Source organism: Adiantum capillus-veneris, chromosome 23 (assembly GCF_014529385.1).
Source record: "Adiantum capillus-veneris isolate H3 chromosome 23, ASM1452938v2, whole genome shotgun sequence".
NCBI classification, from domain to species: Eukaryota; Viridiplantae; Streptophyta; class Polypodiopsida; order Polypodiales; family Pteridaceae; genus Adiantum; species Adiantum capillus-veneris.
In genome coordinates, this window is record NC_140953.1 from 83,453,281 (window position 1) to 83,525,369 (window position 72,089).

A 72,089-nucleotide genomic window follows, 5' to 3' on the forward strand; every position below is an offset into this window, starting at 1 on the left:
TAATGCCATTGAGCATTGATTTTATTGGGAGTGAGTTGAGTAATGTTGACAGAGTGGAGAACTCTCAACTTGTTAGGTTTCCAAGCACTAGATCAATGTCGAACCCGTGGGCACTGTCCCCTATAGCATGCAAGTTAGCTTCAATTAGAGTTTGAGTCTGCATGACAAATTTTGCTTTATATATATGTTGTAACATTTACAAAATAATACACACAATAAAAGAATAGCGTGCAATTTCTCTTTCTCTCATTTTGCTACGTCGAAGCTCTCTCTCTCTCTCTCTCTCTCTCTCTCTCTCTCTCTCTCTCTCTCTCTCTCTCTCTCTCTAGCACGCCTGCACCTTGTCATGGATTGCCTCAACAGGCGGCATCCCCCATAGCCCATCATCTGGTATCAGAGCTTGGTAGGCACTGCAGGCAAGGAGCTTCAGGCACTTAGGCAGCGAACTACAGGCGGATTTTCCCAGGCAAACAAGGGTGGCCTCGCATCTTAAGATGTTTCATTCCTAGGTGCTCCAAGCAGGCAATTTGGCGAGCATATCAAAAGGCACGTACAGTTGCAATAAGCACTAGGTGGCCATTTACCCTGCATACACGGCATCCCAAAAACACAGTTGACAGCTACAAAGGCATCTCCAAAATCCCGTAGTAAGGCTCGATGCTGCATGCAAACAACCAAGAGCTTCTAATCCGCCCGCTACAGCTCATTGCTGTTTTTTTTCCTGTGTCGTCTCTCCTACAACATATCATGCCCTCTGTAGGAAGCAAATTGGCATTTTTGCAAGATTGTCAAACCTACAAAGAATATTGATGCTGAATTTGATCAACTTGTCAACAATTTGACCTTCAATAGTGATGCCAAAGAAGAGCAAAAGGATGAGGCAAACCAATGTTTTCATACGCAGCTTTCACTAAGATCAAGGAAGTTTTCTGGAGATTTAGAAAGCTCAAGATATCTTTCTAAAGATGATATTCTTGATTCAATGATACATGTTGCTTTGGAAAATGTCGTCCTCATCAATGAAGGATACCCAAATCAAAATTTGCTACGACAACCTACTATATCAACACAAACCTCAAAACCTACTTTTTACATGTTCAGTATCATAGATTTGTTTTATTTGTCTATTGTCAAAATAATCATACACTTTTTAGTCAAAGCCTCTTTTACTTTATCTGCTGTCAGTCTTGCCATGATAAAACTTTGTACGGGTTATAGACACTGCCACCACATATGAGTGGTAAGACCTCCCAAATTATTAGTTTTTTTGTTCTCAAGTCCCATTTTTTGTCCCACCTTTCATGAGGTTACTGTGTACACCTTAAACCCAAGGTTTGGCAGTGAATCAAAAACTCCATTTTTGGTAGCTAACTTTTTTGACCTTCACCCTATCTGTTCAAGGGGGGGCTCTACTATCATAGCACCAGGTTATGGATACACCAGAAATCCTTGGTTGTGAGAGAACCTAAAACTCACGGTTGACGAGTACACCAAAAACTCGAGGTATCATGAGTTGCTTGTCCAGTTCGGGCTTGAGGGGGGGATTGTTAGGTTTCCAAGCCCTAGATCAGTGTCAAACCCGTGGGCATTGTCCCCTATAGCATGCAAGTTAGCTTCAATTAGAGTTTGAGTCTGCATGACAAATTTTTCTTTATATATATGTTGTAAGGTTTACAAAATAATACACACAAGAAAAGAATAGTATGAAATTTCTCTTTCTCTTGTTCTGCTGTGTCAAATATCTCTCTCTCTCTCTCTACAGCACGCCTGCACCTTGTCATGGATTGCCTCAGGTGGCATCCCCCACAGCCCATCACAACTCCCAATCCATTATTGCCTTTCACTGCTCATCTACCTCTTGTGTAATCTTTTCTTTTAGTGCATCTTCCTCATCTTTTGATAGGTGGACCATTGGCACTGTATCAGTTTCTGTTATTTGTACCTGGAATTCATCCTGTCCACCTAGCCCTTCTGCTGGCTGTGTTTCCATCTTAGCGAAAGAAACTGAGGGGATATCTATTTGTGGTTGTTCTGAAGTTCCTGCATCTTCTTGAGTTTCTGGCCGTCCATCTCTCAACAGCTGGTTGACTCTTTTAAGGTCAGCTATTTCTTTTAGCAGCTCTTCTTCTTGTTGCACCGCATTAAAGCCAGGTCTCTGCACTGAGACTAATCCAGTTTAAGCTCTATCTCAAGGTCTTTGTTCTTTTTCTCTAATGCTTTGTAGACCTCATATGTTCCTTTGATCAAGGCCACTGGGGGATTTTCTCGTATTTGCCGTACCTAATCATTTATTCTCTGCTCTGAGTATTGCAGGGAGGCGTTTGCTACATCTAATTGTACTTGAATTTTTTGAATTGATAGGGTTGTAGTTAGAAGCTCGTTGGTAACCTCTGTCAACTATTCATCTTGGCTTTGCAAGCATCTGACAACTTTGTAATAAGTAAGTCACCGAGCTCCTCCATCTCCTTTTGCTGTTTATCCCCTGCTAGCTGATATTGTTTAGCTTCAGCTTTCAATTCATGTACCTGCTTTTGTAGACCGGTGATGACATTTAATCTGTCATCTAACTCCCCTTGGAGAGTGTCAATCACCATCTCTAGTTCTTTAGCCTTTGTGCTACGGCTAAGTGCTGCTGATCGGAGTCTTTCCGCCATGTACTACATTTGCTCTGTATATTTGTTGACTTGGAAGTTACCTCATCGTTTGATTGCCATTCTTCATTTTTGGCTAGCTGGCTAGATGTCTCGGAAGTCTCTTGTGTCTCTCTCAGCTGTGCCGTGGCAAACAACTAGTTGTTCTTGCCCTTGGGGTTGTGGCTGGTCTTCTTCCGCTTTGTCAGAAGGGGTTTCTTTGGAATCATGTTCTCTTGTTTTTTCAAACTTTGTGTTATCCTCTGGTGCAGGACTCGCTACCCTTTCTGGCTCTGGTTCTTGCTCTTTGTGTTGCTATTGTGTAGTAGCTGCCTGTTGTGCAGATTCAGCTGCTTCTCTTTGTTCAGACTTTGTCTCCTTTGTGGGCTCAGTTTCTGTGGCTTATCTGCTGGTGATGGTGGTGGGCTTGGCATGGGGTGATCATGTTGTTCTGAAGCAGGTGAAGAAGGTCAGGGAGACATATCACCTTGTTCATGGTGTGCTTCTCCTTGTGCAGTTGCTTCCTCTGCTTGCTTTTGCTGCTCCGCCGCCTCTTTAGCTTTCCGTTCTGCTTCTTGGGCTTCTTTAAACTTCAAAGCTTCTATCTCCTAATACATTTTTTCCAATAGTTTTGTGGGATCTTCTGCCTATTTCCTGGCATGATGCTTTGTTCTTGGTCCTTTTAATTCAATTGGTACCCACTTTGTCGGGTCCTTGCCTTGTGCTTGGTGGCTGCGTTCATAGGATTTCTTTTCTCTTTCAAACCTAGCCTGTTTCTGTTGCGGCTCCTCTTGATGTGCTGCCACGGATTTTCTTTTCATCTCTTCCCTCATTATCTGAGCTTTCACTGCTATGTCGTTCTCGCGAGCTCTCAGCAGACTCTTCATCAGACTTGTATGTTCTCTTGGTAGATCTTGTGGCTTGAGGGGATGGTTGTGTGGACACGATCCAAGTGTTTTGATCTGGGGTAGGTGGCAAGCTGTCGACCATGCCGATAGCATGGTAGGCAATTTTGGTTAGAACCTTTGGTGCTCCTAGATATGTTATTTTTCCCTCTTTCTTTGTCCACTTCAATGTGGACAACACGTACTGTGCGTGGTCAATTGGTTTCCTGGTTGTTGATTTGAGAACTTGTGTAAATGTTGTGGCAACCACATGATTGGGTGTTGTATACCTTGGTGGTCTCTTGGCGAGGAAGTGGAAGTGCTGATGATACAACCTTGCAGGCTCTTCCGCCTTTTTTTGGATGAGGTCAAAAAATGTGGCAGCGGAGGTTTCCTTGGTGAAGGTTCCGGCCGTCTTTCTATCTCTTGCCCTCATTTTCATTCCTTCTGTTGGCAGTTTGAGAGCTTCTACCACTATTTCTTTTGTAATCACCACTTCAACTTTGTTCCCTTGCTGGTCAAAGATTTGGGTGGTTCCATCTTCTTTGATCGTGGACAAGAGCTCATAAGCTTTTTTGAAATCCAATCCACATGGCTCTTGTTCGTAAAAATCTTTGAGTCCCAGCCTTCGGTTGTCTTCTTTGGTTTTGGGCTTTGCAACGACATCATATACTTCCTTTGGTAGAAGTTGCAGTTCTACCTGATGTCCATCTTCGCTTTTAAATCTATTTGTGAACACTGTGGTGTTGTTCTCTTCGAAAAATTCTCTTGACGGATAGGTCGCTTCGGTAGTTTTGACTGAATTGGGGTCCAGTTGATATGGTGGTAGCTCTTGCAGATTTTCCTTTTGTGAGAGCTTCTTCTTGGCCTTCTCTGCAGCTTGCATGGCTCCTGTTAAGTGAATTCAAAATGCTAACAAACTGAGTCCAATTTGCTTCAAATCAATTTTTGAACATGCATAGATGCATAAAAACATGTGAAGATCAAAATTATGAAGTCAAGACAAAAATTATAACAAAAGTAAATAATCATGATTATTTACAGCTGAGTAATTTTTTCAACTTTTTGCAAATTTGGAATTATAGACTTGAAGTATATACCAAATACATACTCTGAGTGAAATATGGGCTCATTTGGGTGCACAGGATGAAAATGGTGCCAAATTTAAGCTTTAGGTCTCTGAAACAATAGATGTAAAGAAATTTTGAGATTTTGAGCTCCAAATTTGTTCAAACTTGGTTAGTGGGCTTAAGACATCATGTACTTTGGATCTATGAAGGTAAAGTAAATAATCGTGATTATCAACTTTTTCATCAAAATGAATATTTTTTAGTGCAACTTGGTTCTAAGCATGGTATAGACCCTCTGTATGTGATATGAGGTGATTTGGATCAAAAAATGTGGCTCATAACTCAGAATTTGGCTTGCAAGGGCTTCTTTGCATTTTTTTGGCAATTTTCCAAGTTATAATTGATCATTTTGGGTCATACTTAAAATTTGGCATGTAATAGGTGTGTACAAGTGATAGGTGAGGTGATGATACAATCTTCAAGCCAAAATATTACAAAAGTAAATAATCACGATTATTTACAGCAGTCAACTTTTTCTTGCAAAACTTAAAAATTTTGACCTAAACACATTCTATACACCTAAAATAAGTCCTAAATTGAATTTGGTAAAGTTTGGTCTTGCGGCATCACTTTGTGCTTTGTCGACTCTGAAATCTCTGATTTTTGTGACTTCATGGTCTGTAGAGTTGGTTAGTCACTTTTGAGGCTATAGAATTGTCCGCAACATAGTTGTGAAGCAACTCATCCAATTTTGACCCATTTGGAGTCAGTTTGACCTCTATATCAAATTTGACGCTTTGTAGCCTTCGAGCCATTTTTACTTTTTGAGGGCTTGGCTTGATTGATTTTATGAAACCAATCATATACATTGTGTATAGACCTCATAGGTAAGTTGTCTGTGGAGTCAGAATCCAATTCTGGCATCTGCCAAAAATGTAGCTTTTCTACTTGGGACCCCCTCGACCCTTGCCGAATGGTCAATTATGTATAGAAGTGTTCTATTATGTTGGGGCATGCTACAGTTCAAGTCTCATTTGATTTGGTTGAGCTGATAGGCAGCTATGGTCAATTTTTGGTCGTAGGTCTTCGTGCACTGCTCGGATTCTAGGGTTTTTTCCAAGGGTTTAGACTAGCTACCGGCCGTACAAAATGGATCATAAATAAGTATAAAACTTACCCCTCATGTCTCGTGTGAGACAATGCTGAAAATATGTGACAGTGGACTCCTGAAAATACGCGCAAAGAGGGTCGAAAGCTCTCTCTCCAAAGGCAACAAATGGAAATGAGGTGATTTTAGCCTACCTTGGGTATCTATATCCGGACTTCCCGAACCATTTTTCTCCAGATTACCGTGTTAGTCCTACTAGGCCATGGAATATATGTTAGACTCAAAAATTTCCCCAATCGGATTCTTATAGCTCATTCTGCAAGAATTCTGCAAAAGTAGGTCCGGCCGCTTAATTTAGGCTTCCCGTTTCCATCTTTCGTTTTGATTGAAATTTTTTGTGCTTGTCCACCTTGTCTTTCTGATCACCATCGTATCTTTAGTTTTTCTATCTGAGCTCCTTCGCAATTTATTATTAATTTTTGACCTGTTTATTGAAAAAAAAAAAAGCAAAATGCGCTAAAAAAGCAAAGTGAAAATCCAATAATTAAGAAACTCCATTGAAAAACACAGATTTATTGTTTTTTTGTTGGATTTCTCTATTTTTAAGTCTCAATATCAAGAAAAATGATTAAAAATAACCAAAAAGGACTATTTTTTGATGATTTTTTTGATAGTATATACACTATTTACACTCATCGGGGAGATATCATCCGTTAAATTCTCCCTATTGATGAATTATAAGGGGATTATTAGGTAATTTTGCAAAAAATCACACATTAACATCAAACGTTTTCCTCCCTCTTCAAACATTGCCCTTAATTACTTAGTACTCTTCCACCCCTCCTAGATGGCGTACTCTGGGACGACTGTGTGCATGGGTTGGACAATCGTGTCTATGCATAGCCCTTGTTGGCTCTACCATGCTTTGAAGATCAATGCAGTTCAAACCATTATGTTGTGCAAGAGTTGGGTCTTGAGTAAGTTACTCAAGGGTTTCTGATGTCGAGGCATTCTGATGCTGTCTTCCAAAGAGAAAATCTTGTAGCTTGTGTGCTCTTTGCTTGATTGTACCATTAGGATGCTTTAGCATGCTGATTTCCTGAGCTTTTGGTATCAACAATGACTATTGTCGAGGTTTTACACGCCATTGATATCTTGGTTTTTCTTGGTCAGAATGGTGTGGTTGAGGTTTCTGAGACTTAACTCTCCAATGCTTGATTGGTTTTCCAGTTTGCGGAGAAGATAAGATCTCCTTTTTCTTCCAAATCCATTTTTTGTTAGGCTCCTTGCTCGAAGATGCTTGTCTCTGTGTTTTGACTTTTGGAACCGCCTTTGGTATTGTCGATGATGTTTTGGGCACCCAGATTTGAATCGGTTGTCCTTAAGCTATGCTTTCGAAACCCAAATTTTCTTGACTCCTTGCATGCTACTTGTAGCATTTTCTTGTCGATAGGATGGAGAAGGTTGATTACTTCGTGGTTTGCTTTGCTGGTAATTGCCTTTCCATTCCTCCTTGATTGGTGCAATTGGAACAATGAGTTGTCCACCTTTAGGTGATATCTTGAGCTGATTGGTATCCCAATCTAGTACTGCCTTGTATGTCCGCATCCAAGGAATTCCAAGGATCATCATCTCATTCATGTGTTCATTTGGTAAGCATACAAATTGATGAGGACATGAACATCCATGTACTATCACATTCAAGTTGACTACGCCCAATGTTGGTGTTGGGTTCTTGTTGTATCTTTTGATAGTTGTTAATCCTGCTGTCAAAGATTGACTTGTTGCTTTCTTGTACGTGGAATAACTGACTGCATTTACTCTAGCTCTTGTATCAACCAATGCATTTGTGCTATGGTTATTGAGTTGTACTGTGATACGAAGTTCCATTCCATCTAACCATTCATCATCTGTTGACACTGCATCTTTTTGCAATTCCCATTGTCAGTCATCTATTTCTAGAGTGTTGATGGGAATAGGTATTTATTGATTCTTGAGAGTAACTTTCCTTTTGAGTACCCAAAGCCGAGCTTCCTCTTGGGCTTCATAAATAACCTACTATCGTTTGCTCTTTCTTTGCTTGGATGCATGCATTCTTTCTAGTAATTCATGGGTAGCGGAAAATTGTACTTCTTTAAACGACATCCACTAATCCAATTAGCCATTGGTTCACCATCTAGGGTGGACGACTTAACTGCTCCACTTGGAGATACATCTTCAATGATAAACGGTCTGTTTCCCTTTTTCTTAAACTTAAAAATGTGTTGCTTAAGGGAATAGACTAAAACTAAGTCCCCTTTTTTGAAGATTTTTGTAATTAAATGGAAATCAAAAAACTGTTTTTTTTTCTTTTGTGCATAGATGTGAGCTACAACAATTAGCCTTTGCTCATCTAGCTTCTCTAAATCTTCAAGTCTCTTTGACAATTCATGTCCAGTCCACTCAAGATCCTTAGCTACCCTTAGTGTCGACAATAAAAATTCTATTGGCAGTATGGCATCAAGACCATAAACAAGGTTAAAGGGTGTAGCATTTAAAGTTGTTTTGAATGAAACTCAATAAGCTCATAGAGCAGCATGGAGATCCATTTCCTAGTCTGTCCTTCCTGAACTAACCACTTTAGTCAATACCGAGCTAAGAATTTTATTTGTATGCTCATCTTGTCTGTTTGCTTGTGGGGAATGATAGGGAGCTGATTTGTTATGGATGACCATAAATTCATTAAGCAGATACTCGATTACCTCATTAAGGAAATGAGTTTTCCTATCACTGACAATTTCTATTGGCAGTCCATATCTTGTGAACACCCTACTCATATAAGAATGCGGTAGTGGTTCTGGCGTCATTATTTTGAGTTGCTTTAGCCTTAGCCCACTTGGTCAAATAGTCCGTAGCTACAATGATATATGGAGCTTGGGTTCTATAAGCAGGTGGCTGTATTGGCCCAACAAAGTGTATACCCCATTTTGCGAAAGCCCTAGCTCCTAGCATTGGTCTTAAGGGCATGCTATCTACACGTGTTGGCATTTTTGCTTGCTGACAAGCATCACATCTTCGAACATACTCTTTGGCATCTGCAAAAAGTGTTGGCCATGATATGCCTGCCATTAAGATTGCTCTTGCAGTGATCTCACTAGGAAAGTGACCTCCAACTAATCCAGCATGTGCTTGTTCTATAATTGGAATATACTCGTCTTCATTTGCACAGAGACACAAATGTTGATCCTTACCTCTCCGATACAGTTGGTTTCCAATAAGAGCATAGTCTCTTGCTTCTGTTTTAATTGCTCTTTGATGGCGTTTACTCATATCCTCAGGAAATGTTCGGCTCGTTAAGTAAGTAACAAGATAATTACTCCACTTAGGAACATGAGACATTTGGAACAATGTTACATGAGGTATGGGTGTCTATTTTTGACATTGAGGATAATCCTTTACAAAAGAGCGAACATCACTCCTCATAATTGGCCAAAATACTCCAAGTCTCAAGATCCTTTGCATAGTTTGGTCTTTCGTAAAGCGAAGTCCTACTATGGTAATATGTGCTTGACTTAGGTATTGGGTTTTCTCTTCAGGATTAATGCATAAGAGCAATATTCCATCTTGATATCTTTCGTATAGCCTACAAGCTAGTAATTAATACATAGTCGATTGCTCAATTAATCCAATTGTAATAGGAAGTGGTATTTGTGAATCCACTTGAGCTATGGTCATATGGTCATCCATGATACCATATTTTTCAACCATCGAGGTATCATTTCCACAGAGAACAAATAGGCATCTGGTAGATCATTGTCTACTCCTTTAGCTGATTCTCTTTAAAAAATCCTTGACAAATGATCTGCTCTTTGATAAGTAGTGCCCTCTTTTACAACTACAGTGAAATCAAATTCTAGAAGAATGATGAACCATCTCACTATTCTTCTTGTGCTGCATGGCTTGTTGACCAAGTACAATAAGGCTTGGTGGTCCAAAAAGAACACAAATTTGTTTGCTAATAGGCAATGTCTATGCTTTTTTACAGCATAGATCATTCCTAATCCTTCTCTTTTCGTGATGGTGTAATTATTTTCTGCCATGTTCAACTGTCGGATAGAATAAGAAATAGGAAAATCAATTTTCATGTCTCCTGGTTGAGCTAGTATCCACCAAATGGCAAAATTGGAAGCATCTACATATATGTGGAATATCTTATTCCAATCTGGTGCTTTTAATATTGGAGCTGAAATGAGAGCTTGCTTAAGCTTCATGAAGGATTCTTCACACTCATCAGTCCATTCAAAGTGTGTAATCAAGATATACATGGGTTTTGCAATTATAGTGTACATGTAAATGAATTGTCTGTAATATCCACAATGTTCCATGAAGGCTTGAACCCCCTTGACTGTTGTTGGTCTAGGAAAATCAACAATAACATGAATTTTATCCATATCAGTAGCTATGCCATCTTTAGACACTATATATCCAAGAATTTTTCCTTGTCTAATTATGAATGTGCACTTTTTAGGATTTAAGCAAATCCTATAAAGTCTACATTTTTCAAATACCTTTTTGAGGTGTTCAAAATGATCAGCCCGGATTGATGAATGTACGCATAGATCATCCATATATACTTCCAAGAATTTCCTTAGATATTCTTAAAAAGCATGAATCATCAATCTTTGAAAGGTGGCAAGAGCATTAGTTAACCCAAAGGGCATAACCTGATAGACAAAAATACCCCATTATGCTGATCTTTTGAGTCAACCAAAAGTTAATTGTATCTCGAAAATCCATCTAAGAAGTTGTAAGCTTCTTTTTCCACAACTCGTTCTAAAACGTGCTCAGTGATTGAAAGAGGAAAATTGTCTCTAATGGTAGCTTCATTCACTTTCTTGAGGTTGGCACACACTCGTAGTTTTTTGTTTTTCTTGGGCACTACCACAATTGGAGACACCCAATCTATGTGTTCAATTTCATAAATGAATTTGGCTTCCTTTATTTTTTCAATCTCTTCTTTGAATTTCTCATTACATGTGTATGACCTTTGACTACTTGGTTTTGGATCATCTCTCATGGGTATAATATGTTGACAGATTTTTGGATCAACACCCTTGAGATCCTTGTAAGACCAAGCAAAGATATCTCGGTATTCTTTCAGTAAGCTTAGCAAAAGATCTTGTTCTTCTTCTGTTAGTTCATTTGCAATGTAGGTAGGCCTAGGCTCTTCTCCTGGTTCGGTCAAATCTATCTTTTTGCGTTTTTAGGCCCTTTGTAGGACTCGCCCTGTTTTCGTAGTTCTCTAATAGGTTATTCGACAATGATTTTTCGATCTTGGAGAGTATATTTCTTGTAATGGGATGGAATACTTATTACGTCTTTACTATCCTCTTCTCTGGTTTCAATTTTGGTTGTATACATCTTCTTTAGAGATTTTTTCAACTATTGATACTTCTTTTTCTACTCAACTCGTGTCATGGTTGACTCCTTGTCTTGTTTCTTTGGCTTTGCTTGAGTATCCTTCCTTCTTTTTCTTGATGTTTTTGACATTTTTGGATTTTTGTTTGAAGGATATGTGCCAGTGATTTTGTCCTTGAAACAATCATGTGCATCTATCTGCATTAGGAACTGTGCTCTGCTTGAGACTAATGGCATAGGTCTAGCTTTCATGTTTCTAGTGTCTCTTTTTCATCTATACCATTTCTGTCTTCTCAATTTTTGGTTCTCCTCCCTTCCTTTCATGAGTAGCTTTGCTCTCACATGTTCTTTTTCCGACCCCAAATCATTTGAGGTAGCTGAATGTTCTTCTAACTTATCTGTTGCATCATAGTAGAGGTCTGAAAAGACTTGTTGAGCTTTCATCAAGTCCTTGGATTTCTCAATTTTCATCTTCAATGTAGAGGGTTGAAATCATGTGTATGGGAATTATTTCATAGCCGTCCTCATTGCAAAATTGAGTAGGCGTAGACGTATTCACACATACATTCATTTTCGCTAAGATTTGAGTCCACTCAAATGGCTCAAACAAATGCTCTAGAAAGGGTTTAATTACATAGGCTTCATTGGTGCAATCCCTTTCTAAGATACATTCTTCTCCTTTTAAGCTCCCGTTTCCTGAAGCTCTGCACATCCAAATAGGAGTGTCTTTGTTTAACCAAGATGGAAGCTTAGTTTCAGCCGAAGAGACTGAATCAAACTCTTGTATGAACGTTTTCATGACATCTCTATAAGTGTGATCTTTTAGGTTAACCCTTGTTATAGATCCCACTTGCTTCAAGTATAGATAATTATTTCCCCAATCTTGGATGAGTTGTACATGTCGCATGTGTTGGGGTATAAAGCCCAATGTGGTCGCCCAGGTAAGTGGGCGGGCCACCAGGTATGTACACATATTCTTTTGTAAAAACCTAATAAGAACTCACTATGCTCTACACATTACAGTAGAGCGAGTTCACCATATCGTCGTGCTCTTCTTCTCGCACTCTCTCTCGCGTCGCACTTCTGCTCGTACTCCTTCAACTGGTATCACAGCTCAGATCGAGGCTCGAGGGCAGCATTTGTAGGTAGCCAGAGTCACCTGCTCAGATTGAAGTGAGATTCGACAGGCGAAGACACGGCCCCAAATCTTCTGGGGGAGCCCGAAGGGTTAGGTGTTCTCAGAATTTTATTCTGAGGTCATCTCGGCCACCGTTCGGCTTCGACAAAGTTCTGCGCAGGCCATTTTCGACTACGTGGTCTCAGCAGGTGCAGATCTGACTCTGCAAATTTGGGGTTTCGGCCTACGACTACAGGTGCTGAGGATATCGACACTCCCAGAGTGTTGATTTGTGGGTGTCTACACATCGAAGGATGGCTCACATTTCTTGGAGGCGTGTCACATACGACACGGGTGCATCTACACACAGACTGTAGGTGACATCCACTAGTTCATCAGGTAGCTTGTGTTTGCTGCTTGATATTCCAGATTTCATCCTGACATTGTAGGTACTTCCACATGGGATGTATTGTCAGAGATGATGTATGTCTGTTGAGGGTTTACTGGCTGTGAGTCACGCAGCAAACAACCGTCGCAGTGGTTACAGCATACAGTGGGAAATTTGTGGATGTATGACTTTGTGGGAAGTCTATGTATTGTCAGATTTACTGCAGCCTTTGTTGAGGGTCAAGTGAGGTTTTATTGAGCTGGGGGATTCTTGAATGTTGAGATCCTTTCGGTGATACAGGTCTTGGAGCGATCCCTCGAGCACCCTTAGATAGGCAGCTAGGATGTATTGATTGTGAGTTAGACAATTGGGATTGCATCTTTGCTTTACTGCCGTTGAGGCATTGTCGCAGTCTATGCTTACAGGACAGTGACAGGACAGTGAGAGACAATATAGGTGCAGGACAGATTTACCCACTACTTACAGTGTTAGAGAGAGAGTGGTTTTTTGAGCTGTTTTTGGTCTGTTTTTTAGTACATCAGAGCCATTTTACAAAGGAGACTCTGCCAAAATTTATGCATAATCTGAAGCTTTCTTGGTTCATTTGACAGGTTGATATTGGTTCAGAGGTCAGTCTACAGGGGAAACTTTGCCGAATTTTTCCCAGGAAAGTAAACTACTATGAAGCGTAGCTATGGCTGGATCACAGGACACTGCTCTTTACAATATCAAGAAGCTGGATGGAACCAAATTTCCATTGTGGAAGAAGCAGATTTGGCACGTGTTGGTACAAAAGAAGCAGATAAAACCTATAAAGCTCAAGGGGATAAAACCAGAAGATATGGACGAAGATGAATGGAGCGAAATGGATGAATTGGCACTTTCTACCATTATGCTGACTTTGGTAGAAAGAGTTTACTTCAATGTAGCAGACGAGATGTCGGCTTATCAAGCATGGTTAAAGCTGAGTGATCTTTATGAGAAGCAGAGTGAAACTTCACAGGTATACTGGCTTAAGAAGCTTGTTGACTTGAAGATGAAAGAAGGGACACCTATGTCCAATCATGTGAATGAATTCAACACCATCTACAGTCAGTTGTCAGCTCAAGGTGTCAAGTTTGATGAACCTGTTAGAGCTATGTTCCTATTGATCACATTGTCGGAAAGTTGGGACATTTTTCGCACAGCTTTGAGTAATTCTGCACCTCTAGATGGTTTGACCATAGGAGGTGTAGAAGGCAGTCTGCTTACTGAAGAAACCAATAGAAAGACAATGGACAAAGGCAAAGGAACAGCCTTAGTTGTCAGGGGAAGGACCAAAGAAAAGTAGAAAGGTGGAAAGAGGAATCAGTCTCGTAGCAAATCTTGCAGTGCTAAAGGCAAGAGTGACATAGAATGCTACCATTGTGGTAAGAAGGGTCACATGAAAAGAGACTGCAGAGAATGGAAAGCAGAAAAAGGCAAAGAGAAAGCTGAAGACCATGGTGAGAAGAACAAGTCCTCAGTGAAGATTCAAGAAATAAATGTGACAAACACTGTTGTAGAGGATGATAGTCTAGTGTCAGGAGATATCTACTTCTTGAAGAATACAATGGACTCAGCTCTTCTTACAGCATCTGATGGAAATGCACTGAGTGAGTGGATTATAGACTTAGGGGCATCACTTCATGTGTCTCCAAACAAGGAGTGGTTTAACTCTTATGTGACCACTAAAGATCATGTTCGGCTAGGCAATGGGCAGACATGTGAGATCTTAGGTGTTGGAGATGTTCAATTGAAGTTTCAGAATGGCTCTTCTTTCACGTTGAAGAATGTGAGACATGTTCTAGCAATTACAAAGAGCTTGATTAGCATAGGTTTACTTGATGATGTTGGCTACGTCACCACTTTTGGACAAAACATGTGGAAGATATCCAAGGGTTCTATGACAGTAGCACATGGAGTAAAGTCTGGAGGGTGAAAGCATGTTAACGTGTTGCGCTTTTTGTGCTAGTTAGCAGTTTCAAGTTAGCACATCTTCAAAAAGTTGGGCATCCGGTAATTTTTTTAACAAATAATATCAAAATTTGTCGGAGGTTGTACATTTGTATTCCTTGTTTCAAGTGCTTTATATTGATATATCATATGTCATAGATCTTGGAGATGTAGCTCAAGTTATTGTACTAGTTAGCATATGTCAAAATTGTGCTAGTTAGCATTGTTCGGGACATGAAAAAGCATGACAAGTTAACATGCTTTGACCCTGGAGGAATTTACATGATTTATGTATCAAATGTCTCTAAAAATGTAATCAATGTAACCGAGCAGCAGAACGTTTCTTTGTGGCATAGCCGGTTAGGACATATGTCCAAGAAGGGAATGGAAATCTTGTCTCGTTCTGGTTATTTGCCTGGCTTGTCATTTAATGATTTTGAATTCTATGAACATTGTCTGTATGGTAAGCAAACACAGCAGCCACATAAGCATAGAAGCAGTAGAAGAGATACACAGTTAGCACTTGTTCATAGTGATTTGTGTGGACCTATGCCTAACCTATCTCTAGGGGGAGCTTCTTACTTTATGACATTTATAGATGATTACTCGAGGAAAGTATGGGTTTACTTTCTCAAGCACAAGGATGAAGCGTTTAGTGTTTTCAAAACGTTTGTGACACTTGTGGAGAATCAGAGTGGCAAGAAGCTTAAATGCTTACGTACTGACAATGGTGGAGAGTATGTCAAAAGGTATAAAACGTGAACTTACTGCTCCTTAGAATCCTCCTCAAAATGGTGTTGCTGAGAGGATGAATAGGACCATACAAGAGAAGGTTAGAAGTATGTTGTCTAATGCACAACTGCCAAATGGGTTTTGGGCTGAAGCTGTATCAACAGCTGTTCATCTTATAAATAGATCTCCTAGCAAGGTTTTGCAGAAGGATTTAGTGGCAGAGATGGTATGGTCAGGCAAGGTGCCCTCATACAAGCATCTCAGAGTCTTTGGCTGTGAGACATATACTCACGTTGCAAAGGAATTTAGGAACAAACTTGAGCCAAAGAGTAGAAAGTGCATCTTTCTAGGCTATGGTAATTTTGGGGAGATGGGGTACAGACTTTGGGATCCCGAATCCAGAAAGGTTATCCGCAGCAATGATGTTCACTTTAATGAAGCCAAATATCATTCTAAACCAGAGAGGGTTGAGGAGATTAGAAGAGTTGTCTTCCAAGAAGATGGACCTGCACGTGGAAGACAAAATGTCAGGGCTCAAGAGGAGCAAGGACAGGATAGAGTGGAACCACAAGTTGTGGCAGAGCCTGAGCCACCTATTGTGTGTAGATATGGACGTATGACGCGACCTCATGATAGATTTTTTCCATCTATGAACTATGTCATGTTGACTGATTGCAATGAGCCTTCATGTTACAAGGAAGCAGTGCAAATGAGGACTCCGGGAATTGGCAATTGGCCATGCAGTCAGAGATGACAGCTCTGCATAAAAACCAGACATGGAAGCTAGTTAAATTACCACAGGGAAAAAAGGCTCTACCTTGTAAATAGGTTTACAGGTATAAGATCACCGCTCATGATAGTCAGCCAAAGTACAAAGCAAGGCTTGTTGCCAAGGGATTTAAGCAAGAACAAGCCATTGATTTGATGAAGTCTTCTCTCTGGTGGTCAAGATGACTACATTGAGATGCTTTCTTGCATTGGTTGCCATATTAGATTTGGTGTTGCACCAAATGGATGTCAAGACATCATTCTTGCATGGTGATTTAGATGTGGAAATTTACATGTAGCAGCCAGAAGGGTTTGTTGAGAAAGGCAAGGAAGATTTGATATGCCAGTTGTTAAAGAGTCTTTATGGCTTAAAACAATCACCGAGGGCATGGTACCATAAATTCCACAAGTTTATGCTTTCTCAAGGCTACAAACGTAGTGAGTTCAATCACTGTCTATATACAAAGAAGGCTGAGGATGGTAGTTGGCTGATCCTTATTTTGTATGTGGATGACATGTTGATTGCTGACAAGCACTTGGAAGAAATTTCAGCTTTGAAGTCAAAGATGGAAAAATCGTTTGACATGAAAGACATGGGTGAAACAAGTCATGTACTTGGTATGCGCATTGCGAGAGACAGATCAAAGAAGTTGATTTGGTTATCTCCAACAGAGTATATTGACAAGGTTTTGCAACGTTTCAATATGGAGAAGGGAAAGGCATTGAAACTTAGCAAACAAGATTGTCCCGTGTTTGAGGAAGAACAAACCGAAATGGATAAGATTCCATATGCTTCTGCAGTGGGTAGTTTGATGTATGCAATGGTTGCTACTCGCCCAGACATTGCATTTGCAGTGGGAGTAGTAAGTCGATACATGTCAAACCCAGGCAAGAAAAATTGGGAGGCAGTGAAAGGAATATTGAGATACCTGAAAGCTACAAAGAGTATGCGTATATGCTATGGGAGTCAGGAGCTAAGTGTAAAGGGTTTTACAGAATTAGATTATGCAGGTGACTTAGACAACCGAAGGTCTACGTCAGGGTATGTCTTTACATTGGCTGGTGGAGCAACATCATGGCGTTCTAGATTACAAGATTGTGTTACTCACTCTACTACAGAGGCTGAATATGTTGCAGCATCAAAGGCATGCAAAGAATCAATTTGGCTTAATCGACTAGTAACAAATTTGGGAATCAAAGAAGAGATGCCTGTGTTATATTGTGATAGTCAGAGTGCTATACAATTGGCTCGCAATCCAGTTTATCACTCAAAGACAAAGCATGTGGATGTGAAGTATCATTTCATCAGGGAAATGCTCGAGGATAAGCAAATTCAGCTTGTCAAAGTTCACACCACAGAAAATCTTGCTGATCTACTTACAAAAGGACTTCCCTCAGAGAGCTTTGCGCATTTTTGCAAGCAATTAGGTGTAGGGTAGTACATCACTTCTCTACATCTCTTGTATATTAGCTTGTATAGTAGCTTCTCTCACACTTAAAGTACCACATTGGACTTTAAGTGGGAGGTTGTTGGGGTATAAAGCCCAATGTGGTCGCCCAGGTAAGTGGGCGGGCTGCCAGGTATGTACACATATTATTTTGTAAAAACCTAATAAGAACTCACTATGCTCTACACATTACAATAGAGCGAGTTCACCATATCTTCGTGCTCTTCTTCTCGCACTCTCTCTCGCGTCGCACTTCTGCTCGTACTCCTTCAGCATGAAAGGTCTTCCCAATATGATTTTGTAATTCAGTTCTTTCTCAAAGTCTACTATGGTAAAAGTGTGTTGATATTCAATCCCACAGGAACTAACTATCACTTTTTCAAGCAGTCCTAATGGTCTTTCAATGTGTCCATTAGCCAATGGAAATTTCATTTGAGTTTGTCTAATGGATGGTTGTCCCCAGGATTCCCATACTGCTTTTGTGGCTATGGCTATGCCTACCCCACTATCCAGTATTGCCATGGTTTCTATGTCATTATATTTCACTGCAAGGGTGGTGTTTCCTTCTTCCCCTTCGTAGTATTCTCCGACTTTGTTCATTGGAACAGATAGAATCTCTTTGTTATCCATTTCATGTTTCAATCTTCCCAATTTTTTTGCGATCAGCCTCATTATCCCCACCTTCTCTAGGGTTTTTTGTAGATCATTCCATAGATATGGTCTGAGTTTAACAGTTCTCCCAAAGTAAGAGTGCATTGGATGGGTGTAGACATGATTGAGTGAATGTTGTCTACTTCTAGGGTCTGTTCCACTCTTTTTACCTGAGTGGTCTTACACACTATGGATTCATCTTCATTATCTCCCAAGTAAGAGGGTAATGTTTTCAACGTCAATGGTTAAGACATTCCTGAAGCTTTAGATCCGCAATCCCCATACAAGGGTTGTACATCCATGTCCATATCAGAAGGTAGGTTGTCTAACCAAACTTCCTCTACAGGAGCCAACTTTAGAGTTAGGATCCCATGATTGATCTCTCTAACTTTTTTACATAAGTGCCCTGGCCAGTCTTCCTCTACGAATGCAATTCCATCTAAGGCATCTTTGCTGTCCGGCACTATAAGTTCTGGCTCTTTTGTTTTAATGTGGGGTTCTACCACCATTTCGGATTTTTCTTGATTGTCTCTCACCACCAACTCTTCAGGTTTTGCCATATTTTTGAGCTTGGGTTTTTGTTTTTCTAGCATTTCTTGCATTTATTCTTACCAAATTTTGATAAGCTTCAAGCTTAGCTGCTTCTATGTATGGAGAAGGATAGTTTTTCCATTTGTTTTTCATGTTTTGGCCTGCTTTAAGTCCTACTTGGTAGGCTTCCAAGACTGCATTAATAGGCTCAAGAATTTTATCAACCAAAATTGATCCTCTAGATTTCACGGTTGTTTCTCTGATTTCACTTCCAGTTTCTTTCACCTCTTCCTGAAATAGTTTCTTTGCTTTCTCCTTGATTTCAGCCTTTTGTTTCTACCTTCTCATCTCATACCTTTTGCTTTTGCTTCTTTTGGTCTTTTGAGAGGTAATTTTTGTATTCTTTGAATCATTAGAGGAGTTATGTTTCTTTTTTTTAGCCTGGGCTCTAGTGATCACCTTGATTGGAACAATCAGTTCACTCTCAGATGAGCTACTAGGTATCACTTGGACTACATTTACTATTGTTTTTGTAATGAACTAGGCCACTAGGCTCCTGGTGATCCTCCTCCCAACCTACCTTTATAGGGTAGGCTCCTAGCCCCTTGCCCTAGATGGATCCTCTGTCCACATTGCCTAGCCCGGCCCGTGGCCGTAAGCCTTGCCTAGCCTAGTCATTAGGGTACAGGACCCGTGTCCTAACATTACTTCCCCCTTAAGGAAGAGTTCTTGTCCTCGAAAACACAAGTAGTAACATCTTCTTAAGAATACTCGTGTTCTCTTTATTGACGTCCCATAAGTGAGCCAGTTGTCTATATGACCGATAATTGGTGTAGTGAGGAGGTTCAATGAAACCAAAATGAATATCTTGATTTTCAACATTGTTGTCCGTTTGCAACCACTTGGGTCTAAATGGTAACTCCATTTATAACTCACTTGAGTGCTGTAAAGGAGTAACCACAACTAAGAGTTGTCCAAAGGCATAATCAGTTTTCAGATCTTCTGAAGATACTGGAATAATGCAAGGAAACCTTGGCGTAACTTTCCATGCAGTTGTGAGCCAGATTTCCTACTCGCCTGAGTATCTTGAACAGTCCATTACATGTTCATCCCTAATGAAGGTGACTTGCCAACATGCTTTGTCAGCACACCTGGTAAGTCCTTGACATATGAAAGTATTGAGACAATCTCCAACCCCACCACAAGAGGTGTTCAAAGTCAAAAATCGTACTTAAGAAAATTCTAGAATAGGGAGAAACTCAGCTATTTAGAAATGTGTTGTGTTAACGTATGCTCTTAGCAGATCCTTTAGCACAAGATTACTCTTTGTAATCTTTGTAATCTGCCTATCCCCTTGGATAACTGACAGTACTGAGGTGTGTTTTCCTCACGGTTTACAAACAGTTGTCCCAGATGACTGGTAAACGGGAAATCACAGTAGTGTTTAACATTGGTGAAGAATCAACAATGTCCGAAATAACCATCATGGTTAACTTGAGAAAATCCACAAATGCCCAAACCGAGCCATGACCTCTATTGGTGATTTATAGACGCAAAGGTGATCTCATAGAGATAGTGCATATAAAGTGCAAAATGCTTCATAAGCAACAACTTGAGGAATATGCATGTCGTTCCAAATCAGCCTTTGCTAAACACTAGGGCCCATAACACCTAGTGTGCATGCATTTAGCAAAAAACAGATCCAAACCTGTATTTCCATGGTTATTATTGCCAATACTTATGGCAAGTGTGATGCGTCTAGCACACATTAACAAGAATGTAAATAGTTCTGAAAAGAAACTAAATACTTTCATTTGCAATCTTTTGCAAGCTTTGCTTAAATGTCTGAATCATAATAGAAGGTGAAACAGTGATCACTTCTAGATACAAACAATGAAACTTTTTCATTTGCTATATGTATAAACAACCATATGTAATGTTGTTTAGCAATACTTGTACCTTAACAAGTCATTCTAAGTATCCGACAATTTCTGGCCACGAAATTTCTCTTGATACGTTGTGCTAAAAATGGTCTAGAAAACATATGTGACCAGCACTTAGGGACTTTGTCGTGACACATATTTGAAATAGGGGCGCCAGTGTCAGTCCCACAGACTCATATTCGCCACATGTGGAATATGTCTCAACTAAGGATGTCTGAAAAAGAACATCCTACAAGTACAAGATGTACTTGTGTGTGGAGGTAGCTCTAAACACTTTACGATAGGAGTGAGAGGGACCCTCATTCATTGCTCCACACTGGCTAAACCGAACTCCTTGAGTTCCTAGACCATGTTGTATCCCATGTGACAACATATGCCAAATTGAACCCTACAAGTAGGTTCGTAACAACATAAGGCAGAAAGATAGATTGGCTCCTAGGCCCAAAATACTTTGTGCCGACATGCCCTTGGCATGAATCTGTAACATTCAAGCGTACTTATACGTCTTGAAAAACCAAGCAAAGCATACTAAAAATGGAATAATACCAAATCAATAGATCCATACCTGGAGATTCGAACGTAATGTTCACTTACCCGTATTCAAATGGGAAGGAGCACGTCTCCTACCTGAAAAAACAAACTACATTGCACGGGGAAGCCTGGTTGCTGCCTTTGCAATCCAAGCTCTTGGATTAGAATCTACATAGTCAAACCCCTTGATAAGACTCTTTGTAGAAACTGCTCAACTAGCAGATAACAGTAACCAACATAGTTAACCGTGTACAGATTGAGTGGAATCAACTTGAAAATTGTGTTTGTCTGTTACCGCGTGGTAGATTGTGGAATTCTTTCTTTGAAAGTATAACTGGGAGAGATCAACTGTGATCCTCAATGCAGATCAAACTGTGATCCTTAATACTTTTGGGTGATGTAGCAATCACTTGTCGGGTCGTACCCCAAAACAGTATGTCCATAGACACTCCATAGTGCTATAGAGAGAGAAGGAGACCCACACAAGTGAACTACCGATCTCTTGTGGACAACCATGCTGTCGGAACTGATTGTTGTATCTATACTTCTTTGTAGAGATCAGCGGCTGTGATTTGAAGATTTTTCAAAAACTCAACGTGAGTGTCGCACAAAAAAATGTAGTGCCAAAATGACACCCTAAATATCCGTAATGACAAGACTCTTGCCTGCCCATTAACGTTGTGACGTGTTTTGGCGAAACGGTGCGGACCACCCCAAAGTCTATGAGATATGTTTTTTAATGCTTTTGGGGGCCTTAGATGTAAATAAATCATGCTTGTACAAAGTGTACAAAGGTGGTGTGTGCCAGCGGTCTCTACGCATGCGTGCCAGTTGTGCGGGGTACATAGCTTTGCTGTTTTTGTACATAGAAGTGTCGAGACTTAAAAGTGTGATTAAATGATTTAAAAATATGAAGAAACACTGAAATTTTATCAGATTGGGTTCGTGAGTGAGGAGGAGTTTTCAGCTGTGAAGAAGAAAGCCTCTCTTGCTGCAGTCTGCGGTGGTGCGTGGGGGTTTTGTAGTGGAGGTACCCATGTGTGTGTGCGAGGGCCTGCAGCCTTGACTGGAGAGTGTGTCTCTCATCAAGAAGGCCATGAACATGGGTGGTGACCTCTGTAATTTCACCACTCTTCTCTCTTTTTGGTGATGGAAGCTGCGTGAAGCGAGCTCTCTTGTACGCGTGTGCCAGCTACTCAGGTTTGGCAGTGAAAGCTCCTTGTTATTGTTGTGAATGGGAGGTTGTTTCCCCATGTTTTCCATGGTTTTTTCTGAGTTTTTTGGCTGAGCATCATGAGTTTTTGTATAACTCATGATTTGCATGGTTTTTGATGGGTTTATGTGCATGGTTGGGAGCGACTATGGAGCCCCTTCTTGCATATGCAAGTGCAGCTGAGATGGTGTGAGGGTATGGTGTTTATGAACAAAAGTGCAGAGATTTTTCTTTGTTTTCATTGGTTTGTTTTCCCAAAATTTAGTGCCTTTTTTGCTTCCTTGACTGCAATTGATCATAGCTAGGGCTATGACAGTATAGAGGGAAGCTAGTCGAGTGTAGGGGGGGTTTTGTGCATGCAAGGGTGAGTGTTTTTGTGAGTGGAGGTTGGATCCTATCCTCTTGTGAGAGCTACTTTACTTTTACTCATATATCTTGTGAGTATGGAGGTGTTATAGAGGCCACCCCCCAATCCTTCACATGTTTTGGTGCCCCCTTTCTGAGGATCTATTTTGGCTCTCCGGTTGAGACTTTCCCTGGAGTCAAGCTCAACCTTCTATTTTTAAGTTGTTTTCATGAGTTCTCCAAGTTTTATAGGTGAAGATGATAAGGATCCGAGAAGGTTCTTGAGACAGGTACAATTGCAATGTTTATTGACAGGAAATGATTGTGAAGGAGAATGGTTGCGTATGTTTCCTCTATTGCTTGAGGGTGATGCGTATGTATGGTATAAGAGCTTGAATGATGCAAATAAGAGTTGTTGGTCACTCTTGGAATCATTATTTCTTCAAAGATATGTAGTGATGCCAACTCCAAATGAAGCTTGGTCAAGGGTGAAGAGCTTATCTATGCGCGAAGATGAGTTTGTTTCTTGTTTTTGGAAGAGGTTCAATGATGTATGGATGCAATGGGAAAAGTGTGTAAAGTATGCTAATGTGATGTCAGTGAAAGAGTTACATGGTACACACATGCAATTTGAGAGGTTGAAAATGTTGATAAGCAAGTTGAAACCTACCTTGCGTTCACATGTGGAATTGAAGAATCCAAAAAGCATGAAAGAAGCACTAGAGGTTGCCTACAACAAAGAGAGGAAGATAAGGCTTATGGTAGGTTTGGATGCGCCACCGAAGGTAGAGGATCTGCACTTGGTTGATTTACTGTATAAGATTGTTGAAAATGGTCATGAACTTGAGAAGCCACTTTCTATTGATGAGGAGGAAACAAAGCATGCAAATGTAGCAGCATGTGATCGCGTGGAAGAAAATGACATACATGTGGTGAATGCTTATGATGTAGACATAAACAATTCTATGGATTCTTCTCTTGATGTTGGAGATGCTGATTTTTTTTCTTTGAAAAATGGTTTGAATCCCATGGTTAAGAGTGATGTTGATGTGGATGGATATTATGTGTCTACATATGGCTTATTTGATGAAAATGCTTTGGTATGCGAAGTTGTGGGAGCATCTATAATGGATGATGTATGTGATGAGGGTTGTATAGACTCTCCTCTTGAGTATGAGGATGCTGATGTGGTTGAGTTTCATGGTCTACAAGAATCTCATGCTACTCTTGTGGTTGATGATGAAGACTATGCCTCTACTCCTGGGTTGCTTGATGAGTTACCTATGGCTGCCAATGATGATGTAAATGCTTTTGGTGATTTGGATTATCACTTGGATGTTAATGAGGTCAATATGGATTCATTTAATGTCACCAAAGAACCCATTGGTGAGGATGATGTGGTTGATATCCAAGACTTTGTGTCCACTTTTGACATGTTTCATGATATGCATATGGTTGTCGATCATGTGGACGGTTCTGTTGCACAAGGTTCTATGGAGTCCCATGTCGAGCTTAAACGTAATGACTTGGATGCTTTGAATGTTGATTTTCAGCCTAAATTTTTGCATGATGATGTGGTCCTTGATGATGGCATATCTGTTAGTGGCTTGCTTGGTGAGCTACTTGTTGTTGGAAGCTCTAATGTTAACCATGAGAGAATATTAGAGGAAATTTTGAGGCTAATGAAAGAGGGTCTTTGCTTTGGAAATTTTGATGATATGGATGGTCATATGCTTTGTGCTAGTGGCTTTGATATGCTTACCAAGCTGGATGATGGCATGCCTTATGGTCTTAATTGTGATAGGCAAGAGAAAGTGCTCTTTTGTGGTTTCGCATGCAAGGACACTTTGAATGTCTTGACTAGACAAATTATGGTTGAGAATGTAGAATCTTTGATGGATATATTTGAAATCAGTGTTTTGTATGAGTTGAAGCATGAAATTTTTGGCTTGCATTCAATGCAAAATTATGTGTATGATAGAGGGAAAAGACAAATGTCTCGTGTCAATAGCATATGGGATTTTGCTTTGGTGGGAGAAGCTCCTACTATGTTATGCATATGTTTATTGGATGCAACATGGAGGTGGATGGTAAGAGAATCTATGTTATTTTTAGCTCTCATCTTATATTTTGGGTCTTTTATGGCATGAAAAATAGGAGAATGGTTACAATGATGTGAAAGTATGCACATGAAACACTTGAAAGTGTTCCATGCTTGTTGGGGGGGCAATATGTGACGTGTTTTGGCGAAACGGTGCGGACCACCCCAAAGTCTTGGAGATATTTTTCTTAATGCTTTTGGGGGCCTTAGATGTAAATAAATCATGCTTGTACAAAGTGTACAAAGGTGGTGTGTGCCAGCTGTCTCTACGCATGCGTGCCAGTTGTGCGGGGTACATAGTTTTGCTGTTTTTGTACATAGAATTGTTGAGACTTAAAAGTGTGATTAAGTGATTTAAAAATATGAAGAAAAACTGAACTTTTATCAGCTTGGGGTCGTGAGTGAGGAGGAGTTTTCAGCTGTGAAGAAGAAAGCCTCTCTTGCTGCAGTCTGCGGTGGTGCGTGGGGGTTGTGTAGTGGAGGTACCCATGTGTGTGTGCGAGGGCCTGCAGCCTTGACCGGAGAGTGTGTCTCTCATCAAGAAGGCCATGAACATGGGTGGTGACCTCTGTAATTTCACCACTCTTCTCTCTTTTTGGTGATGGAAGCTGCGTGAAGCGAGCTCTCTTGTATGCGTGTGCCAGCTACTCAGGTTTGGCAGTGAAAGCCCCTTGTTATTGTTGTGAATGGGAGGTTGTTTCCCCATGTTTTCCATGGTTTTTTTTGAGTTTTTTGGCTGATCATCATGAGTTTTTGTATAACTCATGATTTGCATGGTTTTTGATGGGTTTGTGTGCATGGTTGGGAGCGACTATGGAGCCCCTTCTTGCATATGCAAGTGCAGCTGAGATGGTGTGAGGGTATGGTGTTTATGAACAAAAGTGCAGAGATTTTTCTTTGTTTTCATTGGTTTGTTTTCCCAAATTTAGTGCCTTTTTTGCTTCCTTGACTGCAATTGATCATAGCTAGGGCTATGACAGTATAGAGGGAAGCTAGTCGAGTGTAGGCGGGGTTTTGTGCATGCAAGGGTGAGTGTTTTTGTGATTGGAGGTTGGATCCTATCCTCTTGTGAGAGCTACTTTACTTTTCCTCATATATCTTGTGAGTATGGAGGTGTTATAGAGGCCACCCCCCAATCCTTCACAACGTTGATGTGTACTTCCCTGGGTAGATCTATTCGATCTTGAAAACAATCACCCAAAGAATTCCAATAGTTGGGTCTTACCCTTATCCTAACATTGGCTCTTAGCCCTTATAGTGTTCAATCAACGAACCGATGAAGACTAATTGGAGTAGCATCTTAGCCACGTGTTAGCTGAGAGTTAGAGCACCTTGGCTCAGGCTTACTCACGAGTAAAACATGTATCAAAAGCTGTTTAGAAGATTTTCATGTTTGCCGTAAAGAGAGAGAGAGAGAGAGAGAGAGAGAGAGAGAGAGAGAGAGAGAGAGAGAGAGAGAGAGAGAGAGAGAGAGAGAGAGAGAAGAAGAGCATGCTGGGCTAAGGAACCTACCTTAAGTGGTAGAGTGTGTGCCCAGAATGTGTGCTCTTAGACATCTTATGCCTGAATTGCAGCTTATCCTAAAAGCATTCCACAATCTGTCTGTGTAACGCTGTCATCAAGAGAGGAAACAGAAAAACATAGAACTCATTCCGATCCCTTATCTTGTAGGGGTCGTGATTGTATGAGGATAACTTAGCATTGGCACTTTTCCCATGAATCAAGTCCAAGTTTTAGGTTCTTTTAGTGTTGTTGTGCGTTGACAAAAACCCAAAAATCATGTCAAACAATCAAAAACTTATCTTGTCCTTGACAGAGTGTCTGTTGTTATAGCGGAAGCATACACCAACAAGTGATGGAATTCATTTTACCTGGCTAGCATGCCGTGCATGTAGAGTGGTAAGCCCTTGGCGAGAGTGACGGCCTCAAAGGTGAGAGCCCAAAACCATAAGTGCCTTGTACCGGTTAGACTGGTAAGGATTCGATGAGATGATATCCTGAATAATGTAGGTGCCCCAAACTTGGTTGCCAACTGCTCTTGTCACCGAGGTAATCGGAGTACGAAGGAAAAGCCTTATGGCATGTAAAATGGGTCAAGCAGTTGGGTTTTCATAATACTATCCAAGCAAATGCGAAGCGTGAGTTGCAGGACACATGTATCATATACACCCTAATTCAGTGGTCTTGCATGCATCTCAAGGCGGATCAGATAAACCGAGATGATGTGACTGGCCGTACCAAAAATGATTGTGGCAAAAAATAATTGGGGTTTAACATTACCCAATTAAAAAAAAAAAACGTACAATATTCTAAAAATTCCATATCGAAGTATGAGAAAATGGATGCTCCTAACATATTCAAAAAGCCATATAACTACGGTGCCATGCACCAAAACTGGAGTTTATGGTAAAGCACAAACTCATGCATCATGCTGAAGTTTTTCGACATGTGGGCACTGCTTTTTTTGATGTGTTCCTAAGCAAATAAAGCATAATTTTTGACTTTTTGCACGTTGAAATTCAGATGGTGATAGGCACTTCTTGACCACGTTGGTCGTGCCTCGATTTGTTTCGACATCGAAGTATTGTGGACATGTTGGACCTCTTTGGTCATAAGTGGTAAATTGGCAACCTTCTGGGTTGCTGGCAAGTGGAGAGCTGATTTGGGTAGCATTCTGTAAATTAGTTGTGTAAGATTTTCTACTTGTGTAACCAAGATTTGAACCCTGACAGCAAGCTTGCGAAATCGGGCATCAAAAGTTTTCCAGTCCTGTCGAGTGACAAACTCCCTGGTATCTGGCAATTGACTGTCATCCTCTAGAATATCCAACACGCTCTGTGGAGGAGGGGTTGACAAACGAGGAGACAGAGATGGATCACCTGGGTTTTCACCATCCTGCCCTGTTGCCACGAGGGTACTCTCCGTGAGAGTATCCGGCCCCATGACATCCACAGGTGGAGCCCATTGGATATATTCAAAGTCGAACATGTGTTGATCATCAATTTCTGCACTCATGGCGAATCTGTGGTGTGCGAACAAAGAGAAAACAGTACCTGATGTCGGTAGTACTTGTAAAGTATAGCTACTTTGTGTCGTAGCAGTGACTCGTCGTGCCAAATTGGCCTTGTTTTCCAACAAATACTCCCGTAGCCATAATTAGCCGTGCTAATTAGGTTGGTTGGCAAAGCTTTGAACAATCCGTGATGCTGGATATTTGAATGAAAACTTACGAATTGTTGCCGACGAAGCTTGGTTGTCGACGAAGCTTGGTGATTGACGAAGCTTGACGTCCTATCGAAGAAGATTTTGGTCAACTTACTAATTGTTGTCGTTGATCTTTCTCTTGAACACGTAGGTTCTGCTGGAATTTTCTGCACAGGCCATGTCGATCGAGGGGCTTTTCCCTGGTGGAGGTAGCTTGCTCGAGATGCTCGCCTTGACACACCGTATTCTTGCCGGCAAACAAAGGCTTGCTTGGCCTGTGGGAAAGACCGCCTGTAGCGGCCAAGGCTTTTAATCAATGGACAAAAGGCCTCTGTAATGTGGTCACAACGTGGTTTTTGCACAGGCAACGAGCGGCCGGTGATGAGCTCGATGAGGAGCAGTATGCGCTTAGCAGGGCTCGGCTATGGCCGCGAGGGAACAACGCGCCTGTCTACCACTGCATGGCGCACCTCTCAAGCCCGTCTGCTCGCCCAAACATGCACCACAGCTCTCGTCCCAAAAGGGAAGGTCCCCCCCGTTTTGGCAAAAAGCCCCAGCTAAAAATGGAAAAGGTTTTTAAAAGGAGTGGTTCTCACCCTAGGAGCAGTTTTTAGAGGCCAAGGATGACCACGCCTAGAGAGAGAGAGTGGAAGAGAGTAACCATGCTCTGATACCAGTGTAATGAACTAGGCCACTAGGCTCCTGGTGATCCTCCTCCCAACCTCCCTTTATAGGGTAGGCTCCTAGCCCCTTGCCCTAGATGGATCCCCTGTCCACATTGCCTAGCCCGGCCCGTGGCCGTAAGCCTTGCCTAGCCTAGTCATTAGGGTACAGGACCCGTGTCCTGACAGTTTTAACCTTGTTTAAAGGATTTTTAGGACAGTCTTTCAGAAGATGTCCTCCCTTTTTGCAAACATTGTATGCAATAAGCTTCAACTAGCTTGAGGTTCTTGTCAAGCTCTGGGCATTCATTTTTCCAATGATCATCTGCACCATAATTATGACAATTTTCCGTTTTTGGCTTAATCACGGGTCTTACCATAGGAGGTCTAACACCTAGATTAGCCACATAATACATTGGTGCAAGCTTTGGTGGAGCATATGTTGTTTGTACACATGCAATGAGTCACTGGTATCAACCTTGGTCAATTTTGAGCTGAAAGTAAATACTCGTGATCATTTACTTCAGGCTTAGAATGAATCATTTTTTGCACTTTTTTCATGGACAGTCTTTTCATGAGTTATTTTAAGCTTATGAATCAAGTCAAAACTTAATTTGGCATAAAATGTCAAGAAAAAGTAAATAATCTGAGTTTTTGTAAACTCTTGAAATTTTTACCTCAAAGTGTCCTTGAGCTTACCCAATGGTTCATACAACTACTAAGCATACTCTCCAGTCGGATTGAGTGGTTTGGAGTCTTTTCGTGCTACTTCTAGTCGTAGGCTTGAAATTCTACAACTTCAAATATAACTCACAATGATTCTTTCGGAGAGAGAAATGTTTTGAAATCCACCTCGGATCCTACTTACCCTACTCCTAGGTTCTCATGCAATGGGGTTGTGGAAAGTGTCCACAAACACTCGTTTTCTTGTTTTTTATGGTTTTTTAAGCTTTGTCTTAAGACTTGTTTTGTCTATCAATCATTCTCCAAATCCTAATCTAGTTCTACAATCCTACATTTCTAAAGACACTCAGCAAGTACAACTTACCTCCAAGCTACCTCTACACAGCCAAAGATGACAATCTTAGGCTATGCGGTTTCTAAAAAGAAAGTTTTTACTCTAGGAGATCCTAGAGGAAGTTAAAGGATAACTTCACAAGATGCTCGTTTTTTTCCCTAGTTTAGGTCTCTTCGATCCCCGGAAGTGGATGCCTAACCTCACTCCTATCTTATTGCAGATTTAGTGAGAGCCATGATTAAATTGTCAATCCATGGGACGAAGCTGACTCAACTAGTGCATAGAGGCTACAACAGGTTGTCAATCTCTCGGAAACAACAAACAACTCGCATCTGACACAAGCTACACTCAAGTGACTGAAATCACCAAAAGCTAATTGCTCATCGGAAAACAAATCACATCCGTTACGGCATCAAATGACATCCAAACATAACAAAACTTCTAGGACATGTTTATAAGACTTAAGCACACATGCTTATGGTCTCAAATCCCACTTTAGGTCAAGTGCCAAAATCGCAATTATTAACAGTAGTGGATTTTTGACCTAGTCATTTTTGACCCAGAATGCACCTAAATGCTTAGCAATGATGCCCGCCCCAATACCCCGTCTATGCTTAATTTTTTTATTTTGAAGTGTAAATTCCTACTTATAATGAAATTAGGCCGCGGGTCTGCGATGCTAAAAGCTACAAAATACCGTGAAGTGTTTACGTCAATGCGTAGAGCTCTTACCTGCAGTTGCAATGCAACAAACATGACTGCAATGTGACAATCGGGGAGGGAGTAGGAAGCGCGAGAAGGAGAGAAGTGAGCGTCGTTAGCTCACGATGTGTATTTCATTATCCAAAAACTTAATAATAACTTACAAAAATTGGCTTTTATACCTTAGCCAAGGTTTGGTGGTCAAACCTAATAATTTGGGAGCTGTAACTAAAGATGGGTATTGACAGGTTGATACAATCTGGAAGCTTGTAGCCCCGGCTCATCTATTACAAAGTTTATCCAAAAGATAGGAGTTATAATATTCCCGATTTATAAAAACTAATAAGTGTTTTTACAATGAGAGCTCCAAAAAATGGTATCCGAGTTAGCTTGCTGCTAACATATGAGTCAGGAGACATTATACCCATATAAAGTCTCCATGCATAGGTTGAGTAAAAAAAAAAACTGTTTTTGCCATAACTTGAGCTTCCTGTATTGTATTCAAACACTTTTTTATCAAAACGAAGATTTAGAGTAGCTCTATGACTTCTTTTGTAAACCTTGTATGACGATGAAAGACCCTATAAGGTCATTTAATGTCAGTCAATGCTCGAGAAAACGTCGTTTAAGGCCTCAAAATTCATCCGGAAGTTAGGGGTGTCTAAAATTGACAATTTGAGAGAATTGTGAGAAAACGGTCACCGTTTTGGACATAGTTTTGACTTTTTCTTAACCAAAGCACATGAGCACATTGGTCCAAGTCTTCTCACATCGAGCTAGAGCTGTTAAGCCCAGAGATCATGTACAATTTATATTCAAACTTAGCTTACACGAGCTTTAAGATCCCAACAATAGAGGAGCACCCACATTGAATGGATCTTCCAAACTTGTAGTTGATAAAGACCAAGCTTGTTGAAAGAGTTTGGATGACAAAACACCAGAGTGAAGGACTAAATAAATGCATTGACGATAGTGAGGTCAACCTTTATAGGTGCTCAGAGCCATACCTAGAAGAGCTGGCAGATTACAAGCTCTAATATGTCTATACATACGGAGTAGACTATCAATGCAAGTCTATAGTTGTTGAAAAGTATGGACAAGAATACAGAGCTTTAGAAAGCACAAATCCATGGACTGCATTAGAAAGAGGTGGATATTTGGTCAATGAAGGACCATAGATATACGAGGATTACTACAACAATTCCAAAAAGAGAGGCAATTGGATTCCGTTCAAGAGTGATAATGAGAGATGAAGTGATCACACAGATGGCACGCATGCCTTCTCAAGGACCAATTTCCAACTGAATGACTAACCCCTCTGAAGAAGAACCTAGGCATAGTGGAATACCTAAAGCGAGAGAAGGATTGGGAGAGTCTATGATTAGACATGTAGACAATCAGCGAGTTAGACCATCCCAGATCTAGAAATGGGTAAACAAGAAATATGTCGGAGATAAAGATCCGAGAGATCACGTAGTGGATTTCAAAAGATTAATTAAAGTAGAGGAAGTTTTGGATTGTGCAACATAGTTTGCAAGATTCGAACTTACTCTTGAAGATGACGCAGCTACATGGTTTGACTCACTGGAAAGATGTGATCTTGAGACCCTAGACGAGCTGTTTGAGGAATTCATCGAAGAATTCTCGCAAAAAGGTATAGCTCACAATTTGATCTCGCAAATTCATAGATTCAAAAAAAATGAGAGTGAATCAGTACGCAAAGCAGCATTATGGCTCAAAAGATATGTCAAGTTATGTCCAAGAGCGGAACTTCCTATGCAAGCACGATTAATGCCGATATTTATCCAGGGGATAAGACATGCGGGTCTTCAAAAATATTTGCACATGATAAGGAACCTGACGCTAAATGAATTGAACAAGAAGCTCTTTATCTGGTGGATAACTGTGAGAAATATAAAGAAAACGATTGTAAGAGTCAAGAGGACGACACATCCTCTTAGCACAGTGATTCACAGATGAGTGAGTCCATTGCAAAACCAGTGGCACCTATCGATTAAGAAAAGTTATCGCGATGAAATGGTCAAGAGGTTAGATCCTCTTGTAAATGGTGATCCGAGGGAGCTTAAGTGGTGCAAAATTGAGAGAAAATGGACAAACTATATGAGAGGAGAGTGTTACTATGACATGGAATATGCTAGGGAGAGGTATGTACAGCCTATTCTAGTAGCACCTACTCCACCTAGATAGGATATGGGGAATGGTACAGGTCCAATAGGAGTTGCAAGACCACAGCCTGCTTAGGACAACAACCTACACTACCAGAGGTGCTAGAATACCTGTAGACACGAGATACACTTAGATGATGGAACCATCCAATTAACAAGTGTTAGTACTAAGTACAATGTATTATAACAACCAAATTGGGTATTTCCCTTCAAAGCGACAGAAGATGAGAGAAACACACAGAGTAGTGAGGCCTATACAACCTCTACCTCCTGCGTTTTGACCTGAAGAAAGAAGGTATGAGATGGACAAAAGGACATTGTGGTTCATTGTGAATGGAGGCTTAGTTAGGTCAGAGCCTGTTTATAGCCAAGAGGGATTGCAAGAAGAAGCTCCTCAACTAGTGATAGATTGTCACAAAAGCCGTGGAAACCACTTGGTCAAACAATGTCCACAGACGGAGATCACACAAGTCAATGCCTATTGTCTTGACTATGGTGTCATTCACTTGATCCTCGAGTCATCAATATCGCAACGAATGTCTCAGGAATCATTTAGCTACCCAGTAGCTTGGAAAATAAAAACATTGTACCAGTTCAGTACTTATGAGAGTGCAAGATCAAAAAGAAGTTGAGAACCTAGAGACAGAGAAATTACAATGGATGACTAGAAAAAACCATGCTGCTCAACCACAAATAGAGACTAATGCTTCACTTTGAACCTTTGTACCAAGTCTTTCTAAAAATATCCAAATTCAAAAAATATATTTTTACGCAAAATATTGTCAATTTTACATCATTTTTTTATTCTTTTGATATCACTAGGCGTGTCACCCATGTATCTCAATAACTTTCTTCTTCTATAGCCCCCAAGAAGGTTGACATTTTTCTCATCGGCTGTCACTACATAACTAGAGTAGCAAAGAAAGTATCACGCTCTTGACGCATTGAATCTTGCGGCATACCCAAATATTCTAAGTGTTGTAGCTCTCTCAAGTAGCATGATCTTGTTTGCATTGATTTGAAGGGGAGTGTATCCCAAAAACCATGACAGTATCTTTAGAGAAAATATTGGCAACTCAAGATTTTTAGAATATTGCATGTGAAAAGCACAAAAGGTGGCACTATCCAATGTAGGCATGTAGTGCTTGAGAGAGGAGGCATCCCTTCTGGAAGTGTCCTCTGTTGCTTTCCTTCTCAAGCCTTTAGCTCTCTTAATAAAATTGTCCTTCTCAATGAGTTCAATATGCAAAACAAGAAGTAATAGTTAAATTTAAAAAACTTGAAAAAAAGAGATTGTAGGAAGGGAGATCAAGGTGAAACTGAATCTACCTTTTGCAATTCATCCTTGGCAATGACTTTTTCTTGAAGGAGATTGCATGAGCCAATCATCTCTCTTTTTGTCAACTGCCTTTTCAACCTCCTTTAACTTAAACTCTCTGCCAAAAGATAGGATACCAAGCTCAACCAGCTTCTTCTCAAAATCCTCATCTTTAAGAGTAGGTTTCTCCTCTTCCACTCTTTTCATGCATCGAGCAAGTGCATTAGGAGCATGATGAAATAAGCTATAGGATGTCTATAGATGAAGTGCCAAAAACTCCTCTTTTGACTCTTCTTCTGTATCAATGGTCATTGGACACCTCAGAAGCTTCAAAAATAGTTGCAATACAATAGTCCTCCCTGATATTAAGTAGACATTGAATATGGTGGAGAGGGATATACTCTTTTCCATTGATATAAAAGTAGGGAAGGCTTGGAATAGTAAGGCAGGCCTTAGATAACTCTACCTCCTATGTGGGCTCATCAATGACAGTACTAGCTCTAAATTGAGCAACATCAAAATTCGAACTCTCCTTCTCCTCAGCTACTGAGGCGGTCCGGGGCGGACAACAAGAAGAGTGGCCTCTAAGCACCCTTCTAGGCTCCTGTGCTGCTCAATTGGGTTGGGGTTGAAAAAAAAAACAAACACACACACAAACCCGCAACCTAACCCTACACAAATTTGGGGCACCATCTAGTTTTGGATGCGAACTAGGACCCGTAGAGAGAGAGAGAGAGAGAGAGAGAGAGAGAGAGAGAGAGAGAGAGAGAGAGAGAGAGAGAGAGAGAGAGAGAGAGAGAGCGAGAGATAGATAGATAGATAGATAGATTTTATTATCATCCTCGGAGGTCAAATATGACCTGTGGGACCAAAGTTACATGTGATGTAGTATGTGTATGGCTGATGAGTGACTCTCGATGCTCCAAAATTGTAGTGATGAGAGTCGCAATGGAGAGCCCACACTTTGGCTGGGAGAGGAAAGTGTGTAGGTCTAAGTTATGGCTGAAAATGTGAGAGAAGCAAGTTCGGATGTGATCAAAAGCTGAGCACTCTAGTAGTGTGTGGTACTCAGACTCTCGAACTTGCAGTGAGCATAATGTGCACAATCGATGTGACTCTTCTCCATTGCCCCAACGCCCTATCTCACATCGAAGGAAATGGGAGCTAAGCTGAATTGCTGCGATAGTGCGTATCGCGGACAAGGGAATAGGCTCAAGCATGTAAGTGTGAGTACGGTTTCCTCTCTCAGCAAAGAACATGGTTTTGTAGTTGGGGGCAATATAGGTGGTGTAATGTATGAAGAGTGACCCACCGGATTTCTCCCAAGCCGTAATACATTGGCGTTGTAGAAAAGCTTCATTCACTTGAGAGTCAATTGAAGCATCATGTAGCAAGTGTAATGCATCCCATCTCCCAAACCACTTCTTTATGTCTTGCATCCATCCCGTGCTCAAGATCTTGCTTTTATGTGTCTTTTGAACTTTTTTGCTTGCTTCCCATGCAATTGTAGGAAGTCGATGTGAGGGGTTTTGACGCATCTTTATCATGTACTCCACAACCCTTTCCATGCCCATAACCTCAATTGGAAGAGATCCCGACTCAAGAAGTAGGAGCATATATGGTGTTTGTGTCTTAACTTGGAGAAAGTTTGTAAGAAAACGCTTTTGGACATTCTCAAACTCTTTCCAAGTAGACTTTGAGATGCTCCCGCCCCACACTTCAACTCCATAAAGAAAAACCGGTGTCACCAATGCATCAAAAAGATACTTCTTGAGAACCCAACACTTGATGTTTCCCGCATTACACATGTTCTCAAATGCATAATATGCTCTCTTTTCCGCTTCCAAGCGACGCATAGCACATTCATGCCACTTGTGATTGGATGGAACCTCAAGGCCAAGGTACTTAAAGCTCTCAACAACTTCAAGTGTCTCGTTGTTGTACACAATGCATGGCTTCTCCTTATGGTTAGTTTTCACAAGCATAACCTTTGTTTTGGATTCATTTACAATCAGCCCACTATGCAAGCAAAAGTTCTCAAGGACAACCATAAGCTTTTGTGCATCTTCTAAAGTGTGTGCTAGAAGCACTACATCATCCGCATACAACAAAAGCATGATTACCGCATTGCAAATAGTGACCTCTTCAATGCCTTCTTCTTGCATAAAGTCAAGTACCATTTGTTCCAATTGATCGATGCATAGACCAAAGAGAGTTGGTGACAATGGACATCCTTGTTTAACCCCAATAGTGCTTACAAATTTTTTTGAAATTTCTCTTCCCATGCGCAATTGACAAATCACCTTCTCATAGATTTGAGAAACCGCAAGCATAAACTCACTTGGCACTTGGAGTTCTTCCATCCTTCTCCACAAATTGTTACGTGGAATCATATCAAAGGCTTTCTTAAAGTCCACAAAACAACAATACAATCGCTTGCCTTTCAACCGACTTTCCTCCATGAGAACACGAAGAGTGACAAGATGATCAATGGTGCTATGGCATCGACGAAAACCCGCTTGTCCCTTTGCACGCTTGTCATTCTCTTCAGCCCAATCACTCAGTTTCATCTCCATTATGCACCCAAACAACTTTGCCATAAGAGACCCAATCATTATAGTCCGGTAGTTGCTTACATTCTTTACATCCCCTCCTTTATGCAAAGGCTTAACCCAATTAGTACTCCAATCATAAGGCATACCATGTTGAAGTGCAAGGTTGAACATATCACACATCCACTCATGGGTAAAATATCCCGCCCATTTGATCATCTCCGGCTTGATACGTTGAAGATCTCCCGCTTTGCAAGTGGCCAACTTTTCAAGCCCACCACATACATCCTCAATAGTAAAAAAAGACGGCATACATGGGAGTGAACCATAAAATGGCATTTTTTCAGTATTTTTTTGCTCATATAATTGCCTACAATGTGTGTACATATCCACTAGACTCAAGTTACCAAAATTCTCAACCCGCTTGCCTCTCAAGTTTCTCCAAAATCTTCCACATGCATGTGCCTTTTCTTGGACTTGAAATTCTTGTTGCTTTACTTCCCATCTTCTTCTCTTCTTTTGAATCAATGCCTTGTATGTATGCAAATGACTTTGATAGTTGTCTTTGTCCATAGTTGCATCAAGCTTTATCAAGGACTTTCGAGCATCTTGACATTCTTTATCAAACCACCTTTTGCGTGATCTATCTTTGTTGATACCATGGAGATGCTTTATGGCAAAGCATTCTTCCGCACAAGAACAAATAGCTTTCTTGAAAGCTTCCCATTTAGTTTCCAATGGTGCATCACATTGAAGCTTTGTCATCCATAATTTTTGCTCAACCATTTCAATGTACATTGGTGCCCGTTTGAAATCCATACATAGTGATAACTTCTCTTTCCTTTGGCTGAGATTATCATGCTTAGTTGCTTCTCCACATGAAAGGTCAATACATAAAGTGCGATGGTCGGATTCCGGGGTCCATTGACCAAACATAAAACTCTTTATACGATACATGATGGCTTCAGAGAGTAGCATATAGTCAATCACACTATCCCCATTATGTCTTCTACACGTAAATCCATTGGTTCCACTCCACAAAGATACACCATTGGCAATGAGCATACCCGTGCTATTACACATGTGTAAAAGTAACTTTCCATAGTGATCCGGCTCTTTCTCATCCATTGAAGTATGATCATACAAGTGAACTTCCTCCAACTCCCTTGAAATGTATGGCATATCAAATTGTTGAGTATCATGTTGCAATGTTTTTGTGCGAGCATTCATATCCCCAAATACAATAACATCACCTTTACCTTTGAAATAAGCAATGTCCTCTTCCAAATCAGAAAATGGTTGATCTCTATCCATGCAAGCATAAAAGGGAGAATCATGATGAGGAATGTAGCAACCGGCTACAAAAATGGGTGCTCTTTTTGGTGTCATAATTTTCAGCCATATATAACGTTTGTACTTGTCATCTTTCACAATTGATACAAAATCTTCCAATCCTTTCTTAACCATACATGCTAACCCTCCTTGTCCTCTTCGTTGCTTGAGATTCTTTGACCACATCAATGAATGTACATTGTAATCCTCCAAGCCGTTAATCCTTTGTGTATCATGCTCCCAAGTTTCAACAAGAAGTACAACATCGGCTTTGCTTGTTAGTTCATCAATGCCAAACCCCGCATTCCATGGGTATCCATTACAATTCCAAAAGCATATTTTCAATTGTAACTTGGTCTCATAGGTCACGCATCCCTATTTGCTTGAGAGACTTGCCTCCTCCTTGGGCACATTTTCTTCACGAGAGATCTCCTTGTTTTTATTATTCTTTTCCTCATATGCCTTGCGACGCATATTTTGTTGCTTAATAGTGCGATATTCACATACAAAACATTTTGTATCCCTCAAATAGATCCAACTATTATCAAGGATAATCTTTCGCTTGGTCTCATCCGGCATGGTGCATACAATTGGCCGTTCTCCCGAGCGAGGAGCTCCTTGCTTCCCCACTCTATGTGCTCCATAGACCATAACTCCGGACATGCCAAAGTGGGTTTTGAAGAAATCTTCAATAACAATGGCAAGAGAAGGAGGTGTCTCTAACTTCTCTTCGGGAATTCCACGAATAACAATGTTCTTGGAACGTCGCTCCCGTTCCTTCAACTCTTCCACATCCACATTCTCAACATTCTTTGTTTGAACCATAGCTTGCATGAGTGAGGAATTAGAAACCACATTGCTACCACATACATCAGCCCAAGACTTGTTTGTGCATACATTTTTCATGTCGCATACATCCCGGCTCATAGTGTCAAATTTCTCCTCTTTCAATACATGGTCATGCTCTACTTTGCTCATCCGCTCCTTCAAAGCATTCAAGTCCACAAGAGAGCGTTTACATTCATTGACTTCCTCTTCAAGTTGCATCAAACGTGTTGTTTGCATCTCAAGTGTCCTCTTGAGATTCTCATTCTCAACCACAAGTACCCTTAGTATGCCATTCTCCATTGCAAGTGCTCGTAAGTCTTCGCCTTGTTTGTTTACGGTCTCTTGCAATGATACCAAGTACGCCATGATCATGGTTTCCGATGTCGTTGGTTGGGTGATTGTGTTGCTATCTCCACACTTAGGAGATTTTGGATCATTTTCCACAATGGTTGTGGACCTTGTTGAAGAAGAAGAACCCTTGCGAGTGTCGGAAGACATTGTATGTAAAATAGGAGATGAGAGAGAGAGAGAGAGAGAGAGAGAGAGAGAGAGAGAGAGAGAGTGCTCGGGCTGCGTTAAAATGTATCGGTCGTGATCAAGCAAACACAATTATATATGTAAAAAAGAGAGAGAAGGGGGAGGGGATGCTTGTTGCATTAATACCTTCTTACAAATCTGTCACGACCAATCAAAGTGAGATTAGTATTTGTTCAACATAGCTTGAGTAAATTACACCACAACACATCACAAGAAAAGCCACCCCAATCAGTGTCTTAAGGCCACAGGAGTCCTCTCCACCCTGTTGCCCTCTTACAGTATGTGGAATTTATGGCTGAATTGATGACAACACCCAGAGACAAGCTATCAAGAACTTAAAAAACACCAAGACACTTACACATCATTGTTGTCCATTACTTCACGTTGGAAGAGAGACAAAGTATCCAAGCTTAGTCCAAATCCACTCTCCTTGATTCAGCAAATGTGGGCTTACACTAGTAGGAGAAATGATAGATTTCCTACTCTCAATTGAATGATCACTCTCTCTTACAATGGCATAGAGTTCCCTTGCTAATCATGCCTAATACAACACATGCATATGCATAAGACAATGAGATTCCACTCAAGATCTCCTTCTAGAGAGGTTTAGCTTGGCTTCTCAAGCTATAGCATAGTGCTCTTGCTTATGGCTCCCCCCCTTTTGTGCTAGCTACACCCTCTTTTTATAGCAATTTTGGGGGCTAGGTTTACTCCTCTAACCATGGTTGGGTTAGATTTTCAGCACTTATCTAATTTTTTTTTCTTGGAATTATCAAGAAGCTGGTGGGGATAGATGAAGAAGAGAGAGAGTAGAGAAGTGGAGGTGATAGGACTTTTCATAGTAGGTTAGTGTTAGTAAACAAGTAGAGTTAGTATTTTTATTGATTTACAAATGGAATTGGATATTTACAATGGGAGTATCCATGTAGGGTACAAATAAGGAAGAAAAAACTCTTAATAGGTAAGAAATTATTTATTTCTTACAATGTTGATGCTCCAAGTGTCTTGAGTAGGGTCAATTTTGACGCTTGTTGACGGTCCACTAGCTTTGACGGTACGTTTTTTCTCCACTCTTGACTTCCTTGAGAGCCAAGGTGATTGAATATGAGTAATCAATCAACATGGTGCTATCTTTCAAGGGAAGAGGCTGAATTTTGTGGTTTTCTTGATAGATATGGGTAATATGGAAGAGGAAAAATGAGACTAGGTGGTCAATTTTGGAATGGAAGTGTGTGTAGGAGACATGAGTTCACCATGGTTTCTCTTATTCTTCAAGGTTGAGAAGAAGGTGAGTAGGGTGCAGAGAGGAGTGGTGAGAGAGGTGGGGATGATGAGTAGAGAAGTGTGTGTGAAAGAGGAAAATGATAAAGTGGAAGAGGGAGCGTGGCTGCATAGCATGGGAAAAGTGGGGTCCACCAATAAAATCATAGCTCATATCTCGTAGCTCAAACAAATATGAAAAAATTTGAGGTAAAAGTTCAGTCCACGAGCTACAACTTTTGTTTGTATCACCTTTTCAAATTCGGGGAGCATGTGATCTTTAAAAATTTAGCAAAACCGACTGTTTTTTTCCACTGCACAAAGTCCTTGTGAGGTCCTTCTTTGGATGATTCTTTTGAATACCTCCAAGAGTGAGCCCCCCATAGTGCATGCATGCATGCCACATACCCTTGACCTTATTTGGTAGGTCTATAATTGAAGATATTGTTGAGATCATGATATAAGTGAATAGTACAACTAAGAAAATCAAATATTGAGGGGTCTAAAAAAATATGTACATGTCAAATATAAATAATATAGGTGGAAAAAATATAAAGGGTTCAAAATAAATCTCTCTCATTATAAGTCTACCATAAAAAGATGAATATTTTTGGTGGTCTAATTTATGAGAGTAATAGAGAATAGATGTAAGAAGGAAAAAATCACAATAGTGAAAAAATATACACATAAATAGAACTAGTTTTTTTGGATTTTTGTTGGGATGGAGTTACACCAAAAATAAGAGAAGCTTGCATGAAATTATTTTTATATGGAATAAAGAGTATGCAAAATGGTAAGAAAAAATATGATAATGGTGAGTCAATGTACATAGCATAAATAACACACCATAGGTAGAAATATTTAAATAAATACCAAAATAATTATGAAAAATACTTTTATTTAGGCCCTATATACAATGAAATATTTACACAAAAATGGGCCATAATATACTTATAATTTTTATTTTTTTATTATTTTTATTTTTTTGGCTCAACTAGCCCAATGACTAGCTAATTGAGGGTTTTTAAGAAAATATGGAGAAAGTCCCTAACTCACACACGCCTATGTACAGTGAAATGGTAGGGATCACCAAAATGTTTGAGTGATTTGATAAGGTGAGGTAGCTTACTATGGCAATTATGGAAAGCCGAAAATCGGCTATCACTACAACATCAATTTTCTCCTCCTCTGATATTAACAATATTTTTATTTTTTTTGTCAATTGAACGCGTGAATGTATTAAGAAAGAACACAAAAGATTACATACATCCATGGGAAGGGAGTAGTAGACTCAGACCAAACTATCGAAAGCCCTAATTAATAATATTTTGCAACATTCTTTTATCAAAACCTAATTAAAGCATCGTCAGACAATTCGTCTTCTATGGACAAATTGGCATATAGAACTTTCTTTAGAGAATTTTGTGCACCTTTTAATTCTCTCTCTCTCTCTCTCTCATTCTCTCTCAAGCTAGCTATAATCTATAGGAGCCAATAAAAAACCGGTCACCAATTTAGGGACACAAGTTAGAGACAAGTCTTGCCTATTTCAATTACACTTTGCGCCAATTTAAATTCAAGGTTGGGTGAGTGTTGGGTTTGATAGTTCACTTTAGATTTGATCTTAACCATTGGATCCATGATATTTACCTTGTTGGCACATTTGTTTTTACATACCCCCTTGAGAGGTTCTCCATTGGCACCCACTTTTTTACACATGAATTAGAAATGAACCACAATATTTGCCCTACCTAACTCGATTTGACCTGAAATTTCTTTTGTAGATTCTCCTTGTCGAGGGCTTTCATAGTGGTGTAGTATGCCGTCAGCAATTGCTCGTCTACCTTGGGCGTCTCTAAACTGGCTTCTTTACCCTAAAAATCTTTGAATTTTGAAGCAAAATATGGCTCCTAATGTAGATGATATGTATGAATTGTCAGTCTTTAAAGGTACGCAGGTCGGCGTGAGCACGTTTCGCTTCTCTCACACTCTATCTCTCCCACAAATTCAATGAACACTGGCATGCATGTATGTAAAGGATGTGGAGGCTAGACTCCACCTTCAGAGTCTGCAAGTATTCATACGCTCCAGCATGTGAAGGTGGTGCGAGCAGAGGCTTTGGTTCGATTTGAGCTCCATGAGCGCCCACTAAGTGGAGAGAGAGAGAGAGAGAGAGAGAGAGAGAGAGAGAGAGAGAGAGAGAGAGAGAGAGAGAGAGAGAGAGAGAGAGAGAGAGAGAGAGAGAGAGAGAGAGAGAGAGAGCACTAGCTATTTGCAGACATGGAGTTGAGCGCCAGACAAGGGTGTGGGTGGGTATGGATATCCTTCAAAATCTCCTATGTGCGTCCGAATTTCGTGCTCTCCCTCCAATTTCTTCGATAAGTCACAGGTTCTTTGCATCAACTCTACGTACAATTTGCGATTCCGATCTTCACAAGCTTGGTCTATCTCCAAAATCCATGCATGCCTGCGCACGTCCATAGAAACAGCAATCTCACCTTAGTGTTTAGCTTCTCAATTAATTATTAGCCTCCTGCCACAAACATTGCACGCTGGCATGAAGTGTTTTGTGCTATGTTTATGTTTAGGGAGAGGCTTTCCCACAAGCCTAAAAAATTTCAAATATCAGCTAGATTCCTTAACTAGTATTCCCCGACACATCCCCTCCTCTCCTACCCATCCCCTCTCTCCCATGCGTCGCCTCGTCCGTCTTGAATATACGCCACCTCTTGAAGGTCTCAATGACCATGGCCAGCAAACGCAACAAGTATGAGGGTCTCCCTTCCAAACACTAGACATGCATCATCTTGCACTACTTCAATCCTTGTTTCATGCATGTACGTCAGCAAAGAAGTCCAACCCACCTCTCAGAAAAAAGGGTCAAGAGGAGAACCTCTCAAAAGTAGTAGGTCTGGCAACTTTCAAGAAGAGCCACCCTCCTTCAAAGTATGGTTGTTTCTCAAGAAGCAACTAGCATGTTTAGTGAATAGTATGTGCAAAAAATACCTACATACATATTTAGACATGCTCAAAGACAAATGGCCCCACAAACTAAATGTCTTTCTCATGTTGGCTTATTGTCTGTAGGTATGCACGTCGATGTGCATTCCTACAGAATGATTCACTAAACATGCTCGTTGAAACAGCCATACTTTGCAAGAGGGCGCCTCCTCTTGAAAGTCCTCATACCTACTTTTGAGAGGTGGTGAGCGGTGTTCGGAAAAAACCCAGATTTAGTGTATTTTTAATCGGCTATGGTTGCAAAATCCCGGCTAAGTTTTGAGCTTGCCTTGGAAAAAATAGGTCAAATTTTACAATATTTAGTGTACATACCGGCAAAAGCTTCATATTTTGACCTAAAAACCGATCAACTTTCAACTTTGCCCTTATTTCCTTTGGTTAGGAAAAATGTTTTTTTAAAGCCCTAAGGTGCTCCTCTTGACCCTCTTGTAGGTATGCACGTCGACGTGCATACCTACAAGAGGGTCAAGAGGTCAACTTTCAACTTTGCCCTTATTTCCTTTGGTTAGGAAAAAAGTTTTTTTAAAGCCCTGAGGTGAGCACCTTAGGGCTTAAAAAAAACATTTTTCCTAACCAAAGGAAGTAAGGGCAAAGTTGAAAGTTGATCGGTTTTTAGGTCAAAATTTGTAGCTTTTGTCGGTATTTACACTAAATATTGTAAAATTTTACCCCAAGCAAGGCATGATGTTCTGCCATGGCAACGCTGACAACAACACTGTAGCCTAGGTACATGGGGAGGAAGGGACAATACAGGGAGAGGAAGGGACGATGATGATCTATATTCACTAAAGCGCTTTAAAAATACCCACCATTGTAAAAAATATAGACCAAAAAATCTTTAAGTTAATCGCTACTATGATTTAAAAAAAAGGGGGGGGTGTAGGTATGCACGTCGACGTGCGTTCCTTGCGCTCCCTGCCTCCTCGCCCTCTAGGCATACACAACGACGCTGCCTCTCTCTTGTGCCGATCTAAAGAAATCAGAGAGAAAGAGACTATTGTCTCTTTTCACTGATGCAGAGATAGCGGGCGAGAGAGCCAAGAGCCGTGATCATGCATTGATGAGAGAGAGAGTGTCCAGTGCCCAGGCGCATGTGGCCAGAAGAGAGAGGGTGCGGAGAGACCGTAGTGGTACATACGCAAGACTGCACGCAAAGCAACGACTTCCTTCTCTCTCCCATTTTAGCTGCAAAGCATGATAATCCCACTCTTCTCTCTTGCACTCACGCTCACACACTCACACATACACATGGAACGTTGTCCAAGTCAGGCCTCCACTAACACACACACACACACACACACAGAGGCACCTCCATCCACCATGGCCACCCCCATCTATGACACCTTAATTGAAAAGGATGAGGCCACTCGTGACAGAGAACGAAAGAGACTCTCTCGAAAAAAAAAACACCTAAAAAATTGATGCTGTGCTTCTAAAATTAGTGCACTAAAAAATTGATGTTGTGTCTCTAAAATTAGTGCACTAATACTTTATTTATAACTATAGACTTCAGAGGCATCTCCAAAGATTCTCCCTTTTCTTTTTTTTTGAAAATTGAGTCTACGTTAAAAGAAATATAATCGGCATATTTTAGCTTAGGCACCAATTGGCAACGTGTGCACCGCTGGAAATTCCCACCATGTAGACCTGGCAGCACTTGTAGCACAAAATATAGAAGAAGAAGAAAGTGGTACCACGTTTCTTCATTATACGATGTATTAGATGTGTTGGTTATGTAAGCTAATTTTTCAATTTCCTTGTTATCTAAGACATAGATTACATGTACACTCAAACCCACATACTTTGCTTGGATTTGGGCTTGCTCGGAAAATATTGCTCGGGGTATGGTAAGACTCGTTCCCGAGATCAGAGAGCATGTAAGGGGAATTAGAAATGAGCATGGGGCAACTTGGGAAGCATTCAAATTAGCCTTGAAGGAAGAGTATTTCATGGAGGACATTAAAAGAGTAACAAAGAGGAATTTCTTAGAGTGGGTAGTTTAGCCAAAAGAGGGGCTCTCGCCTACTGAACTGCTAAGGGAATTCAAATGCCGTTATGATCGACTTTCAAGGATTGAAAAGGCTACCCTATACTTGGAGAAGACAAAGCTCTTTTTTGCAGGTTGCAGGTAAAGAGATTCAAGAGAAGTTATAACTATTACTTGAGGATAAGGATGCGGAACATGGCTTGAAGACCAATTGGAATGAGGTCGAAGATGCAATTTCACTGCTAGCTAAGTGACAACGACGAAGAGACAAGATGATAGTCAACCCTACTCAAGTCCCAAGTGTTCCCAAGAGTCCTATAAAGCCTGTTATTGTGGTTCCAAAGAGTGACAAGTCCATTCTAGATGATATTGTCAAGGGAATGCAAGAGCTCAAGTTAAAGCTTACAAGGCTAGAAGAAAAGGGGCAACCATCAGGTCAATCTACAGGGCAACGACCTCAAACCAGAGAAGGCTGTGTAAATAGATGCATATGGTGCAATAGTACTAACCATGGAAGGAGGGATTTTGAAACTTTTATAGACGCTATGACAAAGGAGATTGTTTTGTTTAAAGATGGAAAAATTCACTTAAGAGAAACATGTAAGCTCTTGGGGACAAACTTTGGAAAGGGCGGAATGAAGAAACTAGTTGAGGACATGGCTACTAGCCATTCCATCTCAATGGTTGAGGCAGCCGCCTATGGGTTGAAGGTGGATCCTATTAAGAAAAAAGGATCAGTGAAGGTTGGAGAAGATGAGTCTAATGGTATTGGAGAGCTATGGCCATGTGCTATAGAGTCTGCTATGAAGGGTAAAATGACTACAAAGGTTTTACATGAAGCTGGAGATTGCATTCGGCTTGAAACAGGTTGGAATGACCCTGTGGACTCTTTGTCAGTGCATGCATACATTGCCAAATGTCAAGCAAATGAGGCCATTTTTGAAGAGAAACGTACGCGCGAGAATGGAGATGAAGGTCCTTCAAAGTGGGCCACAAGGAGTGGAGGTAGAAATGACACAGTGCCTCCTAGATCACCTTCCCCGCAACAGATGCCTGTCCCTGAAGTGCCTATGCAAGAAGCCTCTAAAGAAAAGAAGAAGGATGCAAAAAAAACAAAAGCAAAGGGTCTGGCCTACAAACTCCAATCCGATATAGAGTCAGCAATGGATCTCAAAAAGGTTTTGGAAGAGAGGATTCTAAATAGTAAGGTGGAATTTACCTTGGGTGAGGTCCTTGGTATAGCAAAGCGGGAATTCCATGAAGAAATAATTGATATCATAAAGAGGAAGCCACAGTATCTTACTGAATCTATCCATGTACAGGGTGGAGAGGAGACTTTAAATGCACAAGGTGTATAGGTCCATGGAGACAAAGGTGAAGAAACTGTTGTTGGATGCTACAAGTCTAGGGGAGGAGTAAAACACGTTCGCTCCTTGGATGATGAAGATGAAGTTGAGACCACTCACAAGAGCTACTACTTGAAGAGTCACTCGGCAAGAGCAACTACTGAGACCCTGGTAAAAGTGGGAGACTTAGAAGAACCATACATTACGTTGATAGATCATGGGTCAGAAATTAACCTCATATTAAAGAGTCTTTATCGAAAAGGAAAATGGCCAATTGATATAAATCATGGATGGATGATTCGTGCAACAAACAACTCATCAAGGGAGCTGTACGGAGGTTGTCCAAATGTTAAGGTGACTATAGGGGATGTGAAAGATGACCAAAGTTTCTTTGTACAGGAGATATCTACATACCCTCTTATCCTTGGTCAGCCATACATCACTACTACTCGCATGGAAACCAAGGTGATGGATGATGGGTCACTTATGCAAGAATAGGGAGCAGGGAGTGGGAAGCGTGCAATACAATTCCTTACTGTTTGTGTGGACCATGAAAGGAACCGTGAAAGTCTTAGAGAGCAACCCTTGCCAAAGACAAACAAAGAGTTCAAGGACTACAGGGATATGAGGGGTTTTTGCCATGTACCATTGTAGAGCGGGATTGCAGTGGTACAAGAAGAGAAAGGTTCTCGCATGATGTATATGCAAAGGAAACATTTTCTACAAGTTTTGTAGGGTTATCAGACTATGGATCGATTACTTTTACAGAGTGTGAGGACTTAAAGCGGGGTGAAAAACAACATGTAAGTAGTGTACAAAGAGGTTTGAAGATGGATGGTTTGCTAGAAGATGATGAATGCATTGCAGGTGTGTTTGATGAGTGTTCATTTGTGGATACTATGCAAGATTTGGAGTCTTTAGTGGATTGCAATTTGCGTATGGGAAGTGAGGTCGTGAAAGTATGCTCAATAGAAATGTACAAGGTATTGAGGATTTCAACAATGCTCAAGGTGTTGATGTATGAGTGGAGACTAAGTATAAGTCCGTGGCAAAGAAAGTGAAACCAGTGGCATTACCTCTACCAAAAGACTGCACAAATAAGATGGAACAAGCTGATTTGCAACCTAGCCTTCGTGACCCAAACAAGATTGGACGCAAGTTCACAAAGGATTCTTTGAAAGAGCTAAAGGTTGGTTGCGAGGACAGTTTGACAAAAGTTGAAAAGTTATGCTTTGAAGACATGCTTGCCAAACACGGAAAAGCTTTTGCATTTGAACCTTATGAGATAGGGTGTGTTGATCCATCCATTGTTGCTCCTATGGTGATCTTCACTATCCCTCATGTACCTCGGAACTTGAGACCTATTCCTGTTCCAAAGGCTCATTTTCCAAAACTCATTCAGTTGCATAATGAAAGATCAAGATGGGTATCTTGGAGCCTTCTTGTGATCCGTATTCAAACAGGTGGTTCACAGTTTCAAAGAAAAATGGTTCTTTATGATTTATTCAGGATATGCAACCTATAAATAAGGTGACAATCAGAAATGTGGGTATAGAGCCAATTGTCGATGAGTTTGTAGAGGCATTTGCAGGAAGGGAAATCTATTCTATGGGAGATTTGTACTTAGGGTATGATCAGTTCCAACTAGCAATGGAAAGCAGGGACCTGACTACCATGAGGACACCCTTGGGTTTAGTAAGGATATGCACCTTACCTCAGGGGGCAAAAAATTCAATTGCACACATGATGAATGGTATGAACAAAGTCCTACGTGACTTCATACCGCAAACTACAATGCCTTTCCTTGATGATGTGCCAATCAAAGGATGTGATGTAAGTGATAAATATGTGGCTCTAGACTCAAGGGGGTGCTGAAAGTATGTGGCAAACCATATCAATGATTGTGATAATATCTTGTCAAGGTTGGAAGAGGTGAACCTTACCTTGTCTGGCCAAAAGTCAGTGTTTGGTGTGAATGAAGTTCTTATTGTGGGACATATGTGCGGGCCATATGGTAGAAGGCCTTGTCTTGCAAAAATATTGATGTAATCCAAAGAATGAAAGAGAAATGTATAAATGTCACTGAGGTTTGAAGGTTCTTGGGTGCATGTGTGTTTTATGTTATCTGGATTTTGCATTATGCACATGTAGCAAAGCCTTTGTATCAGCTTTTGAGAAAGAACAAAAAGTTTCAATGGGAAGAAATGCATACCTATGGCAGGAGGAAATTAAAGAAGTCGATGCTTATTTCTCCAACTTTGAGAAAAGCAAACTATGAATGTGGAAGATATGTAATTGTGAAAGTGGATACTAGCCCCACAGGAATTGGATGGGCGATTGGGCAAGATGATAATGATGGCAAGCGATATGTGGTGAGGTTTGGAGCAAAAGTCCTAAGTGCTCGTCAACGCAACTATCCACAGGTAAAAAGATAGTTATGGGGAGTAGTCACAGCTTTGAAATGTGACAAAGAGTATTTGATAGGAGGAAATGTAATAGTGGAGACTGATTGTCTACCCCGTCTTGGAATGATAACAAGCTGCTCAACTCCCGACATTGCTATGTTGAGAGGGATTGCCTACATAAAGTCCTTGAATTTAGAATTTAAGCATATTGCAGGGAAAGATAATCCAGTTGCAGATATGCTTTCAAGAGCAAGGTATGAAAAAGAAGAAGACATGGTTGTCGAGGGCGATGATGTAGGCACACAGTTCTATAGTATCTCTCATGCCAAGGGTGATCATGTTTGCCTGTCAAATGCACTTGAGTCATTTACAGAGGACCTATATCAAGGTGACTGGTTGCTCATTGGATGCTATCTGAGCACTTTGACAAGGCAAGAAGGGTGGACTGATCAAGATTTCAAAAGAATACGTAGAAAGGCCTATGGATACTTTTTGAAAGAGAGGTACTTATGGAAGCATCCAAAACAAAGAAATACAATGACGATGAGAGTCGTGAATGATAAAGACGCTCAAAGTGAGATTATGAAAAAGTTTCATGAGAGTCTTTATGTTGGACATAGAGGTGTATGGGCCACCTTACTAAAATGAAAGAGAGGTATTGGTGGAAAGGTATGTATAGAGATGTATCTCACTTTGTGGAGTCCTGTGAAATGTATTCAAATGTACGTCATTGTGATGCGTTGCACCCTACTTACCCATTGGCCATGCATTACAAGTGGGTAGTAGATCTGGTTACAATGCCATTGGGCTTATGGCAAATGAGATACATAGTGCTTGCACGGGAAGATTTAACCAACCAAGTTGAAGGTCGTGCTCTAAGAATGAAAAGCACATAAGGGGTATGTAATTTCCTCTTGGATGATGTAATTAGCCGTTATGGCTGTGTTGGGAAAATAACAACGGACAAGGGTGAGTTGGATGCTAACAAAGCAAGGGAGTTTTTCTCTAGATTGGGCATTAAACTTGCTCTAACTACTGCATATAATCCTGAGGGAAATGGAAAATCAGAGCGTGGGAATCCTCCTATCATTAAAGCTTTGGCTAAGGCCTGCAAAGGTAAAATGGGAGAGTGGCCTAGGTTATTGCCTTATGCTTTATGGGCTGATCGTACAACTCATAGCTCAGTTACTGGTTATATTCCTTTTCGGTTGATGTATGGTCAGAAACCTATAATGCCAGTTGAGGATGTAATTCCCACATGCGAAGATGGAATGAGTAGGGAAGGTCTTCTTGCTTTGCGCATACAACAGTTAGAAAGAAGGCCCCAAGATATTGAGATTGCAATAGCACGATTGAAAGATGCAAGGTTAAAGAATAAGGACAGATTTGATAAGAGGCATAGACTCGACCTAAAGCTATTGAGGAAGGTGATTGGGTGTTGGTGTATGACAGTAGTCTTGAAAACCAACATTCAACAATAAGAAAGCTTTCAAAGACATGGTTTGGTCCTTATGTGGCTCAACATGTACATGGGAATGCGACTTATACCTTGCATGAATTAGATGGGACCAAAATGAAGATTCCCATCGTAGGGAAAAGAATCAAGTTATTCAAAAGAAGAGGTGATACAGATCCCTTTGATTCACAGGGAAGTCAGAATGAAGGCTCTGATTAAAATGTTATGGATGTGGATGAAGAAAAAGAGGATGATGCACTAGATTTTGTTGCAAGCAATGATGGAATCGACATGTATGTGGACTTAAATGAAGTCTGAACTTGCAAAAGATATCTGTGGCACATGCCGGAGGATGTGCAAGTTTAGAGGGGGTGGATGCCGTTCCATGGCACGTTCTTAATGTGAAATTAAAATATCTACCTTACTCTTAATGTTTATGATGTGTGGGACCAAATGCTATAATGTACATAGTGTGATATATGCGAAAATGAATGCCACGGTTGCAGCCGTGTACATACCTTGCCGGGTGGGCGAGGCCCTACACGTGGCATTATGGAATGCTCTTTCACATAAATATATGCCTGATTTTCTTTAGGAATGTACATATGTCAAGTGTTTCGAAGTGGCATGCTCGTTTTGCCTAGAAAGTTCAATGCGGCCAAAAATAGTAGGTTTCGTGCGCTGGCGTAAAAGACGTGTTTAAAGTACTTACCAAGTGGGAAAATGAGGTTCAACATGAAATTTGAGCCCAATGGGATTTTTCCACAATTTTAGGGATTTTTCCCCAGCTTGTTTGGGCTTTCTACGACAAAAAGGGCATTTTTGGGCAAAAATGGCTAAAAATGGCCTTAAAATGGTCAAAAATAGCCTAAAAATAGCTCAAAATGCGACATCAATGATGGTGACGTCATTGCTCATGTTGTGTGGAAGTTTTAGAGCTTAGAATGAGCTCATTTGGGCATATGAGCAAGGAGATACAGCCATTCCTTTACACGGTGCTAGTGCAGTACCGTGCTGCTTCCACTACATGGTTGAGGCTGTGAGGCCTCCAATTAGGGTTTCCCCTCCTCAAATAACTACTTGGGCTTCTCCAATGAAGTACTGAAGCTTCCATGAAATGGTCACGACAAATAATCAAAGCGTATATTTAGGGGTTGTAACAGGTCGAATGAGCACTGCATCTGTGCATTTGGGAGCGAGGCTACGTGCCTAATCTTCACACACACAAGAGTTTTGAGTTAGTATTGGTTATTTTTCAAAGTGGAGATTTCATGGCTGGAGTTTTGTTCTTTTTTAGTGTGTTTTTAGCTTCAAATCATCTACGCCTTGCTTGATTTTGCTACGAATCCTCACAGTCAGAGGCCCGACGCTTTCCTAGTCGCACTGCACAGTTCTTGAAAAAGGTGAGAGAGGATAGACAAGAGAGGAGAGGAGAGAAGAATAAGAGAGATAGTGGGTGTAATCTCCCCCCATGAAAGAGTGAGCATTTTCTTCTTGCACGTATTTATTTATAGATTTCTTGAATGCTCAAAGTGAGTACAAACTGGTCGATAGGACATAAATAGCCGAAGCTCATAAAGAGCACTTGAATAACCAAATATACATAAAATATAATATCCTTTCGCATAACCCTTAGCCTTTTACACCTGTCAGTTGCACTAACTAATAAAATATCAATTCCATTACATACCTCTTAATTAGAAAGCATTTGTCCTCTGTTGCAAAGATAAGAATCTGCAAACCATACTTGTCAAAAACAATGATTAGTATTCTGTGTCAGAAAAATCAAATAGGAAAAGAAAAATTGATGAAACTAAACAACACTGCTTATGCCTGTCGTCATCCGCATACTACCTATTCTAGTGTCCCATACCACTAGAAGAAGTAGTATATGTCATACCTTGATGAATCGGGATATCATTGGTCACACTCATCGTTCAATAATCAATTCTCATCAATCTCAAGTTCAAATCCATAAATACTGTCGCAACAAAAAATTATCATATATCCATTTCAAATTCAAAAAGTAAATCTAAATCCAAATTTAGAAATCTGCCAACATATACCCATGTAACAAAATCGTACTAAGGATAGTGGTGGCCGGCCACTCTAGCATGATTTCATGATCGGTGTTGCCTAAATCAAAAAATCTACACCAATAAGATGTGCTACCTAAATCGAAAAATTTGCACTTATTCTACCTAAATCGATGGATCTATTTTAATTTTGTTTAAAATAAGGAATTTGTAATTTGTCAGTGTGCTACCTAAATCGACGGATCTACACCAGGATGAGCATTGACGCACTACCTAAATCGACGAATCTGTGTGCATGTGACAATGGATTAGACAAGATTAAAAAAACAAAACAAAACATTTACTACCTATGTGACACCACCATATTTGAGTATAGTAGAGTAGCAAAGTACTTACAAAGTGTTGTTCACGAAACCAAAGCACCTCAACTCATGTGAGTAGCTACATAGCTTAATGTAAAATCCTCTCAGTAGAAAATACATTTAGTGCAAGCACAAGCTAGGACTTTAGGGATGGTTAATTGCACAATATGTCATAAGAGAATATAGATAAGCAAAAGATCTTTTTCCTTTCAAATTTTCCAATGGTATCATTGTTATTGCAAACTGTATGAGTTTGTCCTCCTAAATTTAATTGTAGCAAGAAAATAACTTACAAGGAAGTAGAGAAGGTCAATATTATTGTAGTAGTATATTAAGCGAGAGCATTACAGTATATGCAGATGAGAGATGGTCCATAATGACGAGAGCTTAATACATAGGTCAACAATAGATATATTTAGGAATTGACTCATTAAAATTCTTTAGAAAACATTGAGAAATTACGTACCTGGAGGTGGTTCAAATGAATGACTTGTACTCAAACTGTCAAATGTTAAACAAGTTCTTAAAAGTAAAGGTCAGTAGCAAATTCATCATTTGTTGAATGGTATTCAAGATAAACAATTAGATTATCTAAAAAGAATTGGGAGACTAAACCAAAGGACAAATGTTCAACCACTTGAAATGCAATTATCAACAAGAGAAATTTCTTGACTTTTCTATATATAAGACCATATTAGGTAAAGTGGGAAAATCCCAATTCTCAGGTTGGACAACTTTCAATATATCATGTACAAAATATAGAGATTTTGTCAAAAATTTGAGTTTTCTTAAGGTCTCACTCCACTTTATGCACATACAATACACAATGAAAACAACTAAAATACCATGGTTTCAATCAATTGGATTATTAGGAGACAAGTATATTGCATCCATTATCTTGTCTATGTTCTACTATCCTACCTACAACTTATCTCACCATGGAGAGCTTGGTTTTCAGGTCCACCACTTGTCCAAGTTAATGCAAAAGTGACTCAAGGTTCACAACTTGTGAAAGCAAGGATCCATTGAGGAATACAATCCACTTGGCTATTTTTCCTTACTTTATTGCATGTGACATTCAAGAAAGGTCCACTTCTAATCTAGAACTTCTTAATTTGAGGCATGGGGCATACATAAAATATGTAGCATATGCTCTATTGTCTCATAGGAAGGTTGGTTTCAAGGTGCACTTATACAGGCTAGCCTATCTTGGAGAAATGATGGAGCTTGCTTCTCTCGGGCCTTGTTTCAATGGAGACTAGCTTGGACAAGTGGTGGACCTTTGCTTCTCTCTATGTTTCAATAGAGTTAGCTTGGACAAGTGGTGACCTTGGAACAAAACCCCCATGTAAAATATATCATGGGTATTCCAAGTGATTAGAAAGATTACCATTTAAGATATAACCTTATAGGTTGGACAACTAGAGCCTAGCTTGGAGAAATGGTGGACCTTTGATTCTATCCATGTTTCAATGGAGCCTATCTTGGAGAAATGGTGGAGCTTGCTTCTGTCCATGTTTCAATGGAGCCTAGCTTGGACAATTGGTGGACCTTTTCTTCTCTCTATGTTTCAATAGAGTTAGCTTAGACATGTGGTGGATCTTCAAACTAAACCAACTACTATCAATGTTTCGTAGCTTGGACAAGTGGTGGAGTGTTTCTCCTCTCCATGTTTCAATGGAGCTTAGCTTGGACAAGTGTTGGACCTTAAAACAAAAACCCATGTACAACATAGCATGGATTTTCTAGATTTCAATAGAGTCTAGCTTTAACAAATGGTGGAGCTTGCCTTCATCCATGTTTCAATGAAACTATCTTGGACAAGTGGTGGACCTTGTAACAAACCCCCCCATGTACAACATATCATTGGTTTTCTAAGTGATGGGAAGGAATACCATTCAAGATATAAACTTATAGCTTGGATAAGTAGTTGACCTTAAAACCAAATTCATCATAATACAATGAAATATAGGTCAACCAATTCCTAAATCTTGAGACCAAACCTCCCATGCTATTAGAGATAATATATTGGATAAGTGGTGGACCTTCTATTATTTTCCCATGCCTACTTTAGACAACCGGTACACTTTGCAGCTCTAAAGGTTGGATGAGTGGTGGAGCCTTGTTTCTATCCATGTTTTAATGGATCCTAGCTTGGACAAGTAGTGGACCTTGGAAAAAAGCTTCCATGTACAACATATATGAGGTTTTTCATGTTTTACTGGAACCTATCTCGGACAAATGGTGAAGCTTGCTTCTCTCCATTTGGAACTACCTTAGACAAGTGGTGGAGCTTTGCTTTTCTACTCTTCATAATACAATGAAGTATAGGCTGGCTACATGGTGAATCTTAAGGCCAAACCTCCCATTTTACTAGAGATGATAGGTTGGACAAGTGGATCAACCTTCTATCATTTTTCCATGACTATATTAGACAATTAGTAGACCTAGCATCTCTCTATGTTGTCTAGAGATGAGCTTGGACAAGTGATGGACCCTGCTTCTCTCTTCCGTTGGTTTACTAGTTTGAAGACTCAGTATATATACTTTCTTCGATCTAGCTTGAACAAGTGGTGGACCTTGTATCCACAATCTTAATCCATTACAAAAAAGTATATGAAAAAATAACATAGGAATCTTGGTTTGAAGGTCAAGCAATTAGGTTCCAAATGCACATAATAATATATTTTCCACCCATAAGAAAAGAAAGTTAAATATGTTATTTCATACCAAATTGACAAAGGTAACGTCCAAGAATTCTAGCTTTGCATCTTGTTAGATCTAAACCTTCATCAAGGCGACATGCATGTATACATCAACTTTCAAGCCATTCAAGAATACATGCACTTAGATTCCATAGTTTTCTTTTCAAAGTCTTTTAGGTTCTAAAAATCTTTTACATAAAGGATGTAATGATAAAATTCTTGAAGCAAACATTTGTGCCCAAGAAAAAGATCCCTCTCACATATTTAAAGTCCATGAATTCTCTGATCCACACTTACAAGTTTTATTTTGACATCAAACATCAATTCTCTCCTAGTTACAAATAAATGTAACCTCGATATGAATTGACAAAAAATGAATTTCTTTTAGCATATGATCCAACATAGGCCCCAATCAAATAAAAAATGAGTCCCCAAAAATTTGGGTGCACTCTAGCAATACATCAGAGTCCCCTTACAATAGGATGCACTCCAATAGTACATTGAAGTCCCCTTAGAGTAGGGTGCACTCCATTGAAGTGTTCATAAAATTGACACACCTTTATTATAAAAAAAAAAGACTATATCAAATTATACAAATGCTGAAAGATACACACTAGAATAAAGAAAGCATCTTATGGCCATATTTATTCAAGGCTTTCGTGTTGACAAGTACACACCAAGGACATAATTTGTCTCAGAATCACTGTACTGATTTACAATTGTGTTGTATGTATAGACTCTCTTATCTCTTGCATACAACCATCCTCACAACCATGGAATTATTGTTCTCTGCAAGAAGTTTTGAAGTTGCTCGGAAGTTTTCCTCCACATCTTTGAAAATATAATATATGTCCCTGGCATGTTCCACATCACCCTATATGGAGTGTCATCAAAAATTAAGTTTTTGTTTGCATCCAAATCCTCAAATATCTTCCAAATATCACTCAAATTTTTGTGATAAACACTTGTAAATCCTAACATGATATTTGGATTTTGGCAATTTTTGTTACTCATAAACACCTTGAACTTGGTATATTGCTCAGGAAAACATTTTTGTGTGATGCGTTGCACCCTTGTTAAGTTATAGCAAGTCCATATCCATAGCTCAAAGTATTCAACACAAAAATCCAAAAAACTTTGTGCGTCTGGTCGCACCACATGATAAACTTCATCTTTATCCTCCACAAGTCACATGTGTTGAGCCCAAGCTGGCATAGAATCTCCATGTTTCATTTCAATTGTCTTGAGAATTAACCCCTCTAGATGCAAGATAAATACTCTTTTGATGTCCTTGAAAGCAAGTGGTAGGTGATAAGGAGGTGGTTGATTCCTTGGACAAGGTCTTGGAGGAGGTTGGATGGGTAATTCAATAGTTTTCTTCAATTTATGCTAGCATATAGCCAATCCATTTTTCTGTAATGATTCTGAAATTAAAGAGCAAGAACACTTAATGCAAACACAACAATAGACATGAGTTTTACATTGTCTACCCTAAGGTTTTATTAGATACCAAAATCCATCTATGATCTTCTCATTAATAGAAAGAAAGTCAAATTAAAATCCTTACTCTTTTTTATGCTACACTCTCTCTTAGTCTCAATACCATGGAGTTCAACTAGACTTAAGTAAACTAATAACTACTACTTGTTGTTAAAGGTACGCTTGAAGTGCATAAGGCTTAACCAATGCTCTAGTGTAGAATGGGTATTTAGGTCTCAAGGTCTACCACTTATCCAAGCAAAGGTCCATTTAGATATGGAAACCCAATTTTTCTTAATATAATGATATAGAGTGGACAAGTGGTGAATCCTGAGACCAAACCACTCATGCTACTAGGGATAATAGGTTGGATAAGTGGTGGACCTTGAATGTAAACCCCCCATGTACAAAATATCATGGGTATTGGGTATTTCAATGGAGCCTAGCATCTTGGAGACATGGTGGAGCTTACTTCTCTCCATGTTTCAATCGAGCCTATCTAGGAGAAACGGTGGAGGTTCCTTCTCTCCATGTTTCAATGAGCCTAGCTTGGACAAGTGGTGGACCTTTCTTTCTCTATATGGTTTAATAAAGTTAGCTTGGACAAGTGGTGGACCTTGGAATGAAACCCCCATGTAAAACAGATCATGGGCATTTCAAGTGGTGAGAAAGGATACCATTTAAGATATAACCTTGTAGGCTGGACAAGTGGTGGACCTTAACACATAGTTCTTCTTAATATAATGACATAGAGTGTACAAGTGGTGAATCTTGAGACCAAACCACTTGTTCTACTAGGGATAATAGGTTGGAGAAGTGGTGGACCTTGAATGTAAACCCCTCATGTATAAAATATTATGGGTTTAGGGTATTTCAATGGAGCCTAGCTTGGAGACATAGTGGAGATTGCTTCTCTTAATGTTTCAATGGAACCTATCTTGGAGAAATAGTGGAGCATCCTTCTCTCCATGTTTCAATGGAGCCTATCTTGGACAAGTGGTGGACCTTTGCTTCTCTCTATGTTTCAATAGAGTTAGCTTGGACAAGTGGTGGATCTTGGAACAAAACCCCTTTGTAAAACATAGCATGGGCATTACAAGTGATGAGAAAAAATATCATTCAAGATATAACCTTATAGGTTGGAAAAGTGGTGATGGACCTTGACAAGTGGTGAAGGATACCATTTAAGATATAACCTTATAGGTTGGATAAGTGGTGGACCTTAACACCCAGTTCTTCTTAATATAATGACATAGAGTGGATAAGTGGTGAATCTTAAGACCAGACCACTCATGCTACTAGGTATAATAGGTTAGACAAGTGGTAGACCTTCAATGTAAACACCCCATGTACAAAATATCATGGAGACATGGTAGATCTTGATTCTCCCCATGTTTGAATGGCACCTATCTTGGAAAAATGATGGAGGTTACTTCTCTCCATGTTTCAACGGAGCCTAGCTTTGACAAGTGGTGAACTTTTGCTTCTCTCTATGTTTGAATAGAGTTAGCTTGGACAAGTGGTGGACCTTTGTTTCTCTCTCTGTTTGAATAGAGTTAGCTTGGACAAGTGGTGGACCTTGGAATGAAACCCCCATGTAAAACATATCATGGGCATTTCAAGTGGTGAGAAAGGATACCATTTAAGATATAACCTTATAGGTTGGCAAGTGGTGGACCTTAACACATAGTTCTTCTTAATATAATGACATAGAGTGTACAAGTGGTGTATCTTGAGACCAAACCACTCGTAATAGGATAGACAAGTGGTGGGCCTTGAAATAAAACCCCCCATGTACAAAATATAATGGGTTTAGGGTATTTAAATGGATCCTAGATTGGAGACATGGTGGAGCTTGCTTCTCTCCATGTTTCAATGAAGCCTATCTTGGAGAAATGGTGGAGCATCCTTCTCTCCATGTTTTAATATAGCCTAGCTTGGACAAGTGGTGGGCCTTTGGTTCTCTCTATGTTTCAATAGAGTTAGCTTGGACAAGTGGCGGACATTGAAACAAAGCCCCCATGTAAAAAATATCATGGGTAGTTCAAGCTGTGAGAAAAAATACCATTTAAAATATAACCTTATAGGTTGGACAAGTGGTGGAACTTAACACCCAATTCTGTTTAATACAATGACATAGAGTGGACAAGTGGTGAATCTTGAGACCAAACCTATCAAGCTACTAGGGATACTAGGTTGGACAAGTGGTGGACCTTGAATGTACATTCCCTATGTACAAAATATCATGGGTTTTGGGTGCTCAATGAAGTCTAGCATATTGGAGACATGGTGGAGCTTCCTTCTCTCCATGTTTCAAGTGGTGGACCTTCAATTATTTTCCCATACCTAGTTTAGACAAACCATACACTTTAAAACTCTAAAGGTTAGACGAGTGGTGGAGCTTCATTTATTTCCGTGTTTTAATGGATCCTAGGTTGGACAAGTGGTGGACCTTGGAAAAATGTCCCCTCTGTACAATATAGTTGAGTTTTTTCATGTTTTAATGGAAGAGAGCCTCGACAAATGGTGGAGCTTGCTTATCTCCATGTGGATTTTAGAACTAGCTTGGACAAGTGGTGGAGCTTTTCTTTTCTACTCTTCATAATACAATGATGTATAGGTTGGTTACATGGTGAATCTTAAGGCCAAACCTCTCATCTTACTAGAGATAATAAGTTGGACAAGTGGTCAATCTTCTATCATTTCTCCATGCCTATAATTAGACAATTAGTAGAACTAGCATCTTTCTATGTTGTCTAGAGCTGAGCTTGGACAAGTAGTGGACCTTGCTACTCTCTTCCCTTGGTTTATTAGTTTGAAGACTCATTATATATACTTTCTTAGATCTATATACTTACTCATTAGTTAGGTTACAAGTAGGTATGTAATTTGTTAACCTCAAGGGACTTTGAATATTGAATAGTAAGAAAGTTAAGTGATGGTTTGAGGATCTTTTGCTTATCTAAACTAGACTCTAACTCAATAATAAGTTTCTTAAGTTCCACGAATTGTCGTATCTAGGCTCCAAAAGAGTCTTAATTGGTTTGTGCTAGATTCTAACTTCCTTGATGGGGTAGAATCCTAGAAAAATGAGGCACTATAAGTTTTACCTTAGCTCAAATGGATTTTCACTCAAACTAGACTACAATTTGGCACTCTAGTATCTTTGTCTCGATGGATTTTAACACTAGATACATAGTAGTGATATTTAAGCTTCATGTCTCTTCACTTGATTGAGATATGAGACCATACTTTCAAGGTCACCACTTGTCTTACCTAAAGACCAATGTGAGACATGGAGCAATGGAGCAAGAAAGCCATCCGATATTGTTTTAAGGACTATTACATAGACAATCAATAACTTAAGTAAAGCAAAAATACTTGGATCTTTCACAATTAATAACTTAAGTAAATCCAAAAAGACTTGGATCTTTGACACTTTTTTTCAAACTAAAAAAGCACAATCTAATGCTAACAAAACTATAAATCACAATTGAAAGTTTTGAACAAGAAAAAGATCAGCATTCTTAATAAGAAGGATACTTTTCATTTCATTTGATGATTACAAATTAAAAGAAAGTCTCTCAAGAAATTGATAAACAAAAAATGTAGGTGACTGCTTCATTATTTTGAGCAAAAATATCAAAATCTCTATTGATTGAGCTCCATCTAGTAATATCCTTTGTAAGATCCTGCAGGAAGGAATAAAAAGAAATATTTGTTAGATACCTTGTACATGAGTGTTCAAGCATGTGTATCAAGAATATATGACATGTCACTAGTACCTTAGGGTTGGTTTCTATCCAGCCTTAGAAGATTGTTCTCAGCTTTCACCTTATTTATATAATCCTTTGTTGTGGCTGCCTTCAAAACTCCTTTTGTGTTACAACCCAATTGCCTAGCTAAAGTGGTCAATTGTGATGCCTTCATGCTTTCAATGGGTGTACGCTCCTTTGCCAAGATCTCTTGTATTTGGGATCTTCTCATTTCATTGTGGTGGCTTGTGTCACTTGCGTCTTCAATGATAGTTTCATCTCTGTCACCTTTTGCAGGTGGTATTCTTCTTGTAAAGAACACCTTAGTTGACCAAACATCATTTTTCTGCTTCCAATACTCCATGATTTGTTTGTATTCACTATCATTTGTGACTATAGGTTGTCCATAACGATTAGAAGCAATTAAATCACGCACATCCCTTCTCTCATCAAGCTGAAACAAGTATTGCAATAGCTCCTCCAGGAGCATATTGTCAACCATCTTCTCAACATCAAATCGTGGTGGAAAAATGCAATTGTTTGCTGGTGAAATACATCCCTTGTAAGGAGAGTCATCAATAAGCATTGTTCTTTGTGGATCACATTCAAACCCCATGGAAATTTTGGCTAGAGGCTTGAACATTGCCTCAACGTTTGGATTGTCGGGTCTAAACAATTTTCGAGTTTGAGCGGTGTAGCAAACATCTTGCGACCAAATTGCAAAGAAAGGCAATGTATCCTCAGATAAGTTTTTTAGTGCTGCAAGGATTTGATACACATTATTCCTAATAGCTGTCAACCAAATTGCAACATGAAACCTCTGTAAAATAGTCTTCAAGAATTGGATGCAACCTGGCCTGAGTATAATATATCTTTTTGAATCCATTTGCACTCAGTTGTGGTGTGAGGATGGTTGAGTAGAACGTTTCAACAATAGACCATTTAAATCCAATATAATTGTAAGCATGGATTTCTCAACATCTACACTACATGAAGTAGTAGCAATTGGCAATAGCTCGTGAGTGGACTTTTCAGTCTCTTTTGATGTATGTTGTATTTTTGAAGCATCGATTTCTTGGTTCTCATTATTGAAAGCTTTATCAAGTTGCACAACACTAGACTCTAGTATAGAAATATAATCCATCTTGGGCACTTCAGAAACCATAGAATCTATGGATTCTATAGTTGTTGACTGAACCATAGGAGCTTTATCCATCCTAGTTTGTGAATCTAAGAAAACACACACACAAATGGTATCTCAAAACCACTAGAATTTTATTCACCATATTTACATGTAGAACTACTAGTAAGAAATTTATTTAAGGTAAAGTCGTTGTTAGAATCCTTGCAACCATTTTCAGCATTCGTACACAAAACACCACTTGTCTAAAATACAATTTACTAACTCAACATTTTCCATCCTACACTTTATTAAAGATGAGTACTTAAAGTTAAAACTAAAAGCCACAACTTGTTGAGGAAACATGGATACAAGGTCCACCAAATTCCAACCTAGAGTACAACCAAACAATTAGAGATTTGGCTTAGATTTGGATTCAAAGGCCACCACTTATTCAAGTAAGATAACTCCACTTGTTTAAGACAGTAATGTTTGAAGCCCCACCACATTAAATTTTGGTAAGATTTATCACAAATCTAGAGTAGAATCAAGATTCTATGGCCAAGGTAATCAAATAAGTTCGACAACACACAAAGCATAAGAGCATAAACTAAACAATAATCAAATGTTACATTCACTTGCGATTTCATCCATGAAAAATGAAAATGATGCATGTACTTGAGATTTCCATCCATGTACAATACTTTACAATGTCAAGTAAAGTCATAGTCAGCAAACAACTCTTCTCCTGCTTCAACTTGACAAATAGTCTCAATGCATACATGGCCATATTCTTCTCACTTGATGTGTGAAGAGGTGCATTTATGCCAAGGTGGAAAATTTGGATCAAATGTATAGTGTACGTTGGGACAGACATTTGTACTGTGAGAACTATTTATATAGCCCGACACGTTTCCTTCTTCTACACAACCAATAATGTATGATTGATCTTCCTCTTCTTCTATGTTTGGATTCTCTAGAAGAGAATATTTATAAGCTCTTGGAAATATTTTGCATATCTTTTTCCAGTCTTGAAATCTATACTTATGCCCTCCATAGTTTAGAATAGTCACACCACTTTCCAGGGTAGTATGCACAAATAGTCCATATAACCAGCTCCTTAAATACATGAAAGTCGCACTTCAAAATCCACACCGTTAATATGGAAAATTACATCTTTGGGAATAGGAAAAGTTGGTGTCCCAAAAGGATCTTCATGCCAATCATAGTGTGAAATACATCTAGTTTTTATATCACTTAACTCCTTTGTGTCTGCAAAAAGAAGAAAATATTATGCATAAAATACTGACAAGATCAAAGAAAGATATCATTATTTTATATATCCCGTTTAGGTCTTTGTATGACCAAGCAAACACATCCGATATACCTTCTGAGTGTATCTATTAGGAGCTGCTCTTCTTCTTCAGTGATGTTCGTGGCAATGTATGCCGGTTTAGGTTCCTTGCCTGGTTCTACTAAGTTATGTATTTGGATTTCTTAGGCACATTGTTGGCTGCTGGGTCAACAACACAACATAACTCAAGTTTCGTACCAAAGTCTTATCTTTTGCGAGTTATGAAATGCTGCGGATTATGGCTATAAACGTCATTTGTAATGAGTAGTTATTCTAGTTTCAGAAGCCGGGGTGCAATGGCACTTCCAGATTGTAAATACAAAGCCATTTGACCCTTTCAACCCCATTTTTGGTTAAACCTAAGGTAGCCTTAGTATATAAGGTACCTAGGTCATTTTGTAAAGGAGAGACTTTTTCATAATCAAAACTTTAGCGCTGCCGTCTACTGTGTGTGAGAGAGAAAGAGAGTGAGCGTGAGCTTTATCCTCTTGCTACGCCCGGCTCGCTCAACACATTGGAGATCCGACTCCACCATTGTTGTAGGCTCGAGGAGAGCTATGCGACAACGCCAAGAATTCCACGCGAGACGAAGCGCACACGCCGACACATCTACAAGCTATTTGTGGCCGTAAGTGTGTTTTTTGCATGCTAGTAGTCTATAGATTCGTGGTGACATAAGCTACACATAGGTACTCATAAATTTCAGTTTCGAGCACTTTCAAAATTATACTCTGTCATCCTACGCATTTTCCGCAGATGGGTTTAGAGTGAGGGTTTTGAGTGTAGAATCTTAGGGATAGGTGTATCCTAGTGAGGGGATGGTGTTCCTTAAGTTTCGTACGATTCTGGCATGATTAGGTGAGTTACCTTTCGTATGTGTGTATGTGGCTAGGTGGTGTAGTTGAGAGCAGTGAGGTTCTTGATTGTGGTTTAGTTGGCCTTCCAGAGTGTTGTATGTGTAGGATGGTCTCAGCCTGACAAGCTAAAGAGATTTCCTCTGTGTGCCTATCGTGTCATATGTGTCCTAGATTGACATTATGTTGATCTAGGTAGTGTTTGCATGCACTTCATGGGTGTGTGAGTCGCTCAACTCCAACATTGGCGCCGTTGGCGGGGACGCAAGGACCTAAGTAGGTTTCCTACTAACACTCGTGTGATGGTTGCTTGATTTAGTTTTGGCTAAAGAAAGCGTTTTTCTTAAGTGGATCCGGAAGAGGATATTCCGCGATCAAGTGGATAGCCAAGAAGCATGTGTCTTGCCGAGGGTCTGCGACTAGATAGGTTTAGTTAGGATCTGTGGATGAGAGGAGTTGTTGGTGGTTGAGTGATTTGTGAGGTGATAAAAGCGTTTACTAGTCCGTGTGTGGCAGTGAAGCGTTTTTCTACTCATAGATGCAAAACCCCATATGATTTGTAGGAGTAGCTTTAGGTAAGTGATCCGATTCTGATCTAGAGCTATTCATCACTGAATTATTTGCTAAAGTGCTTGATTGCATTTGAAATCACGAAAAAGTGTGCTTTTGAGGGTAAAAATGCATTAAACAAGCTTTTGTGGATATTTTTGTATGACTGATTGATGTTGTGCATATAAAAGAGCATTTGCAAGGGTTCTGTGAAGAAAACCTGCAATTCTGTAAACATAGACATCTTACACGTAGGATGTCTCAATGGGGTTCTGGAGACCAAATTTGAAAATTCTGACTGCACCAGTGGGTTCAGAGGGTAGGTTTTATCCTAGTAACATATTGACTTGGGTGTTTTTCCCTATTTTTGTTGACCAAAAGCCAAAAGGCGGAGTCAGAAAACATAAAATTTCAGCAAAGGCTTAATTGAGTGATTTTTGCATGTTTTTGCAATTGTAAAGCATACTTGCACTTGCTGAGAGCATAAGGAAGCATTAGGGACACTTCTGTCTCAAAAAATCAGCAGTAGATATCCTATGCGTAGGATGTCTACAGGGTGATCTGGTGGAAATTTTGAAAATCTGAGGTTACCATGTGTTCAGAAGGTAGGTTTTACCCTATTTTCACCTGGAAAGTGAAAATTTGACCAAATTTTGACAGATCAAAGCCAAAAGATGAGAATTGGCACACATCCTACCCATATTGTGTCCAAGGCCTAATTTTGAGACCAAACCATAGGATGACTCCATAGGCATATTCTAAATGTTGTATTGAGTGCATGTGATAAATTTCATCTCATTTGGGTCAGTGAAAGGAACATTGAACAGACTTTAGCATTTTTGAAAAGGCAAGGATATTTGGGGTCTTTTGACATCCAAATTAAAATCTAAGCATATCATTGAGTTGTTGACATCAAGGGGAAGCTGTGGCTCAAGTTTCGGGCAACTCTAAGCACTTAGACATCCTACGCGTAGGATGTCTTCACCATGATTTAGCACTGCAAATCAACCTCTGAGCATACCACAGTGATCAGCACCTTAAGGAGAGTCTGTGGTTCAAATTTGGGGCAATTCTGAGTAGTTAGACATCCTACGCGTAGGATGTCTAAGGCATGATTTAGAGGCCAAATTCAAACTGTGGATAGCGCAGGGTGTTGTATAGCCTTAGGCAAGCCTCCTAGGCAAATTTGGTCCAATTTGGAGTTGATTTGACTTAGGAATTCATCAGAACAGACATCGGTCTTTTGGAACAGATTCTTGATCATTTGACCAACCTATAGGTGTCAGAATCAAAAAGTAAAAATAGTTGTGAGTTTAGCACAACAAGGGGAAGCTACAATGCAAGTTTGAGCTGAAACGGAGCAAAAAGACATCCTACGCGTAGGATGTCTCCAGGGTCATAAAGTGGTCAAAATTCTACTTTGGCCATATAGGGAGGTTCTAAGTGTCTCAAGGATTCCAGAACTTTTTTCAAAAGTGAATTTGGACCTTGTTTGGCCTATTTAGCAAGCAAAGACAAGAATTGTCAGACATCCTACTCTTGGGGTGCACTAGAAGCTCTTGCAACCCAAATCTTGACCTATTGGCATCCAAATTCAATTTTGAGTATACCATTGGGTTGCTCAGCACTAGGAGAATCTTGGGATCAAGTTTGGACAAAATCTGAGCAGTTAGACATCCCACGCGTAGGATGTCTCTAGCTTGGTTTAGGACTCCAAACCAACCTATGAGCACACCACTGTGATCAGCACATCAAGGAGAAGCTGGGGTGAAAATTTCAAGTCATTCTGAGCAAAAATACGTCCTACGCGTAGGATGTCTCAAGGCCATTTTTCGGTCCAAATGAAATTCTGAGCATACCATTGTGTTGCTGGACTTAAGGGGAGTCTCTGGACCAAATTTTGTTAAATTCTGAGCATAGAGACATCCTACGCGTAGGATGTCTCTAGGCAAGTTTTAGGGTCCAACTGTAATTTTGACCATACAGAAGTGTTCATAGTGTCACAGAGATCCCAAATCTTTTTTCAAAATTGAATTTGGACTCATTTTGACCAGTCTAAACTGCATTTTACTATTTTGGCCATAACTTTCACAAACGGTATCAGATCGGAAAAGTTTTTATATCAAAACGTAGCCTGAGAGTGGCTCTACAGATCTTAGAGCAAAACTTGAACCAAGTGTATTCCCACGAAAACCATTTAGTTCAAATTTGAAAAAAACATCGTTTGAGGCCTCAAAATACATCCGCAAGTTAGGGGTGTCTAAAAGCGACAATTTGTGACAATTGTGACGAAACGGTTGCGGTTTTGGACATAGTTTCGACTTTTCCCTAACCAAAGCACTTGAACACAGTGGACTAAGTCTACTTGAACCAAGCAAAAGCTCTTAAGCCCAGAAATCATGTCTACCCTAGATTCAAACGCAGCTTACAGAAGCTTGGAGATCTTGACGATAGAGGAATATCCTCCCACAATGGATCTTCCAAACTTGGAATTGATAAAGATCCATCTTGTTGAGAGAGTTTGGATGATGGTCATGAGAGTGAAGGACTATATAGATACATTGACGACAATGAGGTCAATCTTTATAGGTGCTCAGATCCATACCTAGAAGAGATAACGGATTACAAGCTCTTATATGTCTACACATACGGAGTCAACTGTCAATGGAGATCTATAGTTGTTGACAAGTATGGACGAGAATACATAGTTGTAGAAATCACAAATCCACAGACTGTACTAGAAAGAGGTGGATATTTGGTCAATGAAGGACCACAAATGCCTCCACCAAACACGAGAATTCCTATAGGAATTCCAAGAAGAGAGCCACCAAGATTCCCTTCAAGAGCGATAACGAGAGAAGGATTGGGAGAGTCTCTGGTTAGACTTGTAGACAATCGAGACGAGTTAGACCATCCCAAGTCCTGAAATGGGTAAACAGAAAATACTCCGGAGATAAAGATCCGAGAGATCACGTAACGGCTTTTAGAAGAGTGATTAGAGCAAAGGAAGTTTCAGATTTTGCGACTCAGTTTGCGGGATTTGGATTGACTCTAGAAGATGATGCAGCTACATGGTTGGAATCGGTGGAAAAATGGGATTTTGAGACCCTAGATGAGCTATTTGAGGAGTTTATTGAAGAATTATCGCCAAAAGGAATTGCTCACAACACGGTCTCGCAAATCCATAGATTCAAACAGAAAGAGAATGAATCAGTACGCAAAGCATCATTACGGCTCCAGAGATATGTTAAGCTCTGTTCGAGAGCGGAATTACCTACGCAAGCACGACTGATGCTGATCTTTATCCAGGGAATGAGACATGCGGGCCTTCAGAAGGATCTGCATATGATAAGGAGGATGATGCTAAACGAGTTGATCAAAGAAGCTCTTTATCTAGTGGATAACTGTGAGGCATACAAAGAAAAGGACTTAAAGAGTGAAGGAGATGAGTCCATTGCTAAGCCAACGGCACCTATTGATCAAGAAAAGCTTATCTCGACGACTTGGTCAAGAGGTTGATTCCTCTTGTAAGGTCTGATTCGGGAGAGCCGAAGTGGTGTGAAATTGAGAGAAAATGGACGAACCATACGGAGGAAGAGTGCTATTATAGCATGGAAAATGCTAGGGAGAGGTATGTACAACCTGTTCCAGAGGCACCTACTCCACCTAGATACATTACGGGGAATGCGCCAGGACCAGTAGGAGTTTTAAGGCCATAGCTTATCTTAGGACAACAACCTCCGCTGCCAGGTGCTAGAATGCCGGTAGACATGAGATACATGCCAATGATGGAAGCATCAAATAAACCAATGCCAGTACCAGCTACAATGTGGTATAGCAACCAAAGTGAGTACTACCCTTTGGAGCAACAAAATGTGAGAGAAACACATGGAGTGGTGAGGCCGGTACAACTTCCACCTCCTGGGTTTCAGTCGAAAGAAAGAAGGTATGAAATGGATGAACGGACATTGCAATTCATTGCAAATAGCGGCTTATCTAGGTCAAAGCTTGCTTATAGCCAAGAGGAAATGCTAAAAGAATCTCCTCAACCAGAGACAGATTGTCACAAAAGTCGTGACAACCACTTGGTCAAACAATGTCCTCGTACGGAGATCACTGAAGTAAATGCCTATTGTGTTGAGTGTGGCATCACTCACTTGATCCCTGAGTGCCCAAAAAACCCAAACCAAATCAGGAAAATCACGACAAATGTATTAGGGATTGTTCAGCTACCTAGTAGCTCCGAAAATGAAAATGTCGTACCAGTTCAAGTGGTTATGAGAGCCCAAGCTCAAAGGAAAGCTAATGAGAATCCAGAGACAAAGAACACAGAAAGTGACACGAGTCCAAAGACAGATGATGGACCAAAGACAGACGCCCCTAGTCAGAAAACCAAGAGAAAACGAAATAGTTGGAAAGCTAGAAAGACTAGGATGAAAGCACGCAGGGAACGAGAGCAAAAATCCCTAGCTGAGAAGCTTACCGAAGCTGAGGAGAAGATAAAACAACATGAGGAAAAGGAGGCACCTTCTCTTACACAGATGGTTAAACCTCTAAAGGAACCATCCACGGATGAGAAACCAAGAAGTGCTAGTTCAGGAGGATCTGTGTTGGCAGAGAAGGTTAATGATACATTAGATGCCCTCTTGAAAGCCTATGATGTGAGGCTCAAAAACAACCAAACCCAAGAACACACGTGGATGACATATCCCTATGCGGAACTAGAAAAGCAAAGGTTTGAAATGTACCAGAAAATGATTCAAATAGCCCAAGCTTTACTAGAACCACCAGTTGCAAAACCTGAGGATGTGATCCGTGTCATGCCTACACAAGTAATCCCACCCAACCAGGAACTAAAAGAGCCAGATTCTAGTCATGAGCACAGACCAAACCTCAAAGACCCAACATTAGAACCAAGGATAGTACTGAATACCATGGATAACTCTTTCGAGGGATTTCACCAAGCTATACCTGAGGATTGTAAAGAGATAGATGGTCTTGATGAATTGTGGAAACAAGTCAGAGAGTCCAATGAAGCCGATGACCTAAGAAGACGAGTAGACAAGACTGGTGATGAACGAGGAGTGTTTCTACCACCAATAGAGGAATTTGAGACTGGATCTCAAATGAATCTAGACGTGCGATCGTATAAAGGATCGGTACAATCTATGGATAGTCAACCCCATTCCCTAAGAACACTACCGTCCTACATGGGAGAGTACGAGACCAAGTCAGATGTGGTTGCAGTCCCATCACAAAGACTGTCTCCCAACAAGGCCATCGATTCAAAGGGGCTAGTAGATATTCTATCTACCCCAGTCACCTGTACAATAATGCTAGCTGAGTTGCTCATAATAAGACCAAACATGTGGGCTAATGTGGGTAAATGTCTAGAGAAATTTGGTGTAAAAACCCCAATGACTCAAATCGAGGTAGGCATCAAAGAGCTTGAAATGCCTCAACTAAATACTAGGCCAGTGCCATTAAACAAGGTAGGCGAGTATTATGAGGGAGAAGATGGAAACACCACCCTTCCTGTGGAATTCAATAATGTAAAAACCATGGCAATACTCGACAGTGGATCTGGTGTGGCTATTGCAACCAAAGAGGTTTGGAAAAAATAGGGAAAACATGCCTTGATATCTACACGAATGACCCTGCAGCTTGCAGAGACGGACACAAGGAAAAGCCCCTAGGACTACTAGAAAAAGTACTTGTTACTTCTCGTGGCATTGAATATGAACACACTTTTGCTGTTGTTGACTTTGGCAAGAAGAACAACTATGACATCATTCTGGGAAGACCAATCATGCGACAATTGAAAATGGTCCAAGATTGGGATTATGACCATATATACTTGAGACATATGGAAACCATAACAAAGATAAACTTGAGGGACCATAGCTATAGGGATGTGACAAGAACACCGGTTGAGGAGTTTGATTCCGCCACAGTAGCAGGATCAAAACTTCCAGCTTGGTTAGGTGAGCCTAAAAACCTGTGGATGTGTGGAGCTTCACAATGTGGTAGCTTGAAACGTGAGAAATGTATCCTAGAACGGGCTATAGAGGATAGGGACTATACCACAGAACCATTTCCTGAAGAAGAGTTAGAGCCTTTTGGATGGGAACACATCTTGGCTACTCTGGACGTGTGCGCCGTGGAGGATGCTCCCACAACAAAGTTTTGTGATGAAAATGGCTATGATGTCGTTTCTTATTTTGTAGTGAGTGTAATTCAGGAGAACGAAGAGAACCAAACATCAACAAGCTCTCAAAATAAGGAGAAAACAAAGAAATGTGGAGAATCAAAAGATGAAGAATATGATGAGTTCTATGACTCTGTAGAACACTTCGAGCTTCCAGAAGATCAACGACCCGGGAATCAATGTCATCACTACACGAATAAAGTGCATCAAAAGTGGATTCCAAAGTCCTCGGTGAAGACACAGCTACCACAAGCATCCTCATACAGGGCTCCTAATAAGGATGCAAAGACTCAGCTACTAGGAGGATTACGACCAGAGCAATGAGCTAACAATGCTCTAATCAATGGGCTAGAAAAGTCCTCCAAGAAACTACCACCCACGAGCAAACAGACAGTAACTTTTCACTACCAGCCAAAAAATCAAGGGAAAGTACAAGAAGTCAACCTTGTTGAGGATAGTAGCGATAGTGATGAATCTTACGACATCCCCTATCATCAACTCAGGCCATCAGTATCACCAACCCCTTCAGAAACAACCATAACAGGTCAAAAGAACAGGACAACAAGTCAAAGCCAAAAAGCTCGACAAATCTGGATACCAAAAAGCTAGATCGGCCAAAAATAGATATGGATCAAGAAGACAAAGATCTCTAATGACAAATCACAAGATCCAACACCAAAACAAAAACAAGGAAAGCGTGCACGAACACGTAAGAATATAACAAAATCGCAAGCTTTCACAACTCAGGTTTGGGCTCCAACGAAGTTGATTCAAGCACGAAAAAGTCAGGAATTCATTTGGATTCCAAAACAACCACAGTATCAACTTTCAAAGCCTAAGTCCCATCCCCAACCAAGCGTACAAGGGCTGAAGAAAATACCACTGTCGACTCACACAACAAAAAGGTGGATCCCAAAGAAGTCTCTTCAAACACAAACGTAGCACGGGCAAGTATGGGTTCCCAAACGAGAGCCAGAAACAAAACAACCAATAATCGCAAAGAAATGGGTCCCAAAGAAGAA